Raw genomic sequence first — 68112 nt, forward strand, 5'->3', positions numbered from 1 at the left:
ATTCTGTATAAGATTGTAGATGTTTGATCATAGGATATCGCGATATAATCTACGAATAAAATTTTTTGAAGAAAATTTATAGAATTATGTGGATTTATTGGAATACGTTCGAGGTAAGTAATGTTTTATTTTTTTAGATTTATCAGTAAATTATAAAGTATTTTTCTGACATGATTTGTGAAACGATGCATGGATTGGATGAATGATATTTTGTTATAAAAATATCATATTTTGATATGTTATGATGAAGCATGATGGAACATATTGATTTCATGATGCATTATATTGATTGATTTTGATACTACGTGATTATGTTTTCTTATCAAAATTAGAATATGAAATATGATTTATGAAGAATTCTGATATAAGAACAATATAAATTGACAATCTGACTATGTAAAGGACCCCGCCAATGAGAATATATACGTTGGCAATTGATTTATCCTGAGAATTTATGTCGCCAGCGAGACCAGCGATATGTCGCCAGAGAGACCAGCGATATGTCGCCAGAAAGACCAGCGACAAACTACTAGAGAGACCAGCGGTTTCGAAGGACTTTGCTGCCCGATGATTCGCAGCTCACCGCAAGAAGATATGCGATATTATAATCCTGCCACATGAAAAATATAGGCATACCTCATGATTGATGAAAAGAACTTAAGAATGAAAGAAATTGAAATCTCAAAAGAAACTTGAATTTTCGAAAAAGAAGTGAATTTAGCATAAACTATGTTGCATAATCAAAATTGATTTCGAATTGATGAACTCTATATGCTTATTTTCTATAAATGATTATTTACTTAAATACCTCATGAAATCTGTTGAAAGTGATCATTGCTTACTGGGCTGTCTAGCTCATTATCTCTTATTTTATTATTTTTATAGATGTTAAAGAATTAAGATGATACAAGATAGGAACGGAAGAATGATTAGAAGCAGAACTTTCATACTTTTATTTTAGGTTGAAAGTCTTATTGAATTTAATGTAAGGTCTATGGAACTTTGTTGATTTTATTGAGATATTAAAGTTGAAATTTGGATGGTTATATTTTTTATTTTAATTATTGACTAATTATTTCGCTGTGAAGCATTGATATCGTGATAAGATGCCTTGCATGTTTATAGGAAAAGTTTCCTATGTGTATGCGGCGGTTGTCATGATTTTCGATTCGCAATTTTGGATCGGGGGTGTGACAGATATACATACCAAATAAAAACTCTATCAATGCACAAGAAATTATTTTAATATATATATATATATATATATATATATATATATATATTAGATACATATTATTACCTAGCTATATGACAGAAAGAAAGGTAATTTCTTATATTAATGCTTAATAAAAAATAATATTTTTAGGGTGCTGTTGTTTGCTATTTCTCGTTATAATATCATCATAGCAGCCATTATTTCAGTAATTATTTTAATATTCAAATATTGGCTACTATAATTATCATAACAGTTTTAACTTTTAGGGCCCGTTTGGTTCGCTGGAAAAATTTTTCTTCCCAAAAAGTAACTTCTTGAGAAATAACTTCCTAGAAAGTTACTTCTTAAAAATAATATTTTAATATATTTGATTGATCATGAGAAAATGTCTTATTATAAAGTAGCTTATGTTTGGACGAGCACTTATTTTTTTTAAATAACTGTGTAAAATACTTATTATACTTTTAGTAGATATAAAACCATACATTTTACTCATAAACTTTATATAAATATAAATATTATATTAATATTAATATTAATATAATATTAATATATTATAATATAATATTAGATCATAATAATTTATTATGTTAATATAATACTAATATATTAATATTATATTAATATAATATGAATATTTTAATATAATAAATTTATTAATATAAATATAAATATTATATTAATATTAATAAAAATATTATAATAATATAAAATATTAAAATAATATTAAAATATAATAAATATTAATATTATATGTATATTAATATTAATATTATATTACATTATTATTCAATATTTTATTCTGACCATCTATTGATATTTTATTAAATTTTAACTATGGATCTTAAAAAAATATTTAAAAAAAAAATACGATCACTTTTTATATGACGAAAAGTGTCAAAATCTATCTATCCTATAAATTTTTACTTCATATAAAATATAAAAAATATTTTTTTAAAAAAATATTTTTTATTTTTTTAAAAATTTAATTAAATAAATTTTTTTATTTAATATATATATATATATTTTTTATTTTATTTTATTTTATTTTATTTTATTTTTTTGTCAACCAAATGAGTCCTTGAGTTAGGCTCACGTATGCAAAGCACTGACGTGTCGAGCGTCGAAGATGGGTGTCACCAGAGTTCGTGCAGTTCCCTGCTTCTGATCTGCTATTTAGTTTAAAACAGCAAAACACCGATGGCTTCCGCCGAGTTCTCTCAGCCTCATTTTCACTGTCCTCGCGCTGCGCGCCGTCCCTCCCAGAGCCCACCACCCAAGTCATTCTCTCTCCCTCTCGCTCGCTTTCGGGGTCTCGGTTCGCTTCCTCTTTTTGCTGGAGTCGAATTCAAGGAATTGGTAATCTGTAGTAGTTTTTGCGCAGATCTCTCGGCGACGGAAGCGGTTTGTGTCATCGATCTATAGACCTCTGGGGTTCGAAATGGAGGATTTCAGCGCGAAGGATTTGTCCACTATTGGAGGGATCGCGACCGTCTCGCTGCTACATTCCTTCATCCCCACGCACTGGCTCCCTTTCTCCATTGTCGCCCGCGCCCAGAAATGGACCCTCTCCAGAACTCTCCTCGTCAGTGAGTTCTTCAGATTCTTTTCTTAGATCTTTTTGTCTTTTTCGGAATAATTCTAGGTTTGATTTTTATACTGTCCTAAATGCTGTCAGAGATCGCGAATGATCGTATAGAAATGTGGCTGTTAGCTGGGATCCGTAGATTTAGCTGAATTGATCTTTAACTTGGTGCGATCTTGGAGTATGTAGTGTTAGTGTTAGACATTTTGGTGCGAAAGGATGGGATTTGAGGTATTTAGTGGCCACTAACTGCTCTTTTGGCATACTTTCATTGGATAGACCTCAGACTTTTAGGATCTGTTGTTGATGTTGAACCAATGAATTAATGTTTGTTTGAAAAATTCAAACAAAGTCGTTGATGGGAAAGTGTAAAACATATGGGAGTGGTGAAATTGGATGTCGTCATGCTAGGAAAAAGAGAGAATATTTATTTGTAATATATTTGAAACCTTTTTAACCCATAATGCTAATCCTAGTCATCGACTTCTTTTTAGCCATTGATCCATCCTAAAATAATGAACCGATAAACAGGAGGAGCCATAGATTGGGCCTTGAATTTGTTTGGTCCTAATTAGCATTGACCTCCCAAAAACTAGAGCAGAAATTGTTGCAAAAGTACAATAAGGTGATAAACCTCAGCATATGCCTTAATATTGTGAACTTTTTTATTTAAGAATAATTGTTTGCTAGTGAATGGAAGGATGTTAACATCTTTCCTAACTTAATAAGCTGATATTCCCACATTAAATTGATGATAAACATATACCGACTTCATGCAGGTATCATAAAACCAGAACTGCATTCATTTATAGCATGAATAATTTTGGTACTCTACATTCTGAAAAAATAATTTCTTGCCAAAAGAATTTGGGTCCACTGGTTGGTACCTCTCTCCTTGGTGCTTCTGCTCGGGAGAGGTCCCTGGTTTGAAGGAGGATGGTGGCACTGCCACCATAAGCATACGAAAAAAAAAGTCTTACTGAATGATTTATGGTCTTGTTTTTGAATTATTGAAGGGCTGAGTTAAGTGGCAATCATTTGCCTAATTAAGTGATCATAATTTCTAAGATTCATTCCTCTCTCTCGTTCAAAGTATAGTTGTTTTAATTGTCGCATTTCATGTAAGCTGCCATTCTATAACATCCTTTGCAGTCAGGGAAAAAAAGCATAATCATGCTTGATTGAGTTATTACTTACCTTTTAACTATGTTTTTTACACTCATTATTTAAATCTTCTTTTAAAGGCTTGCCTTCTTTACTTTATTGGTATTATTGGTTTGTTGTTTGTCTGTTGTAGGTTTCATTGGGGGTTGTTGTGCCAGAAGGGGTGTGTACCTTGTGTCTACTCACTTGCAAACAATACAATGATGGTATCTTTCTATGTTGCAAGATTGTTTGCATGAGTTGATTAATTTCAACTTCCTCTTTTGATGTGAGTGGAACTGTCGTTTGAGATTTAGACTTGATCAGTAGGTTCTTAGATCTGGATAGGTATTGGAGACTCACCTTTGACACCATCTGCACTGTTAACTTGTTCTACCAGTTCAAAAACATAAGAGATTTGTTGTGTGTCCCCAAGTAGATGAAGGTTTTCATGTGGCTGCCATTAAAGCACAAGCTTCTTGGGTGGACCAAAGAAGAGTTGGTGGATCATTTGTTTCGGAATTGTTCCTTTGCTTGAGGTATGTGGAGGACCCTTAAATCTGTTTAGGGATCCAAAATTGGCCTGTTTCAATTTCTTCTTTATGGTCGCTGTGGGGGAGGAAGAGAGTGCCACAGAGATCTGAAGTCTTTTTGGGACCAACTAGCAATGGCAGATTGTTGGACCATATGGAAGGAAAGGAAAAGATGATTGTCAAAGTGAATTGGTTTTGTGAGTGGAGAGTTCTTTGTGCTGAATAAGATACCTGTAATTTTGTTGGGTAGCTAATTTGTAAGTGTTGACCTTATCTCCGTTTGCCCCTAGTGCCTTGCTGGGGACTAACCATCCTATTATATCTTCTTTTTCTTCTTAACAAGTAGTGGAGATTAACCCTCCCCTATTACCTCAAAAAAAAAGGGCAAGTTTCATTTGAATTATTTTTCATGTGATCTTTCCTTATATTTAGGCAAAAGCTAAGCCAACAGATAGTTGTCTTGTTGTGAAGATGTTTGGTCAGAGATCGACTAAATTGATGAGCAGGCTGGTCTACATCAGTAGAAAGACTGCCTGCATGAATATTGTATCTTCTAGTGCACCTATTTTTTCGACATGTTTAATATTCTCCACAAAGCATCCTAATTCAATTAAGCTTGTTTAGTGGTCATGGGTCCCTCTTATTTCCCAATATTCCGATCCATAAATAAAGAAAATCTTACAAGTATCTCTCATTATTTCCTTATTTGAAGGGCTTTACTTGGAGAAATATAAGGAACATATATCACACGTGCAAAATCTGAGGAAATAATACATGAGTATTCTACGATAGTAGGTATTGAACAGTCAGTACATAAAATTTTACTAAATTTCAAAGAAATTACATTGAGAAGTAATCTGTATGGAGTTATAGATACATCCATCGATGTCAGGGGGCCTAGATACAGAACCGCTCTAGATATCGTCTCACCATCTTACATGGAAATAGTTGGCACGACATGACATATAGCTAACCTGACCTAGTTCATAAAGAATCCTAGTTCGTAAAGAAGATGTCATCTCAATGTCTTCTATTATTATCTTACCATAAAAAATATGTCTACTTTACCACTGCTTGTTCTAGTTAATTAGGCAATTGGCATGTCGGATGCAATGATTGATATATATATATATATGCCTTATTTAACTGCTGCCAACTGTATATTTAGTTGAAAAGGATTTTAATCTCTACCCACATTATTGCACTCAAAATTTTTTTTTTTTTTTGGAGTGGGGTGGTTGTGGAATGTGAGTGAAACCTGAAGACCTGCTTTTATCTCCAGTGTAAGGTGGCTTGTCGGACTTGATTCTGTGACCATCTAATTTTTCAAATTCTCAACATATATTATTTTTTGTAAATTGCATGTGCTTTTTGATGATGAACTTGAAAGAAGACCGTTGGTTGATTCTATTTTATAGAGAAAATATTGATTCCATTTTAACTTCTCATAAATGATAATTCTCCTGCACACCTTAAACTTAGGCAGGGTGTACCATACACAGATTTGCCAGATTTTCTCTACTTCATTCGGCTTCATAATTTTTTTTCTTCTTAAGTTATGTTTTCCTGGGAAAATAACTGAGAGAAAGCATGTGAATGATAAAACTTTTTGACATGACATTTGACCATAACCATAACTATCTAGCCTTTGCCCAATTTGTCATTGTTGACATGATTGATAAAGCTTCAAATACTTTTAGTGCTACATAATTCTGGTTATCTGCCTTTTTACCTGGCAACTTTTTATTTTATTTTATTTTATGTTTCTGAATAAATTTATTCGTACTGAAGATCATGTGATGCTCATGCACTGTAAAACCCACCCCCCACACCCCCCCACCTCCCTTCCCCTCTTCCCCCAACCCTTTCCCAGCTTTATGTATCCAAGTTCTTAAACTTCTCTCAAGGATGTAATTTTCAAGCTATGTTACTATTGATACAAGTAAGAAAGATGATCCTGTTGCTGTAACTCTGCAGAAACTAGTGATGCTTAATGGCAATAGAATTGATGGTACCCACTGGTTTAATTGGTATATTTTTAAATTCTGCCTGCCAATCAATTGATATGTGCATAGATGTGTAAACAAGTGTGCCTCTGTCCGCTTTATATATATGCATCTTTATGTGTCCCTACATTTTTGCGTAGTCCAGTGTGCATGCATGTTCCATTCTATCTGGATTTTAGTGATTTTTGACAGTGAACTTCCATGTTTATGTTTTGATCTGATGAAAATTCCTGTGTCATCCATATCACTAGTTTGTCATGTTACAATGATGATCAGTCTACATCCACTTGTAATTGGTGATTTTTGAGTTTTTTTTTTTTGGTGTCTTAACAGGTGATAACTATTCTGTTATGTAGTAGATCATTGTCTGATTGGATTCTTGCTTGTTAGATTTTAGGGTTATTTCAGACATCAAACAGAAACTGCTGTTATTACTTGGTTTCAAAGACGTGTGTGGTTCAATTGATGGGACTAACCAGGCACACTCATGGAGTTTCTCTTTAATTTTATTAACAGCTGCATTTGGAGCTGTCCTTCATGTGATTTCGACGTCCCTGCTTGGCATTACTGCAATTACCATGGCTAACACGATCGCTGGTGAGGAAACAGTGCATAGACTTGCTTCCTTGCTTCTCATAATTCTTGGAGGAAGTTATGTGCTGCTATTTGTATGTGGTAAGGGAGGCCATAATCACTCCCACAACCATCCCATGGAGAAGATGGCTGTGGCTGGACTTATTCTTGTACCAGCATTATCTCCTTGTGCAACAACACTACCAGTTTTCCTTGCCGTTGGCAACTCCTCATCTATGATGGTGCTAGCTATTATTGTTCTGCTATTCAGGTATCCCTCTATACATCTAATTTGGTCTTCTGAAAGGAAAATGATGAATGAATTTGTTGCATTGTAGCTTGAATTCTGATTGGTGGCATTTCAGAATGTTTTATAACCTTTGTTCAGAATTTTAGACTTACATGTAGAGAATGTATAGTGGATAATTACTGAGGAAATTCGAGCAGGTTGGCCTGCCGCACAGACTAAGCAGGATATCAGGGTTAATGTGTGACAGCATTGTTATACTGGTTTAGTTCAATACTCTGCAGATGCTTTTTCTCTTTAAGTTTATATGTTATGCCAGTAGTACTCCATTGAATTCTTTATTTTATCTTACCATTGCCCTCACTTGTCCTTGATACCTTTAGATCAATGCTGAATCTGGTGATCAGAAATAAAATGCGGTTTGATATAAAGTTCTTATCTGGATGAATTGTATAGTTTTAGAAGTGATCAGCATATTGATGCATTTCTTCATCCAAATCCATTTCCTAATTTGGATGAGTCATCTTTGATTATCAAGAAAACATGAATATCAAATTTTCTATTATAAAATTTTGTTTAAAGCAATGTTGGTGAATGTAAAACTAGAAATAGTTCTTTCAACACTTTGAAAAACTACATTGTGCTTACTACTGTAAGAAAATTCCACTAAACAGATAGGCTTAGGTGAAACATCCTTCTATAAGTGTTGTTTGGGCAATTGATATGTGGAAATATGTAGCTATTGAAGAGTTAATATCATATTATTGACATTATATTGTTATAAATCGATTGCTATCGGATTAAAGATGGGAGAGAGTAAAATTATAGTATGGTTTGTGAAGGAATATTTATACATTGAAGGATTGTTTACGATGAAAGTGTAGGTCTGGAGAAATTCTAGCTAGGAGCATCAGAATTCTGGTAAAACCTCATCAAATCAGAACTATCCAAGTGGGATATGATAAAATGTAATTGAAATTGATTGCAAATATTGTTGACAAGGCCAGACAGGCTTAGATTTAGGTATCATGGATGTAGCCAACATTCAACACTGGTCAAGAATGTTTCTATTTTTTTTTTTTTTAATTTGTGTGTGTGTTTGTGTATTAAGTGAACACTTGATAAAAGTCTCACGTTACAGTTTTTCAGTTGTTTCTTCCGTTTTAGAAGTTTAATAAACAAATAACAAATTTGATTTATTTTTTGCAGTACTGTAACTGTGATGACTTCTCTAGTAGCCCTCTCATTTTATGGTGCCAGCCAGATCAAATTTCACTGGGTGGAGCGCTACGACAATCTCATTGTAGGCTCAGTGCTTTGCCTGGTTGGAATACTGACATATGTGTTTCATGATCATGATGGTTAGGAGCATTCGGTCGGGGAGAATTTTCCAAGAAAGCTTATCACCTTATGATATTTGGGAAAACAATGCTCATGAGAAATTCTCTGTATCATGAGTTGATTTTTGACTAATTGATGAGGTGAAAAGGTAATTACAATGTGGTGGTAGTAAAAGTTGCATTGTGCCTCCTAGCTCCAATCACAAGGTTCTTTTACTTCAATCTTTCTGTTTCTTGCTCTTATTCCATGATGTATAAGTTACCTTGGGGCCAGAGGGTAAGGTCATATGGTGATGAAAGTTTGAGCTTGCAATACAAATTGCTGCAAGTCACCATGTAACTGCAAGTTGATGCTCGACGCCCAAAGAGCATGAATTCATAGAGTACATAATTGAATTTCCCCAACCTAATGGAACAGGAATTTCAATATTCTGTTTTGTCATTTGCTTCACTTTTTTCTTGTTTTGTTATTGTTATGTTCAGCTTAATAGACGGCACCTTTAGCAAGATAAAAGAACAATTAAATCATTGGGGCTTTTCTGGGCTATCCTTGCCCAAATTATGTGTCATTATACGAGGAAGGGGTCAGACTCGGAGCTTTATCAAATTTTTGACTTGAATCCTATATTAATGATCTCAGCTATTAGGTATGATCTATTATCTTTAAAATATTTATATATTCAAAATCATATAATTTGAAAACTTCTAATCTATTGTGAAGTAATCAGAAATATAGATGCTTTAAATAAAATGAAAGAGTGTATATTTTTTGGCTACTTAATATACAGATTAAAGATTTTCAAATTACATTATTTTTAGCATAAATTAATTTAGAAATAGCAAATGACTTTTAGCATTTTTGATAATTGATGTAGGACCTCCGTCATTTAATCTACATTGGATCGAATTGGATAGGGATCTACTCAAATGTAGTGAAGTCTACCTCATATGTATGTATGTATGTATATATGTATTTATGTTGGTATCTATGTATACTAGAGTAGACTATTATCCTCTCCTTTAGAGGATATCTACTCAATTTAAAATCAGTAATAGAGTATCTAAATCAAATATTCACATATTAAAATATGATGCTAATATTTGTAAAATATTAGCAAATAATAGTTATAACTAATTTGAAATAATTAAAATTTATAATTTTCTTGAAAATAAGATAATAAGAAGGGAAATTAAAAAAGGTATGCTGGAAATATAGGTGTGTAGAGACTAGAGATTGCACCAAGAATAATTTCTACCCCTTTGTGTATGTATTCGATGACATCTTGGGTACAATAGACTCGATTCAGCTCAAAGTCTCCTATTACGGGCATGGTTGCATAGAGGTATGACCTAAAAGCTTTTATCGGTCACCCAGAAGGAAAGTAAGGAAAGAAATCAAGCAAGAAGAGAATTTGGGAAGAAAGAATATATTTTTCATAGAGGCTTTCTGACCTCTCAGTTTGATAACAATAGCTTGCCACATAAAGGGCCATGAAGACCTGCCAACGGAAAGAAATGGAAAAGTGTCTCATTCAGGTGAATCAGGTCTCTCACTCTTAACACTTCAGTAAAGTGAGCTTAAAATAGAGTTAAGACATTGGCACCTTAAAAATTCAAAATTTAAATTTAAATATGTCGGAGAGTGGGCGAAAAAGTAGATCATCATGCCTTTTTTATTCTTTCTGGGGAAGCAAGGAGGTCATCCTTTGTTAGTAATTCTGCTTGTCACCTTTAAATGGTCCATCTCATTAGTCATTTACAAGAATTTGTTTGTATAAAATTGTGCACCCTAAAGCGTAAATGTAGCTAATTTGATAATTCTTAAATTTTTTAAACTGATCATGCTGTTGACAAATTTCTGCTGTCTATAATAGATTTATCATATACTCCTTCCATAAGCTTCGAACAAACAACAATTGATCGTGAGATTTACAAGTAAAATTCTTTTTTTTTTTTTTGGGTATTTGTCGTCCGGGGTTTAAGACCTATAGAGGCTTAAACCTACGTACTGTCCCGCTCCTCAAGCATCTTTTTTTTTCTTTTTTTTTTGATATTAGTGGGCAGTCACATCACTCCTCAAACATCTTTTTTCAAGGACCACTGCTACACTACAGAGTCTGCTTGCAATTATTTCAAGACCACTCAATATGTATATTGCTGGCTATGCTCATCAAGTTTCATAAATATCTTGGCTAACTTGATACCAAATGGCTTTCTTATTTAAAAAGATTAAGATTATAAGGGATTAATCCTTACTTTTATTCTATATCCATCTCACTCCAAAATTGGATCCTATTTCCTTGCCTAAGTGGTAAGAGTTGATACCATCTAAGCAAGTAGTGACACTTTTATCAAAAAAAAAAAAAAGAAAAAGCAAGTAGTGACACCCAACAGCCTCGATGACCAAACAGGTCACCAATCCACTTGAATTCCCATATCAACCGTATCAAAGAAGATGCAAACAATTATATAGCTAGCACATTCTAGATCAAATTTGAAAATAAATGCTCCTAAGCATTTTAGAACACCTTGCTCAGCATATTTTGTATTGAAATCTTTTCTTACTTTTCTATAAAAAGAAAAAAAATTTCAAAGTGCAATAGTCTCCTAATGTAACAAATGTACTGCTTTCTCTACATTCGATCCTTTTTTTTTTACCTGTTTAGAGCCTTATAAGTAGAACTATATGTAGCTCAAGTTATAGATATAAGCTAATATGCCTTTTTAGAAGATTGTAACTCAAGTTACATAGTAAGTTGAAATACTGGTTTAGCTGCAACTTAGGACTATTGATAATGACCATAAAGATAATTTGTCACTTGAGTAGGTAGTATAGGTTTCTTTAAAAAAAAAGATTTTTTTTTTCCTTCTTACTCCTTCACTCTACTTCCTCCTCATCTACTGCCATGCATTTTCTCCACCAGCCCACCTCCACACTATCTTGTGCAACCTCTAGTAGCCTTCTGCCCTGGCCCCTCTTCTCCACCTTCTCCAATTTTTTCAAGACTTGCATCACCGCCACTTCCTTCACATGGGCACCCATGTCCATGCCCAAGCTCTCACCACCAACTGCTTCAACATTAATCTCTTCTATCTTCATGTATGTCTAGCACTTCAATTTGACATTTACTTACAAGATGTTCCATAACATGACCGTCAAACTTGTCATTTTTATCCAAACTCCATTCCAAATGCAAAAAATGAGTTTTCTTGTAAGTTATTTTCCACAATTTTAGTTGCAATATTATTGAAGTTATAGTAAATCTTCAACTATAAGGCTCCCAACCCCCTGCTTTGACGATGATAAAAAAAAAAGAGAAATCATAGTTTAAGTCATTTTTCCCTGCAATTGAAGCACCTATAGCGTAAAACTTTAATGTAAATAAAAACCACAAATATCATCTCAAATCACCATGTCTCTTAGCAACATTCGTCATGATAAATTTCATCTTATAAAAAATTTCCATCTAAACTGAACACAATTTCTAAAGCTGACTTGGCAAGTCTCCATTGGTTGCTATTAATTGTGGGCGTTGTAAATGAGATTAGAGTCTACTGAATATTTGGAATGGATCTCCTCAACCAACGGCCGATGATAATTCCCCCATGGGCTTCCCAATCCAACGGTCCTGACCCCCAATTGCGAACACAATAACAGAGAAAGGGTAATTTGGTAATTTCAGGATTCCTCGGCCTTCTATATTACGATATAGTCTCCTTGCCAACCCTTTGGTTTTCTTGGCGGCCGGTGCCGACGAAGGTCAAGGGTTTTGCATCGCCTTCCTTTCATCCTCGGAACAATGGCGCCCCCGAAGAAGGCGGTAATTCTCTCAAAAAGTTCTTTTCTTCTTTTTTTCCCTTCTTCCTTTCTTCCTTTCTTGGCCATAGATTTGCTTTCGATTTTTTGGGATTTTTCGTTATTTTTTTTGGATTTTTTGTTGATTTTTTTGGGATATATGCTTGCTTTTTTGATGCAGAAGAAGAGTGCTGAGAGCATAAACAACCGGCTTGCTCTCGTTATGAAGAGCGGGAAGTATACCCTCGGGTATAAGACGGTTCTAAGATCCCTGAGGAATTCTAAAGGTTTCTTCATCTCTCTTCTTCCTGTCTCTCTTTTATCTCCATTTTTTGTGGTTTTTGATCTTTGATGCTATCTACCTTTATGACTAATAGATAGTTCCAGTCAGTTAATTTACTGTTTTTGATTGAGATGGGTTATGATTTGGTTTAGAACTGTGCGTAGAAACGGTCATGGTCTGGGACTGGAGTTTGGCTCTTTGGCTGCTGAACCGTGCCTAAGAGATGAATGCAGTTCCTGATATTAATCTCAGCCTTATTCCCTGCTTGAATTCATCTAGGGGGTGTTTGGTTTGTAACCGAAATTGGAATGAGAATGGGAATCGGAATGGCTTGGAATCGGAATGGCCAACTCCTTCGAAACGTTTGGTTCGTGACCGGAATTGGAATCGGAATCGGAATTGGAATGGAAATTTGAATCCATAGAAAAGAGTAGGGATTGAGTTCTATATAGATTGAGACATTCCCATTTCACTCTGGAATCGGAATCAGAATCGGAATGGAACTCCTCCCAACCAAACGATTGAAATGGGAGTCATCTATTCCGATTCCGATTTCAGACCCCCACTTTCCCTAACCAAACACCTCCCTAGATTCTTTGCCTAAATCTAAGAGAATTCGTGGAGGGTGAAACATAATATTATCAACGAAAAAAATGTTAGCTAAGGTATTGGACATTAATATCAGTTATTATTTAACATAAAACTAGTCGAAGACCCACGCTTTTCACGGGGCCGGATGTACAAAAATAAAATTTTAAATATTATTATCCTATTTTAGTTGTTCAGATATTGTAAAAAAAATTATATATAAATTTCTTCCGTCTTTCATTTACTTTTTTTTCTTTCTCTATTTTTTTTCCTTTCTTCCCGATCCCTCAACCAACGGCATTTCTCTCCTAATTACCAAATATTTTTTTTCTCTACAGAAGGTTGCTTGGTCAATTGAAGCAATCCTGAGAGCTTAATTTCATTAATAGCAGACGGCTACTGCATCCGTAGTAGCAACCGTATCCTCTCTAACACTTTTTTTTTAATCTGTACCGAAGGTTGTTTGGATAATCTAGGCAATTCTCAGACCCTCATTTAATTGGGACTGGACAGCTACTACATCGGCACTAGCAACCATCCGAATATCCTTCAAATGATGTTCTTATCTAAAGAAAGTCTTAGTGTTTTATGATTTGTCATAACAGTTAATCTGGATTGATGAGAAAAAAAAATCAAAACTAATGAGGAAAAAAATTTACCTGAATACTCTTTCCAAATCACCTCAACAAAACTCTTTGCTGACTCTTCTGCTGGCCTTCTCAGTCTTTCTTCCTCCGTTGCTCTGTCCAAACACTTCAACCTCCTGATAATACATACATATATAGAACAATAGGTATGAAACGAAAATGAAAAATGGCTCGGATTTGACAATTCCATTGTTCATCTCTGAATTGTCTTTTCGAACAGCCATCTCTTCTTCATTCAAATTATGTAACTCTCTTTATCCTAATAAACAGGTAAGGCAACAATCATTTTCTTAGATATGTTCGGATGTTTTTTTAAAGATTTACTCCTTTTTATTAAAACCAAACTGTCTGATTTTCTTTCTCTTAGTAAAAAAGGTAAGGCAACTCCTCCACGTGTCCTCCCCTCTCCTCTCTTTTCTTTTGCCCATCCTGCGTCACCCAAAAAAATATTTTTTTCTTCCTTCTCTCTCATTTCAAAACAGATTTTTAAAATAATAATAAATTACTAATTTTAAAAAATAATTTTTTGTAAAATATTTATTTTTAAAAATAATTTTTAAAATAATTTTTTCTCAAAATAATTTTTTTTTCTTTTTCCCTCCCCCTCAAATATTTTTTTCTTTTTTTTCCCCTTCCCTTCCTCCCACCGCCGCCCCCCGCCCCCGCCGCATGAGGCGGAGGTTGCGGCCGTCCGCGCCACCCCCATTGTGGCCCCGCCCCACCGCCATCTACGTCGCATCTGCCGTTCGTGCTGCATCCGGCTCCGTGCGACCACCAAACCTCTCCTCCCCTCCCCCGGCTCCAGCGTCACCAATCCCCCTCCCCTCCCCTCCGTGGCCCTGCCCAGTCGCTATCCTCTCCTGTTCCCTCCCCTGGCCTCGATGAACCCGAGCCCCCGCGGCTTCGCGCGAGCATCGATGATCGCCCCTCCCCTCCCTCGGCTCCGACACCACCAACCCCCTCCCCTCTCCTCTTCCGGCTCCGGCGCCACCAACCCCCCTCGCCTCCCCTCCCCGGCCCTGGGAAGGAAAGAGAGCACCTGAGGGAGATCTTGGATGGTGGGAGGCTTGGAGCGGCCGAATAGGGAATCTTGAACAGTGGCTGCGGTGGGAGGCTTGGAGCGACCGAATAGAGAAGCTTGGATGGTGGCTGGGGTTCGCTGGTGCTCACGTGGAGCCACGGGGGCTTGGGTTTGTCGAGGCCGCCTCTATAGGCGTCCACCTTTCACTAGTCCCAAAATTAACAAGAATTCAATACGAAATTATCAAACCACATAATAATCAAGTAACACAGAAATAACAAAATCAATTGATTTCTTGTTCCTAGAAAGTTAATTTCCTAATGACTACCTCACTGATGAGCATTCAGATAATAAATTATCATACTATCTGAAAAAAAACAAAGAAAACAAGGGGGATGAACCACCATGCACGGTCAAGCTCATATGGCTGTAAAAATTGAAACACTTATAGCAATGGTGCACACTTATGAATGTGATATCATATATATATATATATATATATATATATAACAATACTCTATGGAGGAATATTGTAGTGTTGCCAACTCCGGAAGCCAAAATCCTCCTAATGCACCACGTGTTAACTCAGAAGGAAGAGGACTTCTCCCAACGCACCATGTGTCAACTCAGAAGGAAGAAGACTCACAAAGGAGTCCTCTTCCTCTCTTCGACCGCCGAAGCTTCTTTATTCGGCCGCCACACCCTCCGCAGCCCCATCCCATCACCATTGCTGCTATGCTACTGGAATAAACCTAGCTCAAAGCAAAATACATGGTACATACAAAAGTATGAAATAGAAGGCATATCCAGTATTCACAAGGTCTGTGCACCCATATAAAAAATAGTAATTTGTAGTCTTCAAAAGTTATTCCAGTTTTCTGGGTTAAACTGCTGTAAACATGATGAAGAAGAGTATCTAGTTTTGCAAAACTATATGAACTCAACCTTTGATGTATAGATGAATTACCAAATGAAAACAGCAGTTGTTGTACAATAATCTAGCATGTTGCCCTGATATTCTTGATCAATGGCTTCTGCAACTTTACAGTTTACATTGCTGTAGCTGCTATACACAACATCACCTCACAAATATACAAGTGCAACTTGCTTCAAACGATTATGCCCCAACCATCTTTGTATGCTACCATTTGGGCTACATATGGCATGGCCATTTTACTGATGCTTACAGCAAAATTAGTAGCATGTGGTATCAGATCTCTTCTGCCATTGCCACCAAAAAAAAAATCTGTTTATTGTGCTAGTAATTATTGCCAGCAATTGATTAGGTTTCTCACTCACCAATTGATTTTCTCCAGGGAAGCTGATACTTATTGCAAACAATTGCCCTCCTCTCCGCAAGTCTGAAATTGAGTATTATGCAATGTTGTCTAAGGTTGGCGTACATCATTTTAATGGGAGTAAGTATTATTGTGTCTGCGTTGAATAGAGATTCTCCAACCTATTGTTTGTGCATGATTATTCTGCTTTTTTTTTTTTTTACTTTATTGTACTTGGAATTTAGAAAGGTGAAATTTCTTGTCAATCAAATTATTTTGTTAACTAGATTATGATAGCTGTTCTTCCAGCCATTTGATTATTAAGTCTGTAAACCCTAAGATATTAGAACAAACTAATATAAGCATGTATATACAAATTGTCTGATGATCTTCTCACCCGAGAATGCAGAAATAATATTTTTTTAAAAAAGAAAAAAATGTACTAAGTGTTATCATCAGAAAGACCATTTCCTGTTTTGTAAGCATTCTTTTTAAAAATAAGCCAAAAGGGAAAAGAAATTGATTCAATTGGAGGTGGTAGGTTCCTAAAACCTTCTTGGGAAATGTAGGATGTTATTGGAAACAATTAAAAAAAAAAAAAAAAACTTTGGACCGGTTGACTCATTCCTTTCTTTACCTTTTGTCCATAAATCTCATCAAATTATTTCTAATGCTATTTTTTAACCTTTCAGTTAATTTCAATGTATGTATCCCATTCTTGCGTGCCAATTCTCTCCAAGAGACCTACCAGGTACCCAAAAATTTGAGCATCCTGCTCAAGCATATCTCAAAAGTTCAATTAATTGTAGCAGCTTGTGGGTGTGCAGGCGAAAGCTAGCAGGCCAATCATACTTGGGCCAGCTTGGATCCAAGACTGTTTTTGGACAAACCTTACATTGTTAAAGTTCCCAAATGCATAGGTTAACAGCTTAAGTTTTTCACTGTTATTGCCCCTTGGACGCCTCTGCAAGTTCCAAGTTAATCTCCTATCATCTGACCCTATTAACATTGCAGTTGGTATTTTAAGGTTCTTTTTCTTTGTTTTCTTTTTTTTTATATCAATCTAAAATTGCCTTCCAGCATTTTGGTTTATTTTTGAGAGAGATTTGCTGTGCAAGCAGAGTAGGACCTTCTATTTCTGTTACCTGTCTTCCTCCACCAAGCCAGGCAGAAGTCAGGACAGGACTGGGGAGTGGAACGAGAAACGTGTTCTCTTATATAAATATCATGTAGCTGGGTGCTTGGTGTACCTGCAGCTTCTAGCGCATTTGCATCTTAAATCGCCCATTTATTTTTCATAATTTGACTAGTATGTAACTGCTTGGGCTTGGCAAGCAATTTGGTCATGGATGGTTTTTCTCCTCTCCTTAAATCGGTGCTGTATTTTTTGGTAGAAGTCATTAAATCCATGCTTTATGTGATGTTTGTTTGTGCTATGGAGGTTATACATTTAGACTTGCATGACGTTGTTTGTTGCCTCTTCATTTTCTGAGTGGTTTTTCCATATTTGCAGATAATGTGGACCTCGGAACAGCTTGCGGCAAGTATTTCCGTGTAAGCTGCCTTAGCATCATTGATCCTGGTGTGTTAATGGACACTCAGTTGATGTACCTTGCCCTCTCTTTTTTCCCTACTAGATTTCGATCATTTATTTTTGTATCTGTTTGCGTTTCAGGTGACTCTGACATCATCAAGAGTATCCCAGGTGACCAGTGAGAGAATGGAGAGAAATGTAGGTTGTACTTGTGATTTAGGGATTAAATGTGGTCAATCAGTCAAGTGCTTGCTTGGCCTAGGGTTGTTACCAACTATAATTAGCTGTGTGGATTTTGATTTCAAATTGGTGCGAGATAACTGAGCTAGATTCATCATTTTGTTTGGACATTTTGTCACATTTTATTGTGAAGGGAGACTGATTCTTTTGCCCCAGGTGAGATGTTTTATATTTTTTATGGATTGTGAAGCCATATTCTAATTACATTTTGGGTAAATTATGTTTATAATCCCGGACTAATGCATTCTTTCTTAAATGGTCATTTAACTACAAAAATCCAATATTTAGTCTCTATACTTTCCGAATCGTTTAAATTTGGTCTTCCGACATATCTGAAAGTTCATTACGGTAATTTCAGTGCATGTGTGGCATAAATTTTGCTTGGATGGCTGAAATCAATGCTAATATAGTCAAAACAGACGATCATATTACTAAAACCCCATCGCCATTGAGCATCCAACATCATTTTAGTTGTCCCTCTCCCCCTCCATTAAACTTCCATTTCTACCAAGCTATCCCTCCATCTAAACCCCATTCAATTTGTACCCTTCTCCTTCCTCTCCCATCCAATCGGAATCAATGGGTTTCTAGGGCACCAAGAACGGTGAAATGTGCTCGTCCTCTTGTAGCCTGGTAGATTTGATGAGCCCTTTCCTCCCACTGCACTTCAGTGCAGGTGTTGGCATCATTGTCCTTGGCCTCTCCTATGCCTTTCATGCGCATCGGCTAGGCCGTCAGTGCTGTCCTCCTCGCTGTCGTTGCCAAGATCTACGAGCTTTCCATGCTGTTCATTGCCCTCCTATGCAGCCTCTTCGGCATGCTCAGCCAATCGGCGACATCATCACCACTAACCTGGGCACCGACATGGTCACTCTCCTGGTCCAATTAGGATTCAACCCGATGTATGAGGTAATTCTGTGGGAAGAGATACTGCGGTGGCTGCTGGTGGCGACGGTGAGTTTCGTGGCGATGCTGGTGCCCAACTTCGCCGACTTCTTTTCACTGACGGGGTGCAACACTTGCATCGTCCTTGGGTTCGTGCTGCCAACGGCATTCCATCGGAAGGTGTTCGGGGCGAAGCTGGGGTGGGGTGGCTGCCGACAGGGTGATTATGGTGCTGGGCACGGCGTTGCGGTGTCCTATGTGAAAAAATCTTTATTGTATTGGCAATGCATTTTGGCCATGTAAGCTATATTTTCAAACATTTAAAGCCATGACAGCTTCAGTTTTAGCCATCTGGGCAAAGTTTATTCCCCATGCACACCGATGATTGCCGCATCAGTTTTTTGGTGAGAAAAAATTATCGCAAACGCATTTAAGAACAATGTTTTTTTTTTTTGAGAAACCCTTCTTAAAAGGCGGTTGTGCGCTAATGGTCTGCCCATGGGCCGTGGAGGGTGGGTGGTGCAGCGGCCCGCTATCCTTCTACCATTGAGAGTAGGAGGTAATCGCTGCCCTCACTCGGACCCACAGGCGTAACCCTGCATCCAAACCACCCATTGACCCCGCTTGGGTTACAAGCTCGTGTTACAGAGCTCGGCAAGAATAACATTAAAATTGTTCAAAAAATATAGGGACTGAATATTAGATTTTTATAGTTCAAATTTTTTTTAATAAGATAGAATATTACAAGTCATGAATTTGAAAATATAATTTATCTACACAATTTTATGGGGATGGTATATTGGGTTATTTCTGAGGAGTGTGTGTTGAGATACTGGTGGTTTGAGAGACGGTGCGTAGGTTTCCGGGATAAATAGGAGGTGTTTTGCGTGTTAGCTGGGTTTAGTTGCGGAGGTCTGCGTCGTCAAGTAGTGTCTAGGCGTCTGATATGGAATAGGGTTTTGAGGGTAAGGGTACCGGGATTTTGATGGTGCTTCATCAATCTTGATTTCATATTATAATCTATTAGGGTTAATTTCCAATTTGATTGAGATTCTGACTTGGTTGGAACTTGGAATTGGAAGGTGGAATCATAGTTACAATATTCTTCAATTTATTGAAATTTTTTGAATTATTCATGAATTTTCCTTATAATTCTTACAACTATCTTTTCTTTTTTTTTTTTTAAATGATAATAGGAGGCATATGCTCCCCAGTAATTTATTGCAAGATAAGAGATGAATTTACAATGTTTGTGCTCTGAGCCACTTGAGGATGTGGTCGCAACAATGTACACATTTGTTTTTTTTTTTTTTTTGTCTAAAATTGTCAGCTTAGGAATTACATATAGAATAAGAGTTTACTAGAAAGTGCTTGCTTAGGTTACAAGCATTTGCATAGGCTTGTCTCCTCTTTCTTTTCTTGTGATTATGAAAAATATATTTTTTAAACTTCAACTTGCACTTAGAGCTTTTATCTTGCCTAGGATGCTCTGTATTTCTTCTAGTGCTATGAAAAATGGTAGCTTGTTTGTCTCGGAGGTTATTGAAGTCTAACTTTCAAATAAAAATAAAACATCCTTAAGTATCAATATGGAGGCATTTGCTTGGAATTAGAAGACTCTTTTGTTTATCTCCTTCCATATGCTCCAGATAATCATTGTCATTAAAAAATCATATACAAATGTTAATTCAGAGCCATCTAATTATTTTTGAACTATATACAAATTTTACATTGTGTCCAAGCAATGTTGATAAAATACCAGCTGAAAGCCGTCGGAGATTTATTCACGAATCATCCATGACTAAGAAAAATAAGTTAATCCAAGCCTAACCAATTATTTTGAGTTATGTAAATTTTTATAATTTGTTTAGAAAATGTTAATGACAAGAGAAAAGGCTTCTTCTTGATGTACCAAAGCCCGTTTTCTCAAGAACTATTCATTATTATTTAAGAAACTTCTATATATTTTAAATTAATGATATTATATATTGCTGCTAATAGTGGTTTTTTTTTATTATTATTTGTTATGTTCGTCCCTCCTGCAGTTATTGTTAAATAAATACTTGTATAAACATCTAAAAATTCATTATTTTTAACTTTATTTATTTATTATTATCTGAACTCCTACATGGGTTTTCAAGATTTTTTTTATCTGAATTTCAGAGCATTATTTTTCGAAACACCATGGGTCCAAGTCCAACCACCTAAATGAATATGAATACCTCTCCTCTCCCATAATTTCTTTATAGTGCTTCCTTACATCATTAGCCACAATGAGTATTTTTTGGACTAATTTCTTAATGTATATTAATAAAACTAGTTTTGAGCCTGTGCATTGCGCGCAAGTTCTAGATCATATAATGGATCATTTTTAATATATATATATATATATATATATATATATATATATATATATATATATATATATATATATATATAATAAAATAATATCCATCCAAATTTTTGATGTCCATTTATATTTTCAACTGTATATATGAGTGGACTTTTATTGTAAGAGAATAATAATATTAAACTTTAAGAATATTATTTAAGTCACATAAGTAAGCTTTAATAATATCATATTTTAATTTAATATTTGAAGAATTAAAAATTATTAGGTAGAAGAATCTAAATAAATACGTGGTATATTGCAGGTTGATTTTGATCTAAATGGCATTCATAGATGATAATATATTACTTATATAGATAACCTAAATAGCGAATCCATCTTCTCTCAATTTCTACTTTTATATATATATATATATATATATATATATATACACACACACATAAGATTAGTTTGACAACTCTCTCACAAGCAATAATCGTAATATATTTTTATCTCTTCCCTTCCTATGCCTCTCATTGGCATTGATCTCATGAGATTTGAACCGTTTGCCATACTCTTGTATGGGTTGACCCTCACTCTTGCATGGTTCGAGATCTCTCAATTAAAACCCTTTTATCTTCATGAATAACTCATTGGATGGAAGATATATTAATCTGATCCATGCAAAAGAAAAGTATTTGCAGGTAACCTATAAGGGAAGGAACTATATACTACAAATCTCACACAACATCGATACACCCTCTCTCTGGCTAAAAAATGTTAGGAAAAGACACAAGAAATAATGGGAGTGTGTAACTTGCGCATAATAAATCAACCTCACATAAGTGTTATCATTTAAATACAAGTTACTCAGATGCTGGAACTAAGCCTCGGTCTCATAAATTATTTGTACCTGAGCCAAGTTAGCTGCAAGATTATGCTATCATGGTCCACGACATGATACATTACAGCCTAAGCTTGGTCCCTTGTCACCGCTGATGGTCTCCCGCCACGCCAAGCTGCCTCCGACCTTTACCGCCACGGTGAGCAACCACCGAAGGAGAGGAAAGATCCCATCATCCCATTAAATGTTCATTTTGGTCTTGGTCTTGCTCTAGTTTCTAGTTGACCTCACCTTCTCCTTTCTTCCTCGTCTCTTTTATCCCATCACCCGCTCCCCCCGGAATTATGCATCTCCCTCCATTTTTATAATCCCTCTCCATTCGTTTTTTTGCACTCTAAACCATTTTTTTAGTGGCAAAAACTGTTCATGGGTTTATTTCTGTCCCTCGGTCCTTTTCTCCTCCCACCAAACCCTCCATTAAGCTTTGTTGCTTCCAAACCTCCCCTTCTCTTCAACCCAGTATTCTACAAAATTCTATCTTGCCTCCTACTTCGCTAGTTGGCTCTTCAGGTTCGCAGCTTGGCTCTCCCTGGATCTCTGATCACTGAATAGCTGTCCGGTTTTTCTTTTCTTTTTTTTTTTTTTTTGAGTATTTTTATTCTTGAGTTCCTCTTTTATTTCTCGAATATCCTGCTTTGTTGTTGGTTATTTGTGTTGATGTCATCTTTTTTAGGTTCTGTTGTTTCTTGATTTTATCTGGTTTCTTGTTTCTTGGATTTCGAGTAGGTCTTTTTCTGATTTCTTTTTTAGTATTTTGGTGCTGCATGATTCTGTATCAAACTTAAGGGGAGTAGTTCTAATAATAAGAGCATGGTAGCTTCTTGAATTGGTTTGAACTTTTGATTTCGAAAGTTATTGTAATTAAAAATTTCAAAGGAATTGCATTGCTTTCTTTACATTTGCTGGCTCATTTGTTCGTCAAAAACCTGAACACTAGCATAGGGATTTTGACTCTGCTCTAATTAGATCCTAGCTGTTCAACTTGGTGTTGCTTTTATCCAAAACCTTGGCTACATGTCGAGGTACGAAAGCAGAAGGCTGTCTGATGATTACGAAGTTGCTGATATCCTTGGTAGAGGAGGCTTCTCCATTGTGAGAAGGGGAGTCAGGAAGTCCGGTGATGAAAAGAATGTTGTTGCTATCAAGACACTCAGAAGATTAGGATTCATGCCCCCGGGGATGCAGCGGAACCAAGGCGAACAGAAGGGTCTGGCCTCTTTGGGTTTGCCTGCCTGGAAGCAGGTATCGATATCGGATGCATTACTTACCAATGAAATTCTGGTCATGAAGAAGATAGTGGAGAAAGTTTCTCCTCACCCCAATGTGATAAACCTTTATGATGTCTATGAAGATGCAAATGGAGTTCACCTTGTGTTGGAGCTTTGTTCTGGTGGGGAACTTTTTGACAGGATTGTTTCTCATGATCGTTATTCAGAGTTTGAAGCAGCCGTTGTTGTTCAGCAGATAGCTGAAGGGTTGAGTGCACTTCATAAAGCCAACATTATTCATCGTGACTTAAAGCCGGAGAATTGCCTTTTCTTAGACAGCAGTCGGAATTCTGGTCTAAAAATAATGGACTTTGGCTTGAGTTCTGTAGAGGATTTTACTGATCCAATTGTCGCGCTGTTTGGGTCGATAGATTATGTATCCCCTGAAGCTCTGTCTCGGCATCAAGTTACTGCAGCAAGTGATATGTGGTCTCTTGGGGTGATTCTGTATATCCTTCTTTCTGGGTATGCTGCTGATCTTGTTATTGAAATTTAGCATGAATTCAGTGAGATCCCTATTATAGATCTTTCATTATTTGTAATTGTGTTTACCACTTTATTTAGTTATTTATTTATTTTTCCATGTTTCAGGTGCCCACCATTCCATGCACCGACAAATCGAGAAAAGCAACAGCGTATACTGGCTGTAAGTCTATCAAGATTGCAAAACCTGAGAAAATTTTTCGTTGTCTTTTTTCTTTGTTTTATGCCTTCACCGCTTGATTTAATGCATAATGTATGCTTGCTTCTTGTTACAAAATTTAATTCAGTGGCCTTACAGAATTTGTCTAGTCTAACCTTTAACAGATGCACACTTCTAGGGAGACTTATTTTTCAAGAATGACTCCTTTCAAGTGATAGTCTTCTTGTTCTTTTTTCCTTTCCGACATTTAAGTTCTGCATCACATGAACATTTGATTTGAGCAGTTCTAGTTGCAGACAGGAGACTGATCTAAGATTTTCCTATATATATTTGTGTGTATGTATGTATGTACCAATATATATGAAGTAAATTGTTTCCACCTAAAAGGAGGTAAATGGAGAAGAGAGATCCAAAAGGGTCCTGAGGATGTGCCCAGTGGTAAATTAATGTCTTTTCCCCACTCTCAATAGATCCTTAACAAGTACTTTTGCACTTTGAACTTTTTACTTACCATAATCAGAGTATGACCGTGAGTCTGTGAGAGAGTTTTGTTCATAAAGTTTGTTATGCAAATTGCTAAGTGTGATAGAGAGCATGACCTGACCTGATGTTGGAAAGTGGGGAAAACACTTGCTATCATAAAGTGAATTAGAGAGGAAGGGGTATTCACTAAAGGAGATGTATAGTTTTGGAACTCACTGTGATTATTTACAAGGAAGTACTGAAAGCTTACATCTAACATAGTTTATATCCAAACCAAGAAGCATGCCACATTTGTGGCTTACCGGTGCCAGAATAGGGATATGCTGATATTACAAATTCTGAAAGTAGTATATGCAGATGGTGGGATATGGAACACATAACAATGTTGTGGAGATTGATATGCTACTTTCCTCCCTGTAGGATTGATACTTCAATGTTATTGATGTTGTTGCTGCAAGACTTCGGTCCAATACACATGTAGTTGAGGTTGGATGCCACCAAGGGAGAACCTGCAAAAGAAATCCACTCTCGTCGGGGTTTCTCGAGCGGAGGATCCTTTAATACTTAAGTCAGCCGAAAGGCGAAAGCTTGAGAATAGTAGAGAAAAGAGAGTATGAAAGGGAGAGGGAGTGAGAGCACAGGGACGTTCTCCCCCTGTTAGCTTATCTGAAGGTCCCTTTATTATCTCTTTATATAGAGTTGGAGCTGTGTGTTGTTATGCCGAAAATTGGTAAGTCATTCGGCCTAATTTTCTAGGCTGCTAGGTTAATCTAACAGATTGTTAGGACTAGAGATCCATCCACTAACCTGCGAACCAGAATTGTTGGTCGTGAGTGCCAGTCGTGGAACGTTCGCACGTTCAAAGAGTTGTTGGGAGATTCCAAGGATCACCCACGTGGATGAATAGACCAATGTCCTGAGGTCGGTGTTGAGCCATGGTTTTGCCTTGGATCAGCGCTCGAGTGGGTTATCGAGCTTCATTCATCATCGTCGATAGGATCCAACCTTGGGGTTGGTAAATATCCGCTTAGGAGGTCAGGCATGAGCTGATGATGTGAAGTTGTTTCGCCTTAGTTCTTTGGGTCTTCCTTCGGTATTCAGGGCTACCCCATTGGCGAGTGCTTGATTGTGGCCTGAGGAGGGGAAGGTCGGTTTGGGCGGTAGATAACCTCTATAATAGATGCAAAGTCAATGATTAGCAACATAAACTTGAGGTTCATTCTGGCTATTTTTGGAAAAAAAATGAATAACCTTATATTTAGAAGGCCTCTTATGCATGCATCAAAGGATCCAAAAGTAGGAAGTTTGAATGCTGTGAGACAAAGTAATGGTTTATTGTTTATAAGCACCTACACTTGTGTAAGTTTATTTGTTAATCCATCCATGGTTAAAGATGTAAATATCATAGTCAATGGGTGGATCCAAAATTTACTGCACTATGATCCATTTTAACACTAACTCTATTTATACCAGCCATTTTGTGTTCAATTGATAAATAAGACTTCTATATAATCCCGCCCCATCATAGGAAGGCCCATGGATAAATAAACTGAACAAATAGTCAATGAATTATTGGCTCCTTCTCACCAAAAGTTCAGGGTATGAAATACTAGTGAGACACATCAAAAGTAGATATTGTTGGTATTTGTGGATTCGGGTTGGGCACCCATGATGGGTCAACCCGATTCGTTTGAATTTGAATGGATGAGGGAGTTGAACTCCCGCCAACATGAGAAACTACCATTCAGTTTTTGTGAATGTGAGAAAACCACTCCTCTGAATATATGAGAGGATTTGTTATGGTGGTTATAGAAAGGACTTCACTTTTTTTTTTCTGAGAACTCTCCTTCACTCTTCCTTCACTCTCTCTACACATATCCATGCAAATGCATCTAGACTGTGGATAAAAGCATATTTTTCTGTGGTGATTATACTCTGGACTAGCAGCCGGTAATCCAACATCAATTCGTGGGATTTGTTTTTCTTGAAAAGAACTTGTAAGTTAATACTTTTCATACATTTTATATTAAACTCTGATCATTAAATGGTATTAGAGCCATGCATTGTTGTTTTCTGGTTGCTCTAGTTACTGATTATGCTATAGTTAGAATTTTTTGGAAGGTTGTTTTATGTATTTTCGTCATGTAGAAGTTTGATCACTCAACAATGGCAACTTTGTGTACATGATATTTCATGATATGATTTTTCACACACATGTACACTACATAGCATGAAATAATTATGGAAATTTTGGGATTGTGATATTGAGGATGTAAAGAGAAAAATGGAATCATATTTATATGATCCAAAAATTGATTATTATTGTTTTTCCTGTAGAGTAGGTTTCAGATAACAAAATCTGCATGGATCTGTAGAGTTTCTCACAAGCTTCGAAATGATATATTACTTGTGAATTTTGGTTGAATATAGCAAGAGATATAGAAGTTTAAAAATTTAGTTTTGAACAAATCTAAAATGAATGGAAGGAAGAAGACGATCATGTGCATTCATGTGATCGCATTAACTCATGCGAACAGCCCCGCATGTCACTGTTGCGATGGTTGATTGCGAGAGTTGACCAATGTTCTCACTTCCCATGTAACTCACTTTCATCTTTTATGGAAGGTATGTTTTCTTTTTGGGCTACGTGTCGAGCACGTTTAGATGCGACGTCTGTTGCACATGACAATGGGCCCCAAAATAGAAACAAAAAAAAAGAAATGATGTGCCAAACCTATGCTATAAGGCAATGCGTGGGTGATACGCGAGGGTCCCCGTGGCAAGCCGCGTTGAGTCTGTTGCGTGACAGTGAGCCCCATAAAAAAATTAAAAAAAAATTTAAAAAAAATAAAGAGGTGGCTGTCCTGTGTATGCCTTGAGACCCATCCATCATCAAACCACTGTGGTGGACTCTTTCCATAGATAATAATAAACAAAAACATACAATAATCATGATGGCTTGATGGCTTGTGTATAAAAGGAGCATGCATCTGTGCTCTGGATACAACACGACCACATAGCATGCATGTATTGGTGCCTGATGCTGTGCATCTGCATGCGAGTGCAAGCCGTGAGTTTAAATAAGAAAAAAAAGTTAATATAATTTCAGTTTAAATAATAATAAGAATAATATTTTGTTTATATGCTTTATATATCCAAATGTTTTTTATATATTTACATCCTCTATATATATTTAGATTTTAAATATGGTGTTTCTATCAATAATTCTTTAATGTGCGTACGAATTTGTTTTGTATAGATGGCACTTTTAAAGAGAACCAAAATGATTCTTAAACCACCTCATGTAATTAGGAAGTTTGAATGTAAGTTGATCTGCATGTATAAAACAGAGGAGATGAATTCAAATTTTGATCTAATTGAGCATATTACCCATCTGGACAATGAATACAAATGGATATTGGATACTGACGAAGAATAGGCTAATTTACCAAAATAATGTTCGAAAATAATGCCCATCAGAAATTTTTTACCAAAATACTGCCCAAACAAAATTGCCATTTGAAAGGATGACTTTGTTTGTCCAATTAGTGGTTGATTTGGCGAGGGAGCATGTCAACTCAGTGAGTCATCCTTTGGAAGGGCAACTTTCTGAAACCACCCAATTTTTTCGAAAGGGTTCCCAACATGAAAAAAAGAGAGTCGCCCTATGGTAAGGCGACTATATGAGTCACCCTACAGTAAGGCGACTTAGGACCTCTTCTCTTTTTCTCTCCCCTCTCTCCATCACTTAGGAAAAAAAAAGAAAAACCCAAACACCCCGCTCCTCTCGCCGCCACCTTGCCCCTCTCCCTCTCAGTCCCCCGCCCCTCTCCCTATTGGCCCTCTTGGTCCCCGCTGTCCCTCCCCGCATCCCTCCAACCTCCCTCTCGGTGGTTGGAGAGTCTAGTGGTTTTTCGATGCAAGTGCAGTAGTTACTCAAAATCGCTCTATCATAAGGCAACTCTATAAGTCGTCCTATTATAGGATGACTTATAGAGTCGCTCTTTTATAGGACAACTTACTAAGCTGTCCTACAATGGGGTGACTCTACGTTGCTGACTCTACCATCTATGATAGCTCACGGTGTTGTCATTAGGACACCGTGATTATCAAATTAATTTTGATTTTTAAAAATTTAAAAATATATAGAAAGTAGTGAGTCAGATCGAATCTACAGAGAACGCAGTACTTTGATTTGAAATTTTTAATTTTATAAAAAAAAATAAAATTTTGAGGAAAGCAATTTAAGTCGGAAAACAGAAATTAAAAGTATGAAAAATAAATCAGGTATTAAGATCTACTATTTAAATCTTAGCTTCTACTTACAATAAAAATAAATAACAAAAATTTAAAAAATATAAAAATAAATTGGTATTAAGATCTACTAATTAGATCTTAGCATCTACTTGTAATAAATAACAAAAATTTAAAAATATAAAAAAATAAATTTTTGCATTAATTAAAATTGAAATTGAATTACAAAAAATTTTAAAAAAATAATAAAATAAAATGTAACAAGGATCTGAAGTTGATCGGCACACCTCATCGGGAAGATGGTTAACGATCTCTCTTTTTTCTTTCGTATTTCGTGGAGCGAACTAGCTTCTCTTCTTCTCCTTGGATCTCTAAACTCCTAATTTTTTTCTCTATTTTTTTAATTTTTTTACAATTTTTCTCTGCTTTTTCTCTTATTCCCGGACCCCTTTATTTATAGGTGATTTTTTTACTTTTTTATGATAGCAAACGGGATCCCAAAAGCCCTCAAAATCGTGTCAAACCTGTGTCTTAAATTTCTGGCCATTGGATCTTGTTTGGACTGCTATGATCAGTCCAAAAATCACCGCTTATCTCCTTACCTCAATTGGATTTGATATCAACCGTTGGATCAGTCACCAGATTGAATTTGGGCCGTCGATCAGCGCACAGGATCTCCTATTCACAGTCGGAAAGAATGCTGACGGTCGGATCGGGCTTCAAATTGGTTTTGGACCGTTGGATGGCGCTCAAAAAATTAGTTGTCTCAATTTTTCCACTGGCAATGAATATGGACCATCGGATCTCACTCAGGATCGCTCCTAACCGTTGGATCGCACAGCTACTGTGGGCCACCACCGATGGATATGGGTTGGAGCTTCCTCAGCCATCCGATCGCATATTTGACACGATCTCAACCGTCCGATCGCATAAAAGCCAGCTGCCCGCCATGAGCCGTGTTGTGGACCGCATAACTATGCTTGTGGATCGTGCCCCTGATTTTGTGGATTGAGCGGCTAATCCATCGTGCATCGAAGGTTATTTAAAATAATTTTTTTGGGTATTTTTGCTTGATTTTGCTCAGATTTTATGCCTGAAAAATAGAAAAAAGTATGAATGAAATTGATCAATTAGCTTGACACCTATTTTTCATAAATATGCTTTAATTTCATATCTTTCAAAATTATTTATTTTTGCAAAAAAAATTAATTTATTTATGAAATTAGGATTTCTAGAAGATGTTAGCATCATTAATTACCAAAAATACCGAAAATAAATGTAAAAATATACGACTTATCACACCTCCCAATTTGAATTTTGCTCGTCCTTAAGTGAAGAAAAAATTAAGTATCGTTTAACTTAAAATTTCGAATTTCATCAGACAATTTTCAAAAAGGACCACTGATGTTTAGTAGAGCATGAGTAAGGTATGTCATTGGAGTATTAATATTAATCAACGTGGGAGTTAAGCTAAGAATATTAAATTTTTTCTGAATTTTTTCTAAATTACCCCTATCTTTATCTCCAAATCATTAACCTTCATATGAACAAGTATATTGTTATTTTCGTCCTTCATTTATTGATAATTTTTTTTTTAACGTTGTACTGCTATTGAGTGTCTTAACTCTTTAAGCTTTCTGTTTGATCCATGTAGCAAGTTTTCAGCCAATGACTCTCGAACCAGATGGCTTTAGGGCACTAGGTATAGAATACCCTCGGACTTATTTTTTCGAATCAAACAGACTAGAGTTAAAACTAGCTTTACAACAAAGTTTCTTTGCCCTTCATACCTTTTGACGCAAAACTCAATGCTTGCTTAGGAAAAAAGATCCGGTTACTCAACATGAAATACTTGAAAATTTTTTTCTCTCTCTATTTTTTTATATATATATATGAAGAAACGTATAGTTACCCTACACAAGTCCATAGAAAATAAACTCTTTGATGCTGGTAGAAAAATTTAGAAATACTCAAGGAAAACTGTTTAAGTTTTAAACTTAACTTTTTATTGGATTTTTTTAATACTTGATTTCTCGATATCTCACAAACTCTCTGGTCTGTACATCAATTTTCTTTTAAAAATGCTTGGTTTAACTCGATTCTTAAGTGTAATCAGGTGTTTAAATGCTAAATACTAACTTACTTGAAGATTTAAAAAAAAATTATTATTCTCTTCCTCTAACTTAATCGACATTGTACTCAATGGAGTAAAGAAAATAAAGGATGTATACAAAGAGAAAGAAAATGATAGATGTCACTTGATTCAGAAGTCTTTTTAAAATTGATTCTACCCCCAACTTAGTCAATATTGTCTTCAAATTTTTACAAAAGATACGAAGCAGGATTCGATTAATCTAAACAAAATGCAAAAGATATAAAAAAGCAGAAGCTGAGTTGCCTCCCAGAAAGCGTTAAGTTTACCGTCTTCAGCTAAACTAATGCAGATTCTACCTCACTTACCCCGTGTCGAATATTAGATGGATAAATTCTAGCGGGTAAGGTGGGTGAGGTAAATCAAGCAGGACATTCACCTCCTGGACTTGAGTTTTTTTAATGGGCTTATCCAAAAAATCATCTTTTAGTAATTTTAAAGAGGAATCGGATTCAATTATTTCATATATTAATTCAACTATCGAACAGTTTTTCTCCTTTTGAGTGTATTTTGAGGCATTAAAAATATTAATTCTCACCTTTTGATTTTCAAAAGAAATATCCGTGACTTCTGTTTTACAATTGATATTGGCAGTGGCTAGGAATGGACGATCTAAAATTATGGGATTTTGATTTAGCTTCTAGGATGGTTCCATATCAAGTTCGAGAAAATCTACTGAAAAATAACATCGATTCACTCTAACTAAGACATCCTTAATCAGACCACATGGCATTTTTACTGATCTATCGACTAATTGTAGAATGGCTGACATGGGTTTTAGTTCTCCAATTTTAAATTTTTCATATACCGGGGTCGGAAGTAGGTTCATGCTAGCTTCTAAATCTAACAGAGCTTGATCAAAGGTGATGCCTCCTATAATACATGAAATCAGAGGAGCACCAGATCTTTCATTTTCTGAGGTAATGGGTTCAACAGGACTGCACTGACATCTTCAAACTGCATAATTCTTTCTATTATTTTTGGCTCATGCTTTTGTGTGCAGAGTTCCTTAAGAAATTTAGCATAAGCCGGAACGTGTTGAATCGCATCGAGGAGGGGTAGATTAATGTGAACTTGCTTAAACAATTCTATTAGTTCCTCGTTGCGTGCTCCTTACTTTTTGCGGGAAGAACCGACTTCTAGGACTGAAGGAAACGGGACTCTTGGTTTATATGTCTCGGATAACTCATCCGCTTTCTTCTTCCTTTTGTCTTTCTCACTCAAATTGAGACCAGCATTAGTATCAGTTCCAGACTCAGGTTCTTCCATTGGGTTAGTCTCAGTACTAAACTCTTCTTCTAAATTCTCATTTTGACTAGCGTTAGTACTAGCCTCTCTCACCTGATCTTGATATGGGTCTTTAAGAATCTTACCACTTTTAAGTTTAGTAATTGCGTTGGCATTCTCAAATTGTGATATGGTAGCTGGGTAGGCTAACTAGGCTGACCTTTAGTATAGGCATAATTCTGATATTGGGGTCTATTTTGAAAGTTTTGCATAGGAGGAATTTGGGTTCGAGCCTGAGTTTATTGGGATCTTCAAGAAAAATTAGGATGGTTCTTCCGACCTGGATTATATGTGTTTGAGAATGGGTCATGGACAGACTTGGAGTAACCTTGGGTACCTTGAACTTGTTCTTGGATGAAAGATGAAAACTGTGCAGCCGTGAGACATTTACTCACATGATGGACTGGGCTAGCACAGATAGAACAGATCTCCTGATAATTGGGAGGTGGTGTGTATTGCGCAGGAGATTATTGACCTAGGATTAGGAACTGATCTAACTTCTGGACAAGAAGGTCGACTTTATTTAATTTTTGAGCTATTAGGTTCAAGTCAGCCTTAGAACTAGAGTCTGTTTGTTTGATCTCAAAAATTTTTGCCCGTTTTTGGTGAGGGATCAATCTTTCATAGGAAGATAATGAAGCATGGTTGATCGAGTTTTCACTCAAGATTTCAAACAAAGTATAGGCTTCATCCTCACTCTTACTTATGAATGCACCTCCATAAGATGTGTCTACCATCTGTCTATACTGATCACATAAGCCCTCATAAAAAGTTGAACAATTTGCCACTTAGACCATGGTGTGGGCATTTTCTAAGAAGTTCCTTAAGTCTTTTCCATGATTCATGAATTTGTTTTTTCGGAAGCTGAGCAAATTTAGTGATGGCTCACCTCATGGTGTTGGTTCGACCTATGGGATAGAATTTCTTAAGAAACTCGTGCTGCATTTCAGTCCAAGTTTGGATTGATCTCCCTATTGTGCCAAGCCAGTAATTGGCTTTGTCCTTAAGTGAGAAGGGGAGTAGGGTCAGTCTAAGTGCATCATCAGTAAAATTTTGAATCTTCATCGTGGAACAGATTTCTAAAAGCTCATCTAGATTTTTGTAAGGATCTTCATTGGTATTCCCATAGAAAGATGGGAGCATCTGAACTGTGGTCGACTTGATCTCATAATGGCTTGCAGGGATATCAGGTAAGTGGATACAAGTCGATGGATTATAGGTAGAAGAAATAAAATATTCCTTTATCTGTCTAGGTGGTTCTCTAGGGTTTTCAGCCATTTGTTTTTCAAGTTTAACGTGAATCAGCCGTTCAATTTCAGGATTAGGTTCAACTAGGTCAGGATAAAGAGATCTACCGTACATGTACCAGTGCAAATCCTAATGTGTGTGGTTGAGATTTTTTTTCTTAAGGAAGAGGGAGAGAGGAAGAAGAAGACAAGAGGAAGAAAGAGAGAAGTTCTAAAGGTGAGAATCTTAAGAAAGCCCTAGATCTAAAGATGATAGATGAGAAGAATTAGTTGTGGTTAAGTGTTAATTGCAATCAAGTTAGCAAGCAATTAAACTTATGACATCTACGGATTTCTTAGACCTAACAGTTCGATGTAGAGTTGTTTAGCCTATATGCAAGTTAGGTCTATTCTCACTTTGTTCAACTAGTCAGGTAAGAGGTGAGGTCGTGGGGGTCTCTCCATTGCTTGTCTTAGACACCAACTGAATTGGTCAGGTAAGTTAACGGAACCAATTAAATAATCATGAGTCCACTTAGGCTTAGCTTTTGTAATCTCTTGCCTTAGACACTAATTTCAGAGCTGAGTCCAAATTTACTTTGCACATAATACTAAAATTAAACTCAATTGATCCAAACGTCTACTAAATTTTAATTGGACTTGAGTTAATGCGAGATGCTGGTTGGTTGTTTTTGAGCTAAGGAAGGGTGATGAAATCTTCACCTTATCTTGTTAACGAGTGTTGTCTTTAAGTTGGTTTGAGATGAATATGCACAACCAATTTCAAACAAGGAGTTCTATGAAATTAAATTATATGCATGAAATTAATCAAACTTGAAATCTTATCTTGTCTCCAGCGATCACCAAAAGTAAATCTAAGATGATGAATGCTTCTAAACAATTAAGTTTCTACTTTTATCATGCAATTTTTATTAGGTTTATATGGGTGAATTTATGTTAATTTGAAAAAAAAATAATTAATACTAAAAAAAGAAAGAAAGCAGTTTAGAGTTAGGGTTAGGATTGATCTCACCAATTTGAAGCATTTCACCATTCTTTTTTTTTCTTCTTTTTTTCTGCAAAAAAGATAAAAATTCAAAAAAAAGTTAGTAAGCTATATTCATAAGAAAATCAAAGAAATTAAACGTTAAAATTGATGCCTTCTCCGGCAACGGCGTCAAAAATTGATAGCTCGCGATGTTGTCGTTAGGACATCATGATTATCAAATTAATACCGACTTTTAAAAATTAAAAAATACGTAGAAAGTAGTGAGTCGGGTTGAATCCACAGAGAAGGCAGTACTCTGATTTGAAATCTTTGATTTTATAAAAAAAAATTTGAGGCAAGCAATTTAAGTCGAAAAACAGAAATTAAAAGTACGAAAAATAAATCAGATACTAAGATCTACTATTTAGATCCTAACTTCTACTTGTAATAAAAATAAATAATAAAAATTTAAAGAGCATAAAAATAAATTGGTACTAAGATCTACTAATTAGATCTTAGCATCTACTGTAATAAATAACAAAAATTTAAAAATGCAAGAAAATAAATTTTTGCATTAATTGAAATTAAAATTCAATTACAAAAAATTTAAAAAGAACAATAAAATAAAACTATAACAAGGATCTGAAGTTGATCGGCACAGTTTCGTTGGAAAGATGGTTGACGACTTCTCCCTCTTCCTTCATACTCTGTGGAGCGAATTGGCATCTCTCCTTCTTGGATCTCTAAACTTCTAATTTTTTTTCTTTATTTTTTTCTTATTTTTTCACTATTTTTTCTATTTTTTCTCTTATTTTCGGATTTTCTTATTTATAAGTGAATTTTTTATCTTTTTCTGGTAGCAAATGGAGTCCTAAAAGCTCTCAAAATCGTGTCAAACCCATGTCTTAAATTTTTGACCGTTGGATCTTGTTTGGACCGCTCAGATCAGCCCAAAAATCATCGCTTATCTCCTTATCTCTATCGGATTTGATATCAGCCGTTAGATCAGTCACCAGTTCGAATTTGGGTCGTCAATCAGTGCACAGGATCTCCTATTCACAGTTGGGAAGAATGCTGACCGTTGGATCAGGCTTCAAATTGGTTTTGGACCGTTGGATGGCGCTAAAAAAATCAGTTGTCTCAGTTCTCCCACCGGCAATGAATACGGACTGTCGGGTCTCACTCAGGATTGCTCCTAACCATTGGATCGTGCAGCTGCTGTGGGCCATCATCGATAGATATGGGTTGGAGCTTCGTCAGCTATCCGATCGTGTGTTTGGCATGATTTCAACTGTCCGATCGCGCAAAAGCCAACCACCCACCTCGAGCCGCGTCGTGGATTGTGTAATTGTGCTTGTGGACTGCACCCCTGATTCTGTGGACCGAGCGGCCAGTCCATCGTGCATCGAAAGTTATTTAAAATGATTTTTTTGGATATTTTTACTTGATTTTGCTTGGATTTTGTGCCTGAAAAATAAAAAAAATATGAATTTAATTGCTCATTAATTCTTCAATTATTTTGGTGCTTATTAGTTTGGCATCTATTTTTCGTAAATATGCTCTAATTTCATATTTTTCAAAATTATTTATTTTTGTACAAAAATCTAATTCATTTATGAAATTAGGATTTTTAGAAGATGTTAGCACCATTAATTACCAAAAATACCTAAAATAAATGTAAAAATATATGACTTATCAATCCATATGACGTGAATTGTGGTGAGTCAGCACATAAAGTCATCCTATAACAGGACGACTAAATTTTGGACAAGATTTTGGTAAATATTTTTAAAGAGCATAGTTTTTATATATTTTTAAAAATTAGTATTATTTATGTAAAATTGCCCCAAAAATATCAAAACATGAAAGTAAATGTGCTTGCAGAAACTCTACCACAAGATTGGTCTGGAATTGTAAAACATTTTAGAACAAATGTTGAAATGAGTAAGACATATAAGGATTTACAATTGTTGCTTAAAAATGAATGGGATCGTCGTTTGGCAAGTGCAGTGAAGCGCACTTTTACGTTGTCTATGGGATTTTGGAAAAATGTTGAAATAAGTAAGACATATAACGATTTACAATGGTTGCTTAAAAACGAATGGGATCGTCATTTGGCAAGTGCAGTGAAATGCACTTTTATGTTATCTATGAGTGACAAGCCCACATCTCATGGTCATGCTATTTTTGATAAGACCAATAGTGGTCTACTGGCACGCGGAGTGGGAGATAGGATTAGGGATGAAGTTCTTAAGTCAATTACGTCTAAAGAAGAGGATTAAATGAGTATTATTCCTAATGATTGTAAATATTGTAGCTATATAAGAATTAATGAATATTTGTCTTGTATTATGTGTGAATATTTATCTTGTATGCAAAAACTCTGAGATATATTATATATGTTTCTTTCATTGTAAAATTTTGCTTCAAGTGGATATTTTGCACTATGAAGTTAAATTTATGATAATTGACATTAGGATAACGGATGATGATTGAGAACATTGTGAACTTTCGATTCCATACCTTTTATTTAATTATCATTAATTTAATTATCATGAGTAGCAGAATACATGTGTGTTGTACTGGACATTGTTTTGAATTATGTCTCTCTATAGTGCTAAGAATGGCTTCAAAGAATATTATTGCTGACTTAAAACAAGGTGACAAGTTGAATGAAGATAATTATGGTATTTGGCACCTTAAGATCCAGTATGTTTTGAAAGAACAAGAAGCACTAGAGGCTATCAACCATGTAATGGTGGAACCTGAGCAAGGGAATACTGTCCAACATAGGAGGGACATGGAAGCTTATCTGGCATGGAAAAAGAAAGATTTCACTGCACATGGTATTCTGATTAGTTCAATGGATGATAATTATGTCCCAAAATATCAACAGTATCTTATTGCTCATGAAATGTGGATTGCCCTAAAAAGCAAGTTGGGGGCACCACTGTTACCAAATTGAGACAGCTTACTATCAAGTTTGACACATATAAGAAACAATCCAGTCATACTATCAAACAACATTTGAGAGTGATGTCGAACATGATTAGGGAGCTAAAATTAGTAGGGCACTCTTTCATAAAGGAACAGCAAGTTCAAGCTGTAATTCGGTCCCTCCTTGATAATGGGGAGCACATGAAGATCAATTTGACTCATAATGATAGTATTAAGACTTTTGATGATGTTGCTCGTCATGTTGAACTAGAAGATGAACGTCTTGGGGATATTAAAACTGCTGGACAAGCATACATTGCTGTAACCAATTTTGGAGGAGCTTCGGGCTCTAAATTTAACAAAAAAAAAAAGGAAAAAGAATGGAAAGGGAATGGGAATTGGATTTGGACCCAAGAAGAATAAAAAGAAGTGGTTCAAAAAGGGAAGGCACTTTGGCAAGAAGAAAGACAAAGCAAAAATAAAATGCTACAACTGTGGCAAAAAGGGTCATTTTGCTCGTGAACGCTCTGAGCAAAAGAAGGTAGCTTTAATACTATTTTTAATTATACATATGTTTCTAGCACTGTATTACTCATCGAATCTTATTCTTTGTTGATTATAGACTTAGGAGCGACAGACCATATAGCTAGAGATAGAAGTGCGTATGTGGAGTTTCGTCGGATTACTGTAGGAATGAGATGGATATATGTAGGGAATAATGTCAGAATTGAAGTTAAAGGGATTGGGACATGTAAGTTAAACCTTCGTGGTGGCCGAACCTTACTTCTGCATGTTGTCCTCTACACACTTGGGATCCGACGAAATTTGATATCTGTAGTTGTTCTTCTGAATTTAGGGTTTCGCTTGAACTTCTATAATGATTGTGTTTATATTTATTGTGCTACTGTATTTTATGGTACTAGTTATGTATCCAATGGTTTTATTGTATTAGATGTTGAACATTCTATGTATAATTATGATGAATGTTGTTTTTCTTTAATTGCTCATACAAGTGATTCAAATATGGATGAGAATGCATGGCATGCTAGGTTAGGATATATTGAGCAAGATAGAATGAATAGATTAGTTAGAGAGGGCTTGTTGGGCTCACTCAGCAAAATTAATTTGCCTACATGTGAGCATTGCCTGGCAGAAAAAACAACAAGAAAACCATTCAATAAAGCTACTAGAGCAGAACTTCCATTGCAGTTGATCCACTCTGACATTTGTGGTCTGATAAGTGTGAGGGCGAGGCATGAAGCCTCATATTTTATTACATTCATAGATGATTTTACACGATATGATCGTGTATATTTGATTTCTCACAAATCTAAGGCATTAGATTTTTTTCAGAAAATATGTGACCGAGATTGAGAATCAGTTAGAAAGAAAGGTGAAAACCTTAAGGACAGACCGAGGGTGTGAATATTTGTCCGAGCAGTTTAAGGAATTTTGTAGTGAAAAAGAGATCACTAGACAACTGACTATTCCTGGAACACCACAACAGAATGGGGTTGTTGAAAGAAGGAATAAAACTTTTTTAAAAATGATTAGATATATGATGGCACAAGCTAAATTGTCAATCTCCTATTGGAGAGATGCTTTGTTAACTGCAATCTATATACTTAATCGAGTGTCCTCAAAATCAGTTACTTCCACTCCCTATGAGTTATGGACCAATAGAAAACCAAATTTGAACTATTTGAGACCATGGGGATCAGCGGCTTATATTCATGATTCTTCTCATAAATATGGGAAGCATGCTGATGGAGGTTTCACTGAAATCAAATCACGAGATGTCAATTTCTTAGAGAATGAGTTTCCTAGCAGGGATGAAGTTGATGAGAATATACCTCTATATGAGTTAGAGGATTCAGGTAACACCAACACTCAAATAGTTGAGATGCACAAGGAACTGCCTCAACATCTTGAGTCAAGTGGAAGTGAGAAGTTGCCTGATAAGTCTCCTTTATAAGAATTACAATTGCATAAGAGCAATAGAAAAAGTATTTCTTATCGTCGATTTGAGATTGAAGGAGAAATCTTGATGGTTACTATACAAGATGAGGAAGAACCTAAAACTATAAGCGAAGCTCTATCGTGCCCTGTAAAGGAAGAGTGGAAAAAGGCCATGAAAGAAGAAATGGAGTCAATGAAAAAGAATCAAGTCTGGGAATTGGTTGATCTACCTATTGGACGTAAGGGCATTGGGAACAAATGGGTTCTCAAGATTAAACGAAAGCTAGATAGATCAATTGAGAGGTATAAAGCCCGACTAGTTGCGAAAGGATATACCCAACAGGAGGGTATTAACTTTGAGAAAATTTTCTCGCCAGTAGTAAGGTTTGTCTCTGTTCGCCTTATCCTAATCATAGTGGTGCAATTAGATTTAAAATTACACCAAATAGACGTTAAAACGACATTTCTCAATGGAGAATTAGAAGAAGAAATCTACATGAAACAACCTGTAGATTTTATTGCTAAAGGCCAAGAGCAAAAAGTATGTAAGCTCAAGAAATCAATATATGGCCTAAAGCAAGCATCTAGACAGCGAAATTTGAGATTTCATCAAGTAATAAGTTCATATGGTTTTACAATGATAGATGAAGATCACTGTGTGTACGTCAAACATTCACAAAAAAAGTTTATAATATTATCACTTTATGTGGATGATATTTTACTGGTTGGGAATGACAAAGAATATATCATTGCTACAAAAGGATGGTTGTCTTTAAAATTTGAAATGAAGGACATGGGTGAAGTATACTTAGTGTAAAAATCCATAGAGATCGTTCAAGAAATCTTATGGCTTTGTCACAAGAAACTTATATAAAGAAAATTCTTGAGCATTTTCGTATGGAAAATTGTAATCCAATTGATACTCCTATAGCAAAAGGCGAAGGTTTAAACCTCAGGATGTGTCCAAAGACTTCAGAAGAAAGAGAGAAAATGGCCAAAGTACCATATTCTAGTACAGTTGGGAGCCTTATGTATGCTTTGATGTGTACAAGGCCTGATATATGTTATGCAGTGGGTCTAGTCAGTTGATATCGGTCTAATCCAGGACCAAATTATTGGAAGGCTATTAAGAGGATCTTGAGATATTTGAAAGGCACTGTGAATTATTCTCTTTGCTATCAGGGAAATGCCTTATATTTAAAGGGATTTACGGATGCTGATTGGGGTGGAGATTCAGATGAGCGTGAATACACTTCGGGTTATGCATTCTTGCTTAATAATGACGTTATATCTTGGAGTAGTAAGAAGCAAATATGTATAGCATTATCCATAATGGAAGCTGAATTTGTAGCTTGTTCAGCAGTAGTACAGGAAGCCATCTGGTTGAAAAGATTTCTTAAGCATTTGGGATTCTTGAGCATGGAGAAGCTTTGTGAACAGAACCCCACCGATCTTGCTTTTCTGTCTGAAATCTACTCATCTAGTGCCAGTGCACGTAACTCTATTCCCTTAGGAAAGCAGGTCAGCAAGTGGGATTTTAGGTAAAAAAGATTCGTTCTATCTGGACTCTTTCTATAGGGTGTAACATTCATTCCTGGACTATGAAAATGTAAATCCTGAAAGCGGGCATCATTGCATGCCTTCCAGGTCTCGTAAAAGATCAAACGAGTAAGACCTTATTCTTCTTAAATGGATCCATCCTAACCGAAATCATTGAATTCGGATCCGACTAAACTAGACTTATTGCTTCGTCTTTTGCATGCTTTTGCTATCTGTCTTTCCATCCAGCTTTGCTTTTTTCGGCCCTAATTTTCGAAGTGAAAGAAAGGCGCTTCGTTAAGGAACGGCAAGAGCAGCTTCTTTTGTAAAAGCTTATTCAACCTCCCTTCGGGAACCAAGCAATTCCCTTTTCACATTTTTGTCTTCCTCAAAATCAGCCCCCGAAAGAAAGCCCTGCCAGCAAGACACTTGCCTTTGGTCTTCTTATGCTAGAGGAAGAAAGAAAAAGACTTCCAAAGAGTAGTGGCCGGGCGATTAACCCAGAAATATCAACAATGGGCTATTTCTCCTCGCCGTCGACTTTCTCGAGTGAGTGCATTGATGGAGAGAATCCAGTTTGGAAGGAAAGCGGTAGTTGACTAGTAGGGAGCAAAGTGTATGAATCTCTAAGACGGAACACCAGTTTCTTTCCCCGGATGACCGAATGGGCTCACCGCTCTTAGTTTAGCTGGTCAAATCTTTCCCCAACCTTGTCCTCCCTTAGGGTCTGCTCAAGGTGCGCGGAAGAGCCTCGCCACCATATCCCTTCGAAAAGGGTAGGGTTTGGTTTCTCTTGCCTCTCTTTGATTGAAGGCCTTGGTTTCTTCACCCGAACCATGAGGTTCTCTTCGACCTCTCCGGCCCCATACTCTAGTCCTTTCCTGTCATAAGCCATTCACTTGAAAACAACCCCAATGTTCTTCCCGCTCTGATCCTGATTCTGCTACCCCTCTTGCCGATGTACCTTTCGGACAAATGCTTAAGCCAATAAGAAAGGAAGAAGTACAACGTTATCGGATATTTCAGGTGGTTACTTAAGCGGACTTACGTTAAGAGAACTCTTAACAACACTTAAAGGGGACAGACTGAAAGACAAACGACAGCTCGATTCATGAATGAAAGTGTCTTTCCGAGTTTCCAGGTGACAAGGAGCGGGATCTGCCCAAGAACAACCGGTGGTGGTACGGAAGGCACGGACTCCGCGAGCGTCCCGCACCCTCAGAGAAAGAAACTCCTCAACCATCACAAGAAAAAAAGTATGACGCTCTATGTCTGACTATTGGTCATAGTTCCTTGCTGTTGCAGTCGGTGCTCGTTTGCGCGTGCGTGAACCACCCAATTAAGGAAAGATGCCTCTCCTCTATATATCCTCGTAACGTTTAGTCTTTCAGTTGGAAAGGCATATAACAAAAATCTTTTTTTTAGAAGAATTTTCTCCCTCTTTCACTTCTTCGATAAAAATGCTGGTGATAGTGAGAGTCCAGTGACTATACACTGTGATAGTCAAGCGGCCATTACCTTTACAAAGGACCCCAAGTGTCATAGCAAAACTAAACATATTGATATCAAATACAACTTTGTAAGAGATTATAGCACAGAAAGAAGTGACTTTGCAATACATTCTGACACGTCTGATGATAGCAGATCCGCTCACCAAACCAATTACAAGAGATATATTTGTTGAGCATGTAGGATCTCTTGGATTAAGAAGGATATGATGCATTTTGCAAAGCATGATTTGTTCATATAACTCTGTATGTATCTTCCTATTAATATTTAATGGATGATATTTGTTTTAAAAAGATGTCTGATACTATTATGGATAAGTTCCATAAGAAAAGTACACACATATAATAATCATGTGCTAGGCACATATTGTGAAAGTATGTTGATAGATTGAGATTGGCCTTCTCACACAGGCAATTGTCTCTGATGTTTTATTTTAAGATGTGTAAAGATGAGACAGTTTTAAACTAGTATGAATCCTAAATTGAAATTTGAGCTTAAAACAATTATCGCCTTGACAAAGAAGTCAAGATGAGGTTACTTAAATACTTTGAAACAATATTGTAACTGAGGTAGACGTCCCCACCGTCTACTTGGTCTGTTGAAAAGCCAAACATGAGTTCTTAATTGTCAAAGAAGGAAGGACATTTGAAGGACTCAGGTTGGGCATTGTGATGTGTCTGAACTCAAGTCTGTATGGTATCTTCGATACTATAAGACATATGCTCTTTTAAGGAGGATTGATACTGTAGCATGTGATTCATACCACATGTGCTAAAACGATCAAAAAGGATTAGTGAGAGAATGAATCCCTGCTTCTTCATTGTGGGAGATCTTTGAGGTTTATATGACCTCTAATAGTACCCTTAGGATTTTTAACTGTTTCTTGATTTTCAGTTTGGTGGAAGCTACTTTAGTATGCAACCAATGATCATGATAATACGGTCTAACGAAGCATATCTGGGAAAGCTACTGAATTGAAATTAAGGGATTCAAGTTGAAAAGGAGGACTATTTTATCTACATCCTTACTTATATTTCTAGTCGACCAATTATGTTAATTATGAAGTCTGAGACATAATTGTGGATATAAGTAATGTCTATGGTCTAGCATGCTCTTGTGTATATTAAGATTTATTTTGAGGGATTAGAGATGCTCAGATTGATGTAACAAAAGGGGTCTGGGGTACAGCAAAATGTTTTTGTTGGTTAGGATTCGAGCTGCTATTTATCCCTCACAGGTGAATAGCAATAAAAGCTCGAATATGCTTGTTGGTCATACGATCTATTTGCCAAGTATGAATGTATGAATATATAAGTAATGTAGAGAGTGGTACATATTTATGTGGGAACAAAGTCAAACCCATCATGTGCGAGTGGGAGATGTTGGTATTTGTGGATCCGGGTTGGGCGCCCACCATTGGTCAACCCGATTCGTTTGAATTTGAATGGATGAGGGAGTTGAACTCCCACTAACATGAGAAACTACCATTCAGTTTTGTGGCGTGAGAAAACCACTCCTCTGAATATATGAGAGGATTTGTTATGGTGGTTATAGAAAGGACTTCACGTTTTTTTTTTTTTTTTTTCCAAGAACTCTCCTTCACTCTTCCTTCACTCTCTCTACACATGTCCATGCAAAGGCATCTAGACTGTGGATAAAAGCGTATTTTTCTCTGGTGATTATACTCTGGACTAGCAGCCGGTAATCCAACATCAATTCGTGGGATTTGTTTTCTTGAAAAAAACTTGTAAGTTAACACTTATCATACATTTTATATTAAATTCTGAGCATCAGATATCAAAGACAGGAAAGACTCCACTTTTATAAACCTGCAAAAGGAGTTCGACCTAATGGACTTACCTCTTTAAACCTGTCATATGTAAATTTGGGTGGTGGTATACACAGAGAAATGACATGTTAATTGTTGATACTAAAATGGGTTAAATTTTTTGAGTGAAATTTTAGGGGAAAAAAAAAATCTTTGGAGGAAGTGCTCAGAGTTAGAAGTCAACAATTGACATGAAACAGTTTTGTGGGGGAAGAAATGAAAGCGAGCTCCCTTTTGAAATGGATGGTCAAAAAAAGTACCTCATTGTAATCAATTTGCTGTTTTGGGTTTGTTATGCAAAAGAAAAAAGAGGACAAATGTGAGGAAACATGTTACAGAACTAGCGCAGAAGGTTTGAAATAGAGAGGTGTTTTTAAGGTATTATGCGAGTATTGCATGTCCTTGCTTTTTTTTTCCCCAATAAAACATGACTAATCGATAATATACATTTTGGATTTAATCCTTCAAAGGAGCTTAGCTGCTTATTGACCCTTCAAAAAGGAAAAATGCATATATACCCCTCCAAAAGTCTAAAACTTGCTTATGTCTCTATTTTTAAATCTAAAACTTGCATATATGCCCCTCCAAAAACCTGAAACTTGCATATATGCTTTGCAATAAAATAACATCCTTCAGTTAAAAAATTGTGTAACCACATTGTTTTATCCCTTCAAGGATCTTTGCAATTCTATGGAATGCTTAATTTCTTATTTACCCATTCAAATTGAAGAGTACAAACATCCTTGACACAAAATAATTTCAAAGGTGCTTCACAATACATTTGAAACTTATATATTTGCGAACCCCAGACTCCTTGAGGGGCATATGCACTTTCTACTTTTTGAAGGACAAATACACAAATGAGGAAATTTGAGGTATAAATGCAAAATTCCTACTTATCGAAACCGGGATATAGAAGAGACAATGATGTTGAAAAGGATGCTTGTAAACTTAGAGAATGATGTGTGTCAACATGAATAAAATTTACAGCAAGTGTTATAGTTTCAAGTTTCAACCATTCACAACAGAAACTAGGAATGCCAATTTAGATGGGGCGGGCAAGTCCTGATGAGGCCCTACAAATGCGGGAGCATAGACATATGTTGGTAGATTTGGGATAATGAAGGGGATAATCAAAGAAAAGTCGGACAAAAATTGGTAGAGGAGATAAAAAAAGAATTTGTATTGATAGAGGATGTAGTACTTAATGGGAAGGAGTATTAGGGATAAGTTTCAGTATGGTCATGGAGAGTTTTATATTGTTCAATCAGCTTCATCAACTACAATTATCTTAGGACACTCGAACTTATATTATTTACATAAAGGTCTACAAGTCACAGTAATGGACTTGACCTTTTATACATGATGAGAAAAATAAATTTAACAATAAGGGTCCTTTTAAGAAACAACTATTTCTTATTCTTTCTCAAAGGTGCACTATTGGACATTTTATATGCGAAATTAAATTATCTTTTTCTCTCCCGAATCATGACTTTGCTTCACATTCTCTGATACTTATATCTCATGCAGGACTCTTTTTACTTTGCTGTTTCTAGTTGTCACAATTTTTGCTATCCATCCAGGGTGACTTTAATTTTGAGGATCAGACATGGAAGACCATATCTTCATCAGCAAAGGATTTGATTTCCCGTCTTCTGGCTGTTGAACCATATAAAAGACCAACTGCTGGTGAAGTATGACTAATTCTTTGTCAGTGTTTTAAATGGTCATCATTTGATCTCTTTAATACTTTCATGTAACTCCCTTATAAATATCATTTCTTTTCCTCTTTCTTATTGATCTTGTATGTAAGCAGCTTTTGAGGCATCCTTGGGTGATAGGAGACTCTGCCAAACAAGACCTCATGGATGCAGAGGTTGTTTCTAAACTGCAAAGTTTCAATGCCCGGCGGAAATTACGTGCAGCTGCCATAGCCAGTGTATTGAGCAGCAAGGTTATGTTGAGAACAAAGAAACTGAAAAGTCTACTAGGAACCCATGATCTCACCCCAGAGGAACTTGAAAATTTACGTGCGCACTTTAGAAGGATGTAAGTCTTTCAACAACTTGCATATTATATTAATGATATGGCTGGCAGTCACTTTTTCATTTTTAAAACCCATGATGTCAAAAGCTTATCACTTATGCCTCCCGTCAAAATTGAGTAAACTCAGATTTACATTTCTTGTAGGTAATGTTCAGTGTGAATCATTTAGTTTTCAAAGATATATACCAGTTATGTAATTGCAATTGAGAGTATTTTAGTTATTTAGAAATGAAAATAGTGTATGACTCTGGAACTTGGTTTATTTTGAGGATTAAAGGAAGCATAGAATATTACATGCTTAGACTGGCATCTTCCTACGTTTTCGCTGTCAAAGAGATTTTTAAATAGAGATCTCTATATTATTGGCAACCAATTAATGAAATAAAGATATCAAATTTGAATAGATTATGATACCATATTATTGTAGATACTAGAATTACACAGCGTAAAATAAATATACTGTTTTGCCACTGAATTTATTTGGAAAAGAATCAAACAACTTAAATAAATTATCATGTTTAATTACTGTTTCTTGACCTTTTCTCACATAATATCCGTGATTTGTTTGCAAGTTACCTTTTGTTCCACTCTTCATTAATGTAGGTTAACCTTTTGCACTATTGTGTTATTATCAAGCTTTTGTTGCTAACAGTCTTACGCATATGGGGAATTGAAGGATGCTCTGGTGGCTATGGTGGTATTTTAATTTTTCTTATCAGTGTAGCTCTTTCTATTGATGTTTTAGGGCAACTTGATGATGGAATTACTTATAGCAAATGTTTAAGAATGCTTTTATCCGGTAAAGTTCATTGGATCTAGCTAACAGGAGCACAAGTTAATGGCTTGTCTTTTGTCCAAAAATAACTAGAATATTCAAAAGCATGTCCCTAGAATCAGTCATTCCTTTGCGCTAGAACATCCACAACTATAGATTGTTTCTTGAATTATATGGGAAACTGGGAAAAAGCTTTCTTTCATGTCAAGTACTGCATTTGCTTCTACACATTTGATCCACCAGTACTCCATTTCTTAAAGCAAATTCTCCTTAATGCAGATGTGCAAATGGAGAGAATGCCACCTTGGCTGAGTTTGAGGAAGTGCTGAGAGCAATGAAAATGGATTCACTGATCCCTTTAGCTCCACGTGTATTTGATCTATTTGACAACAATCGTGATGGAACTGTGGACATGAGAGAGCTCCTATGTGGGCTATCTAATCTCAAGAATTCACGAGGAGATGATGCTCTCCAGCTCTGTTTTCAGGTAACCTATATTTTCTTTTCTTTTTTTTTTCTTCCTTTACTGGCTTATGTTTTGGCTTAAAGAGGTAGGAAAAAGGATTACTAACTGTGCACTCTGTTTTTACCATGTTGTGCTTATTTATCATCTTAGATCATTAATTAGTCATTCCTCAAATTACTAATAATCAATGCCTTAAACTACATTGAAGAAAGAACAATAAACAACTGGATCATCTTATAAACTGTCAACCACAACTAGGTTCATAGGATTAAATTTCGCTAGTAGCCCATTTTTCTTTTTCCAAAGTATATTTCTCAATCAAGGAGTTTGAAATGAACATAAATATGTCCACTTATGACAATGGCATTGAGAGATGTGACTAGTTCTAACACACTTATTTGTCAATGTGAACTCCCTACTTGATTTTTAGAGATAGTCACCCTGGTAAGTTCATGCGTTATGTACAATGGAATGATAGAAATCTGATGCTCCTATGACTTAGACAAAAGCTATATTACCTAGTCATTTCAAGTACAACAACCTCTGGACCTTTTTCTAATGGTTAATGACAATCATATTTATATGAATATGCATGGCTTTTATGGAACACATCCATGAAATGTATTTGACTGAATTTATACATGGAAATGGTGCATGAGGACTACTCTTTTTTTGAGGGAAAATGGTCTCGGACATATACGATTCCAATGCTCTTCTGTCCAATCTGCTCTTATATCTGTGGTTTCCTTGTTATGTGATATCATCAGATGTACGACACCGACAGATCTGGATGCATCAGTAAGGAAGAGTTAGCATCCATGCTTCGAGTAAAATCTTGCCCACCACTTTTCTTCCTCTGATCCATTACCTGTTCTTTTGTTATCTCAACAACAGTAATATGTATATATTGTCTTATATGCAGGCCTTGCCCGAGGATTGCCTTCCAGCTGATATAGCAGAACCTGGGAAACTGGATGAGATCTTTGATCAGATGGATGTCAACAATGATGGGAAGGTCACATTTGATGAATTTAAGGCTGCCATGCAGAGAGATAGCTCTTTGCAGGATGTAGTCTTATCTTCATTGAGACCACTCTAGTTCTCTTCTTTTCAGTCCTCATCCCTCAGTTTCAAATATATGAGGTATAGATGAACAGCAATTAACCTTTACTTCATGGGCCATCTTGTATCCATTTTAATTGAGAGGTATAGATGAACATAGGGAGCGTCTAATAATTGCCTTTCTTCTGGAATCGTCGGGTAATCTGAAAGCATCAAAGAACAGCATGGGTGACCTTGCTGTCGGATAGGTATCTGTTTGTCATTGTCAAGGATTTTTTGTTACTTCAATGATGATGTTGTTTCTGTATTTGCTGCATGTTTGGTTATAGAGAATGGCAATTGATGGTCAGGTGATGGCATTTTGTGAATTGCCACATTTAAATTTTAGATTAGGGAATAATGAAGCGTGGGATCTATCCAAGCTCATGTCCTTACAGTATATACAGAAAATTTCTAAATTTACAAAGGGATCGAAGGGTGCTAATAGTTCATTTCAAATAGGATAAAAGGTGGCCAACTATTTGCTCGTGGGACAAAATCAAGATTTTTTTTTCCCTTCTGGGTGAATGGAGCGAAGCCAAGAATAACTGTGTAACCTAAGGGGATCTTCTGTTGGAAATCACGATTAGTCTAGCATGTGAGCTTTGCACATTAAGTGTCATGCCATGGTTTTGCTGCCACACCTTTATTTCTCCGAAGCTTTTCTCTTAAAGAAATTTGAGAATGACTAAAATTTCTATGCTTTGTTTATGTTTAGAATTCGACGAAGTCTGCTCAAACCTGTTTCATGAGTTACAAGTTACATTTGGTTTTTCTGAAGGTAAGCGTCATTTTGAACTGTTGGTTGTCCCAGTTTAGCTGCTGTTGGTAAGTTAAAGTGTGTTGTTTTTTGCGTCCCCTCTGGGTCAGAACTGATGTTATCCTAAACTAATTATGAGGACAGTCATGGTCATGGAGAAGTTGGAAAGAATATATCAATCTTTGGTAGTACAATGCCAATGAGGTGGTTGGAATTATCTGATAGATGCATTAGTATAAATGCATAATTCTGATGATTATTTTGGAGGGCAAGAGAAGGGATTGATGGAAAATCTGTTGGCTCAAAATAAAGATGGAGTTGCTTGTGCAAAATAATTGTCTAAGCAGTGTTATGGATGTTGAACTAAGATAAAGTTCAATTAATCTGGTCTCAGGGATTTATTCTTTGAAGGCAGTGTCAGCAATGAGGAAAGAAAGCTGGTGTTGATAAAGCCATGAAAAGACAACATGAGGTTATTTTCCACTCTTCATTTTGGAAAAGTTGGTTCTTTTCTTTTTTTTTGGATGAAAGGAGTCAGGGAAGACCTGACTCATAATATGTTATTGATAAATAGTGAAGGTTATGTTACTTCAGGTTGTGTTGCTTGCTGCAAGACAAAAGTTGCTTCTTTTCAGATTAGATCAATTGGGTATCCATTTTAAGAGCTCAGCTTTTCCATGTAAGCTTCTTTTTTTTTTTTTTTATTCCATTCATTTGAAAGGAAGCCTCCATGTAAATATATTAAGGCGCTTATGTAACCATTGGGCTGGTATAATGGTAAGGAGCTGTATAAATTTCTATAAGCATCCTAACTGAATTGCCCAGGTAAAGTTCTGGAACTTGGCATACTGTTAGGAAGCTCAAATTCTGGCTAGAAATTAGATTCTTGGTGTGCAAGCTCAAGTAAAGGGTATCCCGAGCAAGTGCATGGCTTAATGTTGCCGAAGCAATATTATACCAGTGAATGGCCATCAATTTTGGACAGCCAATGCAACATAGGTCCTCTCAGGATACCAATTAAGATACAAGAAGCATTCAACAACCAAAATAATCACTTCATCTCCACACCTCACTCATTTGGGGACTGGTGTTTTTCATGCAACCAGCTTACCTCTAAGAAAGACTTTACCCAGTAAAATAATTAAGTAATTTCGGCCAGCTACCAGGTTCATCACTGTAGCATATTTCATGCTCAAAGGTATTACCTTTCTCACTTATTTGTACACAATTTATTGATCCTCCACTGTTAAACATATGCTCTTTTAGGGGGTGTTTGGTTTCGCAACCAGATACGAAATGGATTGGAATCAAAATCTGAATGGCTAAACCTCCTGAAGCATTTGGTTCATGATTGCAATCGGAATCGAAAAGAAAATTTGAATCTTTGGAGGAGACTAAAGATTAAGGGGGTGTTTGGTTGAGAGGAGTTGGGGTTTAGAATCCAAATAGGAATGGATGATTCTCATTTCAACTGTTTGATTGAAGGAATCCCATTCCGATTCCGAAGCAGAATGAAAATGGTCTAATCTACCTAAAATATAATCCCTACTCTTCCCTAAGAATTTAAATTTTCATTCTCATTCTGATTTCGATCACGAACCAAACACCTCGAGAGATTTGGCTATTCCAATTATGATTCCAATTTCAATTCTAGTTGCAAACCAAATACCCCTTGAGTTTTAGGTAGATTGGGCCATTTCCATTCTGTCCTGGAATTAAAATCAAAATAGGACTCTTTCCAATCAAATGGTTCGAATGGGAGTCATCCATTCCTATTTCAATTTCAAAACCTAACTCCTCCAATCAAATACCCCTTTAGAATCCGTTTGGTTGGGGGTAATCTAGAATGAAAAAATAAATTCTATGTCAGATTATCATGTTTAGTATGAAAAATGAAAGAGAGAGATTATAAAAAAATTGATGGGCCCTATGTTTATTTTCTGATGAGAGAAGGTAAAATAAATACTATAGAGGTTGCTATTTAGTAAATTTTCAAGTGATGGTAATCCATAGTTGATAAAAATACTTCCAATAAAGCTGCAAACATAATCATTAAATTTATTCTGTTGTCTTTTCAAATTCATTCAATAAAAGACTTTTACAAAAAAATTAAGATATGGATAGCATTATGTAAAAGTCTAGATGATTATATTTATTATATAAAAATTAATTAGAGATGACAATGCTATCCTAGTATTATTTTATATTAAAAAATATATTTATAAATTTGATCATATTCCTATATAGATTCATGTTCAACTAAATATAGTAATTTTTTTTCTAATATCATTTTACGGAGTAATTTATCCACCAACCAGATCAGTAAAAGTTACTTTCCTTCATAATTATTTTCATAGATAAATGATCCAAAAAAATTATCACATTATCCCGTGATCTGACATACCCCAACTAAACAGGCTTCAACAGTTTTGCTCCAGTGCATTTATTTTTTATAGTAATTATTTTTAAATATTAAATCTCGACCATTGCTTGCTGGTAAAAAGGGCAAAATGGATCTTTGGTAGTTTAGCAATCTAGCTGGTTAATTCTTCTCGCTCGATGAAATATCTACAAGGAAATCTAAGATGCATACAAATCTGGGGTCCTCAAAGGTTGGGATTGAACTTGCAGGGATGGCGTAGGTGATTGTAGCAATGGCGAAGTTATGGTATCAAGCGTTAGACTAAAGAGAGGGGGAAAAAATGGACAATCGAATCTTTATGCCATCAAAGGCATTGAATAGGTGATCGATAGTGAAGGCCTTGAGAGATGAGGCACACATCCCACCATGTATAGGCTGATGGAGGAGGCATGAGCGGTGGAGGACCAACTGATGTTGGGACATGGTGGGATTTGATGAGGCTGGGCTAATGGTGTTCGGCTGAATGTGGATGGTAGAGCTTCAAACACCTCACATCGACCCATGACTCGATCTAATTACACTCGAACTTGATCTAGATCCATGGGTTGGGATGGGTTCGAACATTAGATTCAATCTAAATTATAGGCCAGGTACAGGACTAAATATTTTTCAACTCGATCCACCTTGACCCATCCTTATTTCATGCGAGCCTCGTTTAGGTCCACAAAAAATATACTTGATTTGATCTGCATCCAAAACAATCCAGCAAAAAACTTGAATCTTATAAACCTTCTCTTTCCCTATGAATATATTTTTTGATTCATTGAATGAAACCTTATTTAAACTAAGTCTCTTTTTTACGTCTCAAGATCTATATCTTTTCTGGTCTATCCTCGCTTTATTATATTTAAATATTTATATTTAATTTTTCATTGGATTTTTATTTATAATGCATCAATTATTTAGATAACATGAAGGATGCGTTTGGTTTGTGACCAAAATTGGAAACGGAATAGTTTGGAATAGGAATTAGAGTGGCCATATTCCCTAACATGTTTGGGTCATGACCAAAATCAAAATCGAAATTGAAATGGGATTTAAACGCTAGAGAAGAGTAGAGATTGAGTTTTGGAAGATTGGAGCATTTTTATTTTCTCTTAGAATCAAAATAGGAATAGAACTTCTTCCAATCAAGTGACAGGAATAGAAGTCACCCATTCTTATTCTCATTCCAAAGTTAACTCTCCCAATTAAACATGCCCTAAAAATTTTTGAACTAAAACTCAATTTGAATCTTTTTATGTTATTTAATTTTTTATATTTTATACTTAATTATCAATTATTATATTTAAATTGTAAAGAATAGCTAAATGCTTGACTCAAATGATAAACTTGGTTTGATTCAATCCAAACCTGAATATTTCAGGTTGGGCCTAGGTCATACTTGACCTCAACCTAACCCACTTGGGTTTAAAGCCCTTTTCATAAACCTGACTTGTTGTGACCCAACTAGCTAATGCACCGGATTAGATTCAAAATTATGGCTTAAATATGAAAGGACTTGTTTGGTTCATGAGAAGATAAGGGGGGGATGATGTGGTCAATGGGAAAATAAAAAAAACTCCTCTTATTCGCTTGGAGTTTTCAGAGGGAGACTAGAAGGTTGCATTTCTATAGAAATAAAATTCCTATTTTTCACAGAAAGGAAAAACCCACAAGTGATATAGATTTTTTTGCTTTCACACAAGCTGGGAATTGGGATTTTTTTTTTTTCAAAAGTACCCTCAAAAGCCATAAATAGAATAGGTAAGATCTTTTCTTTTATCAAGGTATAATAGGTATTTTAAATAATTTTTTTAAAAAGATATATGCTCAACCAAACATAAGTCACTATGAAATATTATTTTTTCATGATCAATTAAATATGATAAAAATACTTTCTCAAGTATCATATTTCCAAGTATCAACTTTCTCGAAAAAATATTTTAGTAAGAAAAATTCTTTCCATGAATAAAACAAGCCCAAAATGGATGGAGTTAAGCATATTTTGATCTAACCTAGCTCATTTGCAACCTTAGTTATGAATCAGACTCGTGCACCATATATGGTTCAATGGAATAAGCACTGGAATTGGATTTCCAACTTTTGTCCTATTCAAATATTTGGTATGATAATAAAGGACATGATAATATTTTATTTGGAATCAAGATTTTCATTTGAATGAAGGGCAATTTCACTTATACATGGAAAGAATAGTTATTCCTCCATGAAATGGGATTGAATGATATTTTTAATAATAATCTAATTAATAATATTGATAATATAGGATAATAATAAATAAATATATTTTGATATAAAATTAATTATCAATAATTAAGATAAAAAACTTAAAAATTATAATAATTTATTTTATTATGAAATAGTAAAAATATCAAGGAGTACGAACTGTAATATTATATCAACTATCACTTAAATATGTTATATAGGCCATATACTAGCAAATGCACATTGTGCAATGCGTATTAAATATAAATATAAATATAAACTAATAAATGATATTAAATAGAAAATATAAAAATATATTAGATAAATATTAAATAAATAACTAAAATAAAATATGTTAAATAAAAATTAAAAGCATAAGTGATAATAAAAAATAACTAATAAATTTGCATTTTTTTCCTATGACAAACCTGCCAAAATCTACTTGTTACCCAACACAACCTTCAACTGAATGAATAATTAAATAAGATATTATCTAGGGTGTCCCCAAGGGTAGAAATATCATTTAACAAAAAAAAATGGTGGCCGTCTGATTAAACATGGATGGTCAAAATCTATATATCCATCGACAATCGTATATAGCCATCCATATGCATGGTTGGTGTAGGTAGCTTTGTAGAACTCTAGGACTATCTCATATTGTAATATTTTAGGAAGTTGAGGATATTTTTCTAAAAGCCTATTATTGCCCTTCTTCTTTCCTCTTCTTCTCCCTCTTTTCTATCGATCCTTTTCCTTTTTTCAAAGTCCATGATACCTCCTTGTCGCCTTTGCCCTTTGCTCTCTAACTTGCTCCTAATTGTTTCAATCCTTCACCCCTTTATCCTCATCATCACAAACAAAGATCTCGAGAAGACTCAGGCTCCAAATCCCATGAGTTTGATGATGTTGCCCAGCTATGCAACCCAAGAGGGGGGAGTGAATTGGGTTTCTAAAAATTTTAGGCTTAACTAATGACTTATGAAAAATGTTTGTCAATAGCTAAATGAAAATGGAGTGTAAACTTAATTCAAGACTAACTGCCAAAAGCAAGAATGCAAGGAAATAATGAAGAGTTAAAGAGAAGCAATTATGCACACCACAAACAAAAAGATTTATAGTGGTTCGGTGCCAACCTTGCACCTACATCCACTCTCCAAGCTCCTACTTGAGAATTCCAATCCACTAATCTTGTATTCAACCCGAATACAAACGTCGGAAACTCCGACTCTAGCTATCCCAAGCTAGTCCACTTATTTTTCGGGTACAAGCCAACCCAATACACTCCGATTCTAGGTTCGGATCAACCTTCCCTTGTTTTGGAACCCCTCCAAAACAAGACCAAACACTCAAACTGAGTATAACAATTTATAGCATACTTAAGCACAAAGAAAAGCTCCTTCAATGAGCGAATATAACTTTAAATACACTTTACTTAAAAGAAGAAGCCCCTTTTTGGATTTTCTCAAGGTGGATGGAGACTTGATTGAGTGCTTGAGGAGTTGGTAAGCTTGGATTGATGGCTTCTTGAAAGCTTTAAATGAGCTCTTGATTGGGCCTGAAAAGTTGGCTTGAGAAACTCTTTTTCAAATTCTCTCTTTTGAATGCTCTTGAATGCTCTCTTGAATGCTCTTCTTTTTCTCTTTCAATCTCTTACTTGTTTCCCACCTTTTGGATCCTTTTATAGCTTTAAGAAATAGAGAAAAATATTCTAGGCTAAAAAAGAGCCGTTAGACCACATTAAATGAGCATTAAAAGCACTTAAAATGGGTTAAAAACTAGCCGTTGCGGAGAAATCCCGTCACAGGGGTCGACTCATGAGTCGACTCATGCCTCAGGGGTTGACTCATGAGTCGACCTCTGTTGAAGAATACCAGAAAATAGGATTCTGTAATTTTTGGCCTAAAACTGCAGGGGTCGACTCATGGGTCGACTCATGCCTTGAGGGTCGACTCATGGGTCGACTCACAGGTTGTGCCAAGCCAAAAATTCTGCGTGCCAAACAGCTCATTGTGCCATGAGCTGACTCATGGGTCGACTCATGGATTTCAAACATGCATAACTTTCAAAATACAAGTCCAAAAATAATGAAATTTTCGTCAATGGATCACAAATCTTTTGTTCTATCATTTAATACTTTCAAATCAGAGTTTTGGTAAAATTATGATTTTGCCCCTGAAGAGCAATGGGTCTTTTTCAAATGAAAATTATTAGTACCCCTTCAACTGCTTTGTAATCATCAAAATCAATCTAAGGAGCAACAATCTCTCTCTTTTTGATGATGACAAAACTCTTGAACAAAAGCATCTATGTGAATCATGAATTTCAAAAGAATGCATTATAAGTGCATTAGCTTGAAAAGAAGATTGATTTTTTTGGCATGTGATACAAATGCTCATTTGCATAAATAGTTTGCCCATTTGCTTAAAGATTTAAAAATTTGCTCATTGGATTATGTGATTTTGGTGTTAGAGTAGAAAATTTGTTTTTGTTATCAGAGCAAGTTGTATCTTGAAAATTTGCTCATTCTCATTTGATTATTTAGTTTTAGTATCAGAGCAAAAATAATTAAGTGTACCAATGCATGTCTAAGAATTAATTATAAAGTATATCAGAGCATGTCAAATTTAAGATGTATCAGAGCAAGTTAAATTTTAAAGCATATTAGAGCATGTTTAAGGAGTAATTTTAAAGGTTGCTCATTTGCATTGTACTTAGCAATTTACTCATGTATTTTTAAGTCATTTAATAATTTTACTTTTGATATTGTTCTTTAATTTCTCCCCAATTCATTCATTTTATTTTCAAGTCTTTTAATAATTTATAATTTTGCTTTTGATATGTTTCTTTTTCTTTAATTTCTCTCCCTTTTTGACATCATCAAACATTGTTAACTCCTCCTCTTTTTCTGAATACGTTTTCCTTTTAGTGTTTCTTCAAACTTCTAGTGCTAATCATTAATGTTTGCTCCTCCTGAATACAGCAATCATTAACTAAAATATGCCATAGATTACCATAGATATGAATTTTTAACAAAGAGAAGATATATAATCAAGAGATGATTGACATCATAACAAAGAGTAGATATATAATTAAAAGATGATTAAAACCATAGTTGTTTCAATACATATTTCATAACATAAAAGTCAGCTAGCTAATGTCATTACATGGCCCAAAATACAGATCCTAGAAAGAACAAGAGACTAACACCTAGGATCTAGTAAAGCTCATGACTAGATGGATCGGAGTCATCAGAGATAGGGTGAGGAGATGATGGATCTCGACCAAGAGCACGTCCTCTACCCCGTCTGCCTCTGCCACGAGTGGAGGTGCTGGCACGAGCAGGTGAGCGAGATGAACTAGGAGGCTGAGAACGTTGAGAGGCCAAAGACTGGACTGAAAGAGTGAGTCTAATGGAATCAAGAACGTTCAGTGCTCTCGAAACAGACTGAAGCAGAGCAGTGAACTGAGTAGATGCATGCTCACTCGAGCCTCTGATCTCTCTCCTCAATAACTCATAACCACCCTCCAATGCACCTCTAAGCCTGCCAGCCTCTGCAGTAAGGTCTGTGACCTCAATAGAGCTCTCCTGTGGCTGAGGATGGGCCAAAGCTAAGACTTGCCCCTGCAAGTCAAGAACTCTCCCAGTCAGTCTCCAAATACTGTCCTCGAGCTGCTGAATCCGAATAGACTGATCTGAGATCAACTGAAATATAGTGGAGATATGGGGAATCAAGGTCTGATCAGATGAATCTAATGAAGTAGACCCTGGTGTAAATGTAGAAGTGCTCCACTGTCGAGAAAGCAAGGAAGCCACACGCTGAGAAATCTGCTCGATCTGATCATCAGCTAATCTAAACTCTGGAGGAGGTGCTCTGCTCTCTGGCTGATGTACTGGTGTGTACCTCCTGGCAGAATCTGAAGGGCCAGCCTCTGGGTCTGAAACAAACTGGATATCTGGAGATGCTGCCCTGAAGTCATGGAGAGGAGATGAGGGACCTTCTTCTTCAGCTCTGTCTTCTACTCTGTCCTCAGCTCTCTCCTCAGAACCCTTGATCCAACCACCATCAGTTTTAGTAAATCCCATGCGGTGCAGAATGTGTTGGTTGATGGTGTCTGCGTGAGAAAGCTTAGCTGATGCCTCCCCCTCAAAACTGACTCCAAACCTCCTGAAAACTAGTGTGAGAGCCATACCAAAAGGCAGATGTGCCTTGGATCTGTTCAGTGTCTCTCTCATGGCCTCAATCATTAAAGCAGGGAGGTTTAATGGGGTTTGAGTGATCACATGAAACATTATACAAATATCTCTGCCAGAAAGGAGGTCATGCCTACCACTCCTTGGGAAGAAAAGCTTTGTCACTAATTGATGTAAGATCCTCATTTCAATTGACAAAATTTTGGCTTCCAATTTATTCAAACTTTCCGAGTAGGTTCCTCCTAGAATTACACTGATCCCCTCTTCCTTCACTGGGAGTTCCATGTAAGAATATCCCTCACAGGGTAAATGTAGTATCTCTCCCAAAATAATAAGATCCAGACAGATATCAACTCCCTTAACTGTAGAAGTCACTGTTCTATTGCCATAATGCAGATTTTGATAAAATTCTCTAACCAGGTCTACAAAAGTAACTTCCTTGAGAGAGCAGTAAAAACCCCAACCCTGGTTTTTTATCTTTGTCCCAAAGGAGAAACCTTCTTTTTCAAAGAATCTAAAATCTACATTCTTTCCGGTTTCAACCTTCCTATCAGATAGAGAGATTTTGCTAGGGCTAAGGGGAGACTGAGAGGGACCTTGAGCTGACACTGAAGCCGGAATGGGAGCAGTGGAGGACTGAGCAGCTTGCCTTTTCCTGCGGACGCTTTCTTCCAGCTCACGGACCGATTTTTTTCTTTGAGGGAGCTTCATCTTTGGGGCCATTCTTATCACAAGAGCAGGCAGGAAGACTAGGAGGATCAAATGGATGAGCAGTAGGAGGGTTACAAGAGGATGGAAAGGGATTTTGGCGGAGAGAAGAGATGGTTTTGAGAAGAACGATGGAGGCTAGGGCACGCTCCAACCGCTTCAATCAAAGGAGAAAGATGCGAAAATCTCCTTTCCCAGGTGGTGATTTGAGGTGGAGAGGAGAAGGGAGAATGTTCTTGAGCTAAATCCCTAGTTTTGGAGAGAAAGAGGATGAGGATGACGGGTCTTGGAGGGAGGAAGACGAAGAGAATGAGGGGTCGGCTCATGAACAGGTTTAAGATAAAAAGGAATGAACCCGTGGGATATTGGCTGAAAATTACAAGTTTGCCATAGGGTCGACCCTAGGGGGTCGACTCATGAATCACAAAAATTCAGAAAAAATATGAATAAATTTTGAAAAAATTTAAAACTTTGGGAGAAGAAATTTTGCTCAATGACAAGTTGTGAGAATGATAATCTTGAGCTTTTAGGTCCAAGAGAGATGATGAAAATTGAGCTCAAAAAAATTTTGACATCGATTCCTTGGAATTGGAGAAACATTTAGGCATAAGGATCAAGAATTCCTAGATTTCTCCTAATTTCACAGAATCTATCCTCACTAAGAGCCTTTGTAAAGATATTAGCTAATTGATTTTCAGTGCAAACATATTCAAGAGTTATATCTTTGTTTTGAACATGTTCTCTTATAAAATGATGTCTTATTTCAATATGCTTAGACCTTGAATGTTGAATTGGATTTTTTGTTAGATTTATGACACTTGTGTTGTCGCATCTTATGGGTGTGTCATTAAGTTTGATACCAAAGTCTTCGAGTTGTTGCTTAATCCATAAGATTTGAGCACAACAACTTCCGGCTGCAATGTATTCGACCTCAGCCGTAGACAATGCTATCGAATTTTGTTTCTTGCTAAACCAGAAAATTAGGTTAACTCCAAGAAATTGGCAAGTTTCACTTGTGCTTTTTCTATCTAATCTACATCCAGCAAAATCAGCATCTGAATATCCTAGTAAATCAATTAGTGAGTCCTTAGAGTACCATAACCCTAGAGTTTGAGTACCATTCAAGTATCTAAGGATTCTTTTAACAGCATTCAAATAAGATTCTTTAGGATTAGATTGATATCTAGCACACAAATAAACACTAAACATGATATCAGGCCTACTTGCAGTTAAATATAATAGAGAGCCAATCATACCTCTATAGTATTTTAAGTCTACACATTTACCTTCATCATCCTTGTCAAGCTTACATGAGGGGCTCATGGGTGTGCCAATTGCTTTGGAGTTCTCTATTCCAAATTTTTTGAGTAATTCCTTGGTGTACTTGCTTTGGGTGATGGAGATTTCTTCTTTTGTTTGTTTGATTTGGAGTCCGAGGAAGAAAGTGAGTTCTCCCATCATGCTCATTTCGAACTCCCCCTGCATGAGCTTAGCAAAGTCTTGACAAAGAGATTCATTAGTAGACCCAAAAATTATGTCATCAACATAAATTTGTATTACTAACATATCATTTTGATTTCTTTTAATAAAGAGGGTTGTATCTACATTACCTCTTGAAAAACCATTATTTAGTAAAAATTTGCTTAGCCTATCATACCAAGCTCTAGGTGCTTGTTTTAATCCATATAAAGCTTTATTTAATTTAAAAATATGATTAGAAAAAGCATGATTTTCAAATCTCGGGGGTTGTTCTACATAGACTTCTTCAGCAATATATCTATTTAAAAATGCACTTTTGACATCCATTTGAAATAATTTGAATTTCATAAAGCAAGCATATGCAAGTAGAAGTCTAATGGCTTCTAATCTAGCAACAGGTGCAAAGGTCTCATCAAAATCAATTCCTTCTTCTTGATTATAACCTTTAGCAACCAATCTTGCTTTATTTCTTATTACATTACCATGTTCATCTAATTTGTTCCTAAAGATCCATTTCGTGCCAATTATTGAATAATTTTTAGGTCTTGATACTAAAATCCATACATTATTTCTTTCAAATTGATTAAGTTCCTCTTGCATTGCATTAATCCAATTATGATCATTTTCAGCTTCTTCAATAGTTTTTGGTTCAAGATGAGATACAAAAGCACAATGATTAAATACATCTCTAAGTGAAGAACGAGTTTTTACCCCATGCATAGAATCACCAATAATTAACTCCTTAGGGTGATTGTGAACATACCTCCATTCCTTGGGTAGGTCATTTGTACCTTGAGGTTGTTCTTGAATTTTTTCACCTCTCTCATCTTGTTTATCTTCTTGTTCCTCGTCCTCTTGAGTTGTTGAATCTTTCAGAGTGATCTCCTTCATTCCTTCTATTAGAGGATCTGCATCATCAACACCCTCATTCTTCCTTGAAGAAAGATCGTTAGATTCATCAAAAACAACATGCATGGACTCCTCTACTACTAAAGTTTTTTTGTTAAAAACTCTAAAAGCTTTACTAGTGGAGGAGTAACCAAAAAAGATCGCTTCATCTGATTTTGCATCAAATTTATCAAGTCTTTCTTTGCCATTATTTAGTACAAAACATCGGCAACCAAAAATATGAAAATATGCAATATTCGATTTTCTTTCTTTCCAAAGTTCATAGGGGGTTTTCTTTAAAATTTGTCTAATCAAAGCACGATTTAAAATGTAACATGCTGTGTTAATTGCTTCCGTCCAAAAATATCTTGGAAGGTTGCTTTCACAAAGCATGGTACGGGCCATTTCTTCTAAGGTTCTATTTTTCCTTTCAACTACCCCATTTTGTTGGGGTGTCCTAGGAGCAGAGAAGTTATGGCCAATTCCATTTTCATCACAAAAGTTTTCAAAGTCTTGATTTTCAAATTCAGTTCCATGATCGCTTCGAATATTTTGAATTGAAAATTCTTTTTCATTAGTGACTTTTCGGTAAAATTTAGTGAAAATATAAAAAGTTTCATCTTTGTGTGCTAAAAAGAAAACCCAAGTAAAATGAGAGTAATCATCTATAATTACAAAACCATATCGTTTTCCTCCTAGACTAGTGTTCTAGTTGGTCCAAATAAGTCCATATGCAAAAGCTCTAAAGGTCTAGAAGTTGAAACAATATTTTTGGATTTAAATGAAACTCTTGTTTGTTTACCTAGTTGGCATGCATCACAAATTCTATCTTTTTCAAAATTCAGTTTAGGCAAGTCAAGAACTAATTCTTTCTTAATTAATTTTGAAAGAGAATGCATGCTAATGTGTGCAAGTCTACGATGCCAAAGCCAACTAGTCTCATTAACTTTAGCATTCAAGGATACTAGGCATTGCATGTTTATTTTGGCTAAATCATTTAAATCTACCATATAAACATTGCCATGTCTATGTCCAATAAATTTAATGTCATCGTTAATAGGACTAGTTACAATATAAACAGATGATTCAAAAATAACTTTATACCCTTTATCACAAAATTGACTAATGATTAGTAAATTATGCTTTAAACCATTAACTAGCAAAACATTTTCAATGTATTTGGAGGGAGTGATACCAATGTTACCTATATCGATGATCTTTCCTTTGCCATTATCTCCAAAGGTGACCATCCCTCCATCCTTAGCATCAAGCGTGATGAATTATGATTCATCACCAGTCATGTGTCTCGAGCATCCACTGTCAAGATACCATTTCCTGTTTTCTCCTTGGGATGCTAGACACACCTGCAAGCAAAAGTCAAGTTTTTGTTTTAGGTACCCAAGCTTTCTTGGGTCCTTTTTGGTTAGTCATAATGGTTCCTTTTGGAACTCAAATTTTCTTTATAGTTGAGTTTACAAACTTGTTAGAGAAGCAAGTGTATGACTTATGTCCTACTCTACCATATTTGAAGCAAGTAATGTTAGAAGACTTGTTACTTAAAGAGTTTACATAAATATTTTTCAGATATTTTTGTTTCTTCAAGGGGTTATAGCCAAGTCCAGCCTTATCATATACGGCTTTTTGATTATCAAGAATCATATTGAGTTTATTTGAACTCAAGGTGAACTTTTCTACTATTGGTTTCAGCTTGGCAATTTCATTCTTTAAGCTTTGATTTTCTTGAAGCAAGGTAGATTTTTTAATTGAAAAGTTTTCAGCTTGTTTCAATAAAGATTGATTTTTCAATTTTAGCTCTTTGTTCTTCATCCCTAGTTTCTTTAATTCATCAACTAAATCATAGAATACTTCATGTAATTCTTCAAATGTAAAGTCACTAGGAGTTTCGGAAATTACCTCATTTTCGTGTGCCATAAGGCACAGGTTAGCTTGTTCGGTTGAGGTTTCCTCATCGGAGCTTGAGTCATCACTCGCACTCCATGTGGCCATCATGGCCTTCTTCTTGAACTTCTTGGGACCTTTCTTCAGTTGTGGACATTCGGATTTGAAGTATCCCGGCTTCTTGCACTCGTAGCAGATAAGGGGTTGGTCTTTCTCTTTTTCTTTGCTTTGTTCCCCTTTTGTGAATGGCCTCTTCCTCATCTCCTGTTTTCTTTTTCTCAAAAATTTCTTAAATCTTCGGGTGATGAGTGCCATCTCTTCATCCTGTTCTTCATCTTCAGTGTCATCAGTTTCTTCATCAGGAGGAGCTGTGGATTTGAGGGCAATGGTTCTTTTCTTTTTAACTTCTTCCTCTTGATGTTGCTTCATGCTTAGCTCATGAGTCATCAAAGATCCAAGAAGCTCTTCTAGAGGTAGAGTGTTCAAGTCCTTGGCTTCTTGGATGGCAGTCACTTTGGCTTCCCAAGTTCTTGGCAAGGACTTGAGAATCTTTCTTACAAGCTCACTGTTAGTATAGGACTTACCAAGACTCTTTAAACCATTAATGATATCAGTAAAACGAGTAAACATTACAGTTATGGACTCATCATGCTCCATTTTAAATAATTCATATTTATGCACAAGCATGTTTATTTTAGACTCTTTTACTTGATTGGTTCTCTCATGGGTTACTTCTAACCTATCCCATATTTCTTTAGCAGATGAACAAGTAGAAATGCGATTAAATTCGTTTGCATCAAGAGCACAATAAAGAACATTCATTGCTTTAGCATTTAATTGGGCCATCTTCTTATCAACCTCATCCCATTCTTTCTCGAGTTTGGTTGATTCCTCACCATCTATAATTTTAGTGGGTGTGTGAGGACCGTTCACTATGATACTCCACATATCATAGTCGAGTGCTTGTATGAATATTTTCATCCGAGCTTTCCAATAGGTGTAATTAGACCCATTGAAAAGTGGAGGTCGGTTGGTGGATTGCCCCTCGGCAAGAGAAGTGCCGACGTGGGTTGCCATAGATCTTTGGCTCTTTGATTGTTTAGATCAAAGAAGGGCTAGAGCACCAGGCTCTAATACCACTTGTTGCCCAGCTATGCAACCCAAAAGGGGGGGTGAATTGGGTTTCTAAAAATTTTAGGCTTAACTAATGACTTATGAAAAATGCTTGTCAATAGCTAAATGAAAGTGGAGTGTAAACTTAATTCAAGACTAACTGCCAAAAGCAAGAATGCAAGGAAATAATGAAGAGTTAAAGAGAAGCAATTATGCACACCACAAACAAAAAGATTTATAGTGGTTTGGTGCCAACCTTGCACCTACATCCACTCCCCAAGCTCCTACTTGAGAATTTCAATCCACTAATCTTGTATTCAATCCGAATATAAATGTTGGAAACTCTGACTCTAGCTATCCCAAGCTAGTCCACTTATTTTTCGGGTACAAGCCAATCCAATACACTCCGATTCTAGGTTCGGATCAACCTTCCCTTATTTTGGAACCCCTCCAAAACAAGACCAAACACTCAAACTGAGTATAATAATTTATAGCATACTTAAGCACAAAGAAAAGCTCCTTCAATGAGCGAATATAACTTTAAATATACTTTACTTAAAAGAAGAAGCTCCTTTTTGGATTTCCTCAAGGTGGATGGAGACTTGATTGAGCGCTTGAGGAGTTGGTAAGCTTGGATTGATGGCTTCTTGAAAGCTTTAAATGAGCTCTTGATTGGGCCTGAAAAGTTGGCTTGAGAAACCCTTTTTCAAATTCTCTCTTTTGAATGCTCTTGAATGCTCTCTTGAATGCTCTTCTTTTTCTCTTTCAATCTCTTACTTGTTTCCCACCTTTTGGATCCTTTTATAGCTTTAAGAAATAGAGAAAAACATTCTAGGCTGAAAAAGAGCCGTTAGACCACATTAAATGAGCATTAAAAGTACTTAAAATGGGTTAAAAACTAGTCGTTACAGAGAAATCCCATCACAGGGGTCGACTCATGAGTCGACTCATGCCTCAGGGGTCGACTCATGAGTCGACCTCTGTTGAAGAATACCAGAAAATAGGGTTATGTAATTTTTGGCCTAAAACTGCAGGGGTCGACTCATGGGTCGACTCATGCCTTGAGGGTCGACTTATAGGTCGACTCACAGGTTGTGCCAAGCCAAAAATTCTGCGTGCCAAACAGCTCATTGTGCCATGAGCTGACTCATGGGTCGACTCATGGATTTCAAACATGCATAACTTTCAAAATACAAGTCCAAAAATAATGAAATTTTCACCAATGGATCACAAATCTTTTGTTCTATCATTTAATACTTTCAAATCAGGGCTTTGATAAAATTATGATTTTGCCCCTGAAGAGCAATGGGTCTTTTTCAAATGAAAATTATTAGTACCCCTTCAACTGCTTTGTAATCATCAAAATCAATCTAGGGAGCAACAATTGAGCGCCTAAGTAAACTGGGCTTTTCCTTGCACGAGCAGCTCAGTAAGGATGCGATCCTTAATTCTTTGCCCAAGTCCTTCCTCCCCTTCCTTACTCATTTTCAGATGACAAAGCCTGCAGTGAACTACACGGCTTGTTGGGGTTGCTGTAGAACTTTGAGAAGGACCACCAGCTCCATAAAGAATCGGTGAATGTTGTGGGAGGGTCTTCTTCTGGTCGTCGACCCTTTAAGAAAGGGAAGAAGAACAAGAAGAAGAAATAAGAAGGTGCAGTCGCATGCTGGAACGTCACCACAGGGTCAGACCAAGAAGTACAAGCATGATCAGAGCTAGGCAGAGTGCTTCTTTTGCAAGAAGCAGGGGCACTGAAAGAGGAACTGTCCTCTATACATTGCCTCCCTAGATCCGAACAGGCTGAAGAAGAAGCAAGGTAATTATATGATAACACCTTGTAACTTTTTCATTTGTGATACTACTGCTTGGGTATTGGATACCAGAAGCCCTTATCATATATGTAATTCGATGCAGAGTCTGCAGGTCAGTAGGAATTTGATGAAGGCGAGAGGTTCTGAACGTTGGAGATGGAAGCAAAGTTCCAGTTCTAGCTTTAGAAATCATGAATCTTGTAATCAATTCTCGTAATGTAATTCTGAGTGAATGTCACTATTGTCCAAGTTTTTTATTAAATATTATTTCTGTAGGCCTTTTGGCCATGTACAGTTATGAATTTTTAATAAAAAAATATTTTACAATATCATTTTAAATGGTGTTACAAATATTTATTGGATAACTAAAATAATGAATTTACTTACTATCACACCTATTAATGTGGTTCAAACCTCCGGTAAACGCCCTAGAATGGAGAATATATCAGAAGTCTACCTTTGGCACTGTAGGCTAGGTCATATCAATAAGAATAGGATAAACAAGTTGGCTCAAGAAGGAATTTTTGAAGTTGGTGATTGTGAATCACTTCCAACTTGTGAGTCCTGTCTTCTTAGGAAGATGATCAAATCACCTTTTACTGAAAAAAATGAGCGAGCCAGTGAACTCTTGGGTCTGATACATTCTGATGTATGTGGACCCATGAGCTCAAGTGCAAGAGGTAGATATTTTTACTTCATAACCTTCACAGATGACCTATCGAGATATGGATATGTCTACTTAATGAAGCATAAGTCGGAGTCGTTTGAAATGTTCAAAACTATTCTGAAATGAAAGTAGAAAAATAAACTGAAAAGTGTATTAAAACTCTTCGATCTGATCGAGGAGGTGAATATCTTTCCAATGAGTTTCTGACATATCTTGGAGAGAATGAGATTCTCTCTCAGTGGACTCCTCTGGAATACCACAGCATAATGGTGTATTTGAAAGGAGGAATCAGACCTTGTTGGATATGGTTCGATCCATGATAGAGTTTGCTGGTCTGCCGATCTCTCTCTGGGATATGCGCTCGAATCGGCTTGTTACCTTCTAAATAGGATTTGAGTAAGTCTGTAACCAAAATGCCTTATGAGATATGGATAGGATGTAAGCTAGTACTCTCGCACCTTAGGATTTGGAGGTGTCCCGATTTATGTAAACGTTTAATTATAGACAAGCTTGGACCTAAGTCTGACAAGTGTTATTTCATAGGGTATCCAAAAGAGATCAAAGGATATTATTTCTACCTAGCTGATGAGCAAAAGGTGTTTGTCAGCCTTAAGGCAATCTTTTTAGAAAAGGAGTTCCTTGGTGAAGGGACTGTTGCCTCTAAGGTCGAACTTGAGGAAGTTTCGACAGGTGAAAAAAATCGACACAAGTTGCTGAACCTGAACCAGATTTGGTTAGATCAGATCTGAAGCCCATTGTTTCTGCACCCTTAAGCGATCTGGTAGAGTACACGTCAACTGGACAGATACTATGGTTTCTTGGTCCGGGATGGCGATCCTGTCGAACTTGATGAAAATGATGAGGATCCGATCACCTACATGGATGCAATGCAGAGACCTGACTCTAAGAAATGGCTAGAGGCCATGAAATCCGAAATGGAGTCCATGAAGGTCAATGATGTGTGGACATTGGTTGACCCACCCGAAGGAGTAAAACCCATAGGGTGGTAAGTGGGTCTTCAAGAGGAAGAGGGGCACAGACGGAAAGATGAAGACCTATAAAGCCCGTCTGGTTGTCAAGGGATATCGTCAACGTTATGGTATAGACTATGACGAGATATTTTTTTCTGTGGCAATGCTCAAATTCATTCGGATTATGCTTGCGATAGCTGTCCATCTGGACTATGAAATCTGGCAGATGGATGAAGATAGCTTTCCTAAATGGAGAGCTGGATGAAGAGGTGTATATGATACAACCTGAAGGGTTCACATCCACAGATGAGTCTAAGATGTGCAGGCTACAGAGGTCCATTTATGGACTTAAGTAGGCATCCCAGAGTTGGAACATACATTTTGAAGGA

General features: G+C 36.2%; 3 protein-coding genes across 7 annotated transcripts; all 3 read left to right on the forward strand.

The window, feature by feature from the left end:
* Positions 1 to 2430: 2430 nt before the first annotated feature.
* On the forward strand, positions 2431 to 9085 carry LOC105046132 (uncharacterized). 3 transcript variants are annotated; one of them, XM_073258323.1, is made up of 5 exons: positions 2437 to 2496; positions 2601 to 2805; positions 4099 to 4171; positions 7000 to 7327; positions 8513 to 9085. In XM_073258323.1, exons 4-5 carry the CDS (start codon positions 7062 to 7064, stop codon positions 8667 to 8669), a joined length of 423 nt encoding a protein of 140 aa, XP_073114424.1. In that variant the 5' UTR covers positions 2437 to 2496; positions 2601 to 2805; positions 4099 to 4171; positions 7000 to 7061; the 3' UTR covers positions 8670 to 9085. The 3 variants fall into 3 exon arrangements, with proteins under 3 accessions (XP_073114422.1, XP_073114423.1, XP_073114424.1); XM_073258321.1 differs by having other exon boundaries at positions 2431 to 2801; XM_073258322.1 differs by lacking the exon at positions 4099 to 4171 and having other exon boundaries at positions 2436 to 2805.
* Positions 9086 to 12331: 3246 nt separating this feature from the next.
* On the forward strand, positions 12332 to 18184 carry LOC105046130 (large ribosomal subunit protein eL30). Its single transcript, XM_010924647.3, has 5 exons — positions 12332 to 12464; positions 12621 to 12726; positions 16295 to 16396; positions 17769 to 17837; positions 17931 to 18184. Exons 1-5 carry the CDS (start codon positions 12444 to 12446, stop codon positions 17969 to 17971), a joined length of 339 nt encoding a protein of 112 aa, XP_010922949.1. The 5' UTR covers positions 12332 to 12443; the 3' UTR covers positions 17972 to 18184.
* A 4175-nt stretch (positions 18185 to 22359) lies between these two features.
* LOC105046128 (calcium and calcium/calmodulin-dependent serine/threonine-protein kinase) lies at positions 22360 to 48876 on the forward strand. Of its 3 annotated transcripts, none has more exons than XM_010924644.4 (8): positions 22360 to 22657; positions 23114 to 23880; positions 24007 to 24061; positions 45804 to 45914; positions 46037 to 46269; positions 47321 to 47528; positions 48275 to 48334; positions 48430 to 48876. In XM_010924644.4, the coding sequence occupies exons 2-8, from the start codon at positions 23162 to 23164 to the stop codon at positions 48604 to 48606; spliced, it is 1563 nt and encodes a 520-aa protein (XP_010922946.1). In that variant the 5' UTR covers positions 22360 to 22657; positions 23114 to 23161; the 3' UTR covers positions 48607 to 48876. The 3 variants fall into 3 exon arrangements, with proteins under 3 accessions (XP_010922946.1, XP_073114425.1, XP_019705924.1); XM_019850365.3 differs by having other exon boundaries at positions 22361 to 22657; positions 23182 to 23880; XM_073258324.1 differs by having other exon boundaries at positions 22360 to 23880.
* Positions 48877 to 68112: the final 19236 nt, after the last annotated feature.

Source organism: Elaeis guineensis, chromosome 5 (assembly GCF_000442705.2).
Source record: "Elaeis guineensis isolate ETL-2024a chromosome 5, EG11, whole genome shotgun sequence".
Lineage (NCBI taxonomy): Eukaryota > Viridiplantae > Streptophyta > Magnoliopsida > Arecales > Arecaceae > Elaeis > Elaeis guineensis.

Coding starts and splice junctions, on each gene's coding strand:
- LOC105046132 (XM_073258321.1), top strand. CDS start 2,658: ATGGAGGATTTCAGCGCGAAGGATTTGTCCACTATTGGAGGGATCGCG. Junction 4,172..6,999: donor TTGCAAACAATACAATGATG/GTATCTTTCTAT, acceptor TTTTATTAACAG/CTGCATTTGGAGCTGTCCTT. Junction 7,328..8,512: donor ATTATTGTTCTGCTATTCAG/GTATCCCTCTAT, acceptor TATTTTTTGCAG/TACTGTAACTGTGATGACTT.
- LOC105046130 (XM_010924647.3), top strand. CDS start 12,444: ATGGCGCCCCCGAAGAAGGCG. Junction 16,397..17,768: donor CGTACATCATTTTAATGGGA/GTAAGTATTATT, acceptor CCATATTTGCAG/ATAATGTGGACCTCGGAACA. Junction 17,838..17,930: donor CCTTAGCATCATTGATCCTG/GTGTGTTAATGG, acceptor TTTGCGTTTCAG/GTGACTCTGACATCATCAAG.
- LOC105046128 (XM_073258324.1), top strand. CDS start 23,162: ATGTCGAGGTACGAAAGCAGAAGGCTGTCTGATGATTACGAAGTTGCT. Junction 24,062..45,803: donor AGCAACAGCGTATACTGGCT/GTAAGTCTATCA, acceptor CTATCCATCCAG/GGTGACTTTAATTTTGAGGA. Junction 47,529..48,274: donor CTCTCCAGCTCTGTTTTCAG/GTAACCTATATT, acceptor TGATATCATCAG/ATGTACGACACCGACAGATC.